Source organism: Nycticebus coucang, chromosome 5 (genome assembly GCF_027406575.1).
Source record: "Nycticebus coucang isolate mNycCou1 chromosome 5, mNycCou1.pri, whole genome shotgun sequence".
Classification (NCBI taxonomy): domain Eukaryota; kingdom Metazoa; phylum Chordata; class Mammalia; order Primates; family Lorisidae; genus Nycticebus; species Nycticebus coucang.
This window is the reverse complement of record NC_069784.1, coordinates 60,774,145-60,846,233: the sequence shown is the minus strand read 5'-3', so window position 1 is coordinate 60,846,233 and position 72,089 is coordinate 60,774,145.

Sequence of the window (72,089 nt, the reverse complement as noted above, 5' to 3'; positions counted from 1 at the left end):
GAAAAGCCGCTGGGTTGGAGCTGGGGAGGAGAGCACGTCAGGGGAAGAGTTTGGATTTTATTCTTTCTGCTACTGGAATGAGGATGTGATTAAATAAATGATTTTGGATCCCTCTGGCTGCTATGTGGGGAAGGACCTTCAGGTGGCAGAAGAGAGCTGGCAAGGAAGACCCACACTGGACCAAGCAGTAAAGAATAAACTTCACTGCAGCCCCCTGTGGTGCCCTTGACTTACCCTCCAACCGTGGCACCCACTGGCAGGGACAGTGCCCTCTCTGAGCCTTTGCATGGGCTGTTCCACCTGCCTGGAATGCCTTTCCCTGCCTTATCCCCCAGCTTCCTTCTCTGTGCTCCTTTGTCCCTTGAATAGCGCTAGTTGTCACCTTGTCTCATAATTTTCTGTCTCTGTCACTCTCTCCCCACCAGCCTGGGAGCCCCATGAGGGCCCAGACAAGGTCTTGATGATCTTTGTGCCCTGGTACTCGTGCTGGCTTGGGAGCATAATCCCTGCTCATTAAATGTTTGAGAAATCCTCATACTAGTTGCAGCAGCTCCCACAAGTTCCTTCCCATGGGCTGGCCCTGGGCTGAGCACCTCACTCACATCATCTCACTGAGGATGGTGTTATTATTCTTTTTTTTTTTTTTTTTTTTTTGAGACAGAATCTCACATTGTTGCCCCCTGGTAGAGTGTCGTGGCATCATAGCTCACAGCAACCTCAAACTCTTGGGTTCAAGCAATTCTCTTGCCTCAGCCCCATGAATAGCTGGGACTACAGGCACCCGCCATAACACCCGCGTATTTTTAAAGATGAGGGTCTCGTTCCAGCTCAGGCTGGTCTCAAACCCATGAGCTCAGGCAATCCACCTGCCTCGGCCTCCCAGAGTGCTGGGAGTGAGTTACTGCGCCTGGCTGGTGCTGTTATTCATGGCCCCATGTTATAGATGGAGAAACTGAGGCTCAGAGAGGTTAGGAAACTTGCCCAAGGCCACACAGCTGGGACATGGAGCTGTCAGGGGGCTGTCCTCCTTTATGTTGTCTCCCACTAATCCTACACCCCCACCCTCCCCCTACCTTCTATCATCTGTTCCTCCTTAGGGAGCACGTGGGCTTTCTTTTTGATTTTCTGATGTAAGTCATGACCCAATAAATATTCCCTTGTCCTTCTTCTGAAAGCTTCTCTCCTCTCCTACCCCAAGCAGGATGTAGGTCAGGTTCCCCAGTAACCTTAGCTCCCCCATTCTCTTCCAGCTCAGCATCCTTCCTGGGGAGCTGGCCTTGCAGACCATGTACAAGCACGCTCACTGGACTCACATCCTGCACCAGACAGTGCTGTGGGATGGCCAGGAGGTGGCCCTCAATGGGAGCTTCTCTGGGACCTTCCCCAAGGCTGCCAGAAACTTCAGTTTGCAGGGTGAGTGTCCTCCAAGGGGCTACAAGCAAAGATGGAATATTCACTCGCTCATTTGCTCAGCAAAGCATCATTGAGCACCTGCTCATCCCAGGCATGGGGGATCTGTGGGGAAACAAGACGACCCAGGTCTCACCCCTCAGGAGACAGGCAGTGAGAAGGAGACATATGTGAACAAAATAACATCTGTCATGACAATTTCCAAGGGGGAGAAGGGCTGTGAAAGGAGCAGGGTTTGCCTTGAGGGCGCTGGGCTCCTTTAGGCAGGTGGCCTGGAGGTCTCTCAGAGGAGGTGATATCTGAGCTGAGATCTAAATGGTGAGAAAGAGCTGTCCAAGGGAGGATCTGGGAAAGGCAGGGTGGGCAGAAGAAAGAGCAGGTACAAAGGCCTTGGGGTAGGAAAAGCCCTAACCTTAAACCTAAGTCTGAGAAAAGCCTGGGGTAGGAAAAAGCCAGTGAGGCCGGTGTGGCTGGAGTGATGGGAGGAAGTAAGATGGGGGAAGTTGGGGGACCCAGGTCATAAGGAGCTGGGGTTTACCCCAAGTATGACAGGCAGAAAGAAGGGCACAGGGTGTGGAAGCTGTGACAACCCTGAGTGTCCCTGGGTAATTCTGGTGCCAGGCTGGCCACCTGGAGGCTGGCAGGGGAGGTCAGTGGGGAAGCAGCCCTGACCACAGCAGTTGAGAGCGCCAAGGTCCCCCTGGAACAGGCTGTCAGCTGGTGCAGCTACACGTGCTGTCAGTTTCTGTGTGAGGAGCTACCTTAGCATAGAGCAGAGCCTGACTGCTTGGGGAGAGAGCAGAGACCCCAGCCCGGAAAACAGCTGGCCTCGTGGGCTGATGAGTCTTTCCCCAGAGTCACATTTGCCACGTGTGTGCCTTGAAAGGCAGAGGAAGTGAGTGGGTGCTCAGCTGAGGTAGTGTGTGTGTGTGTGTGTACATGTGTGCATGTGTGTCCATGCATGTGTGTGAGCATGCCCCATCCCTGGGGAGCCGAGCAGCCTGCAGACCTGCAGTATGGTCACAAGGCACTGTGGATGGCGGGTTAGAGGGTGGTGGGAATGAGGGGTTCCTGCCCTGCATATGGCACCTGAGTGTGGTCAGCGTCCCCATAATCAATGCCTGGTGATGCATCAAGAACCAGCCAGTGCCAACTTCTGGGGATTGCTGGGAACCCTTCCAGAGAGTTCAGAGGGCAGGACCAACTTGTGGCCTCATGAGATGGGATCTAGTGGTGCAGGAGGTCAGGGCAGCCCAGGAAATGAAGGGAGAACATCCAGGGCATAGGGACTGTTTGCTGTGAGGCCTCCTCTCTGGGGAACCCCTGTCACACCCTGAGATGTCAGAAAAGTACAGGACAGCGGACAGTGGTGGAAGAAAGTGTGGGACTTCTGATAGGGTGAGGCTCCCTGTGAGTGTGAGGCACCCGAGGGGGGTGATGCAGGTGCTTGGCTGTCGGGCTGCAGCTGTCAGCTCTTGCTTTAGGATGGTAACAAACTGCCCTGCAACCCAGTGGCATAAAACAAGCATTTATCATTGTTCACGAGGCTGGGTCAACTGGGCCACTCTGCCGGTCCTTCTGTACGTGAAGGTCAGTGCAGGTGGGTTGGGTGGCTATGCTGACTGTGACCGGGTTCCTGTGTGCTGTGGGTGGGCTGGCTGGCAGCTGCTCTGGGACAGCTGAGGCCTAAACAACTGGGCTGCAGAAGTGAGGTCTCTTAGGGCTGAGGCTTGGCGGTGGCACTCTGTCCACTCCTGAATTCTGTTAGCACATCACAGGTCAGCCCAGGTCCGAAAGCCAGGAAGACAGAGGTCACCTCTTGCTGCAAAGTCTTACTGTCACAAGGTGCTCCCACAGAGTGTATGTTGAGGGATAGGGTGACAAAGTGAGCCTGCAGCTACTGAATGTTGTGAGAATTACCTGAGCATGTGGCCCCCAAATGGCCACCTGTCTGAGTGTGGTGGTGTCAGCTGAGATTCCCGGAGCTCCAAGCTGAAAACCCAAGCTCACAGTCCACCCCCGTGTTTCCCCACCTGCACAGTGGCGCGCACCCACAGTCCTCAGCTCACACTCCACCCCTGTGTATCCCCTGCACAGTGGAGCTCACCACAGTCCCCAGCTCACACTTGACCCCTGTGTGTCCCTTGCACAGTGGAGCTCACCATAGTCCTCAGCTCACACTCCACCCACTGTGTGCCCCCAGCACAGTGGAGCTTACCCACAGTCCCCAGCTCACACTTGACCCCTGTGTGTCCACACCTGCACAGTGGAGCTCACCCACAGTCCTCAGCTCACACTCCGCCCCCTGTGTGTCCCCACCTGCAAAGTGGAGCTCACTACAGTCCTCAGCTCACACTCCACCCACTGTGTGTCCCCTGCACAGTGGAGCTCACCACAGTCTCCAGCTCACACTCCACCCCCTGTGTGTCCCCTGCACAGTGGAGCTCACCACAGTCCCCAGCTCACACTCCACCCCCTGTGTGTCCCCTGCACAGTGGAGCTCACCACAGTCCGCAGCTCACACTCCATCCCCTGTGTGTCCCCACCCGCACAGTGGAGCTCACCCACCTTCCCCAGCTCACACTCCACCCCTTGTATGTCTTTTGTACAGTGAAGCTCACCCACCTGCTGCCCCTGTCCCTGCCACGACACTGCAGCCTCTGCCTGTCCGCGGAGCACTCAGGAGGCAGACACTGGGACCACCTTGTTGTCAGCTGGGACATCAGGGACCAGGCGGGCGTCCCAAAGGAGATCCCTTCTGTGGGCAGAGCTGACTGCACCCTGTAGCCTGAGTGGGGCCCGCAGGGCCCATCTGTCCTGGAGGAGCACTGCCCGGGTCAGTCCAGTTGCTCCAGGTCCCCGACAGCCTGTGGAAAAAGCACTGGGTCAGTGGTTGGAGACTTGAATTCCAAAAACACATTGACAGGCACAGTAATATAATAATAGTGTTTATTGTGAGCCAGGCACCATGCAGTGACCCTCATGGCAGCCTCCTGTCTGTGCAGTGCTGTTACATGCCCTGTTTTCAGATGGTGAAACTGAAGCACAGAGGCATGGTGACCCACCTAGGGCCACAGGGCTAGTGGAAGACAGAAATGCAGGCTGTCTGTTACCTGCTGTTCTGTCTCTGTCCTGTGCTTATTCTGTGTGCTCTTTTCTGAGCCTCCATCTCCTCCACTGTAAAATGGGCTGATGCTCTCCCAAGGGATTCGCACGGTACTGGGATTTTTGCTGAGAGCCACCTACCCTCACAGCCTTGACCCTGATGGAGAAGGCTGTTTGTGCAAGGGTGGGGGGCACTCTGGACAGAGTCCTGGCTCAGGCTATCCCCTTCCCCAGGTGGTGGTCTCCTCCTCTCTATGGCTGGGGAAGGGTGAGCTGGCTGCCCACCTGGCTCTGGCTCACCCCTTCAACCTCTCTTGGGGGCATGCCGAGGTCAGGGAGCAGCAGGCAGAGCCAGCAGGTGAGTGGGGAGCATCTGAAGTGCTCCTGGTGGAGAGCGGGGTAGGGAGTGGCGTGACTGAGCCCATGGGGTTGAGAACCTCTGGCAGGGGAAAGAGACTCTGTCCATCAGGTCAGAATCACAGGTTCCTAAGGCCTTGGGGACCTTGAGAGTACTTCATCAATACCTTATTAAGCACCTACTGTATGCCAGACAGTGTTTGCAGCAGGTGTCATTCCTGAATCTGTAGAGCTTATGTTTTAATGGGGGAGAGTCAGTTTATAAGATTTCTGATTCATTGCTTGTGCAATCACTTATTTAGTAGGCAACTTGGGGGGCTGAACAAGGCAGCTGGACACTCCATTTGGCTGGGTGGCCTTGGGCAGCTCTTGTTACCCTTCTGAGCCTCAGCTATTTTCTTTTTTTTTTTTTTTTTATTGTTGGGGATTCATTGAGGGTACAATAAGCCAGGTTACACTGATTGCAATTGTTAGGTAAAGTCCCTCTTGCAATCATGTCTTGCCCCCATAAAGTGTGACACACACCAAGGCGAGCCTCAGCTATTTTCATCCCTGAGACAGAGGGAATTGCGCCACTGTGTGCCAGGCAAAAGACCCTCTCCAAACTCCAAATGAATGAATAAAAAAATCAGAGGTTTGATAAGCACCATGCTGCAAAAGGATGTCCTGACTGACATTCATCGAGTAGTGGTGGGGTGATGGGTGGTCAGTGAGCACCGGGCGGGGGAGGAGGCTTGTCCACTGGACCCAGAGATGAGAAGGAGCCAGGCTGTGGAAGCCGGAGGAACAGCACGTGCAAAGGCCCAGCTGCGGGGCCAGGTGATGGGAGATGAGATCAGGTGACATGGTGGGGGGTGGGCAGGATAAGGAGAGACCATCTGGCCAGAGGTCTGGTGAGGCTCTCAAGTCCATCCTGCCTTTAAATACGCTGAGTGTGGGTGTCAAGGAAGAGCCTTTTCATCCAGATGCTTCTCGTCTCCAGTCTGGGCATGGCTCTGAGAGGGTTGGGTAGTCTCTTCCCACACTGCCCAATTCCTCTATGGGTGGGCAGGGGCACCAGCATCTGCACCCACCCCATCCTCTTGCTTTCCCACAGAGGCTAATGAGGGCATTAGCCTCCCCTCTCCTCACCTCTCTGCCTCATCTCCACACAGGTGCAGCTTGCCTGGAATAGGGGACAACTCACCTGGGCTGACGGGTCCTCTCTGCACAGTACCATCTGGGACAGCTGCCTGGCTGCTGAACAGGTATACACTGGCTGGCCTGAGGAGCCAAGTACAGAGCCCTCCCATGCTCAAGGCCACTCTGTGGTCCCCTTGGTCACCTACCCCACTCTCTTTCCTATCAGCTCCAGGACACCTGGGACCTGGGCAGCCTCCAGGCCTGTGGGGCCTTAACACAGACTCCGACCATTTTTAGCGAGTGGCTGGATGTGTCCCGGGACCAACACCATGTACAACAGAACCTGGGGCCTGGGGAGCTATGTCCTGGGCAGGGAACCCCAAGGAGGTCCCACCTACTGCAGAAAGTACCCAGCTCCTGGATTCGAGGGCTAGCAATGCTATGGGATCCTGGGCCACTCATTTCTCTACTGTGAGCCTTGGTTTCTGCATCTGTAAAATGGACACAGGAATCCTCTCCTGACTGGCATGTAGCAAGGGCTGTGGGAGATAAGGGAAGCAAGGTACCCAGCACGAGATACCCAGCAAGGTACCCAGCTGTGAACAGAGGAAGGAGACAGTGACACTGGTGAGCTCTCAGAAGGGGCTGGGGCAGGTCAGGAGCTCAAATTCCCAGAGGCATCAGGGGCTGGGTCTACCCAGACTTCCCATGGGGCTGTGTACTGCGCTGCAGAGCCCAGGGCAGGACCCAGGCCATGGAGACATGGGGACATCTGGCCCTAAAAGGTTATTCCTGCGTCTTAGGTCCCCTAAGTGTTCTCAACAGAAAACCTGCCCCAAAGTGTAAGGGGCAGGATTGCCGATGTACCAGTGATGGGATTTCTAGTTGCCGACATACCAGTGATGGGATTTCTAGTTGCCGACATACCAGTGATGGGATTTCTGGCACCTGCTCTTAACTAGGGGAAAGTCACAACCTGCAGCTGGCTGTGGGCGTCGCTTATGTGATAAACCCCAGGCTCATTGTGCCCTGTCATTCCAGAGGCATCAGCCCTCCAAGACAGACAAGATTCTTGTGGAGGCCACGCTAGAGCACGTTCTTGCGGCCTCCTGTGCCAATCAGAGCTTTCGGGGGAAGATGCGGATGGACTACAAACACTGGCTATACTTCGCCCTCCAGCTGGGGCTCTGTGGCCTGCCCAGGGTGAGTCTGCCTTGGGAAAGGGACAGCTGGAGAACCAGGCACCCACAGTGATGGGGTGGGGGAGGATGGCACCTGCAGTGTGCAGGGGTGTGAGCGAGGCAGCCAGGTGCGAAGCTGGGTAACTGGATGAGCACATCTCCCTGCTAAGCCTCGGGTGTGTCATCTGAAGAATGTGGGGAGCAGCAGATGCCAGGGTGTAGTGTGCATGTGAGATTCAAGAGAGATGGGACGCCAGAGTGCTGGGTGCAGTGCCCCCACATAAGTGAGAGTTGCTGTGACCGTTGTTCCAGGTGCAAGGGTGGGATCCATTTTCCTCCCGGGTTTGTGAATCAGTTGGCTGGTTCTTCCGTGCATGCATCCACCCATCCATCCATCCGTCCGTCCATCCACCCTTCCCTTCTCCCAGGGCTCACAAGCTGTTCTGTGAGGGGGCAGATAGTAAATATTAATATTTTAGGTTTTATGGACCATACACTGTTACAACTACAGACTCTGCCACTGCCTTGTGGACATGGCTATAGACCACATGCAAGTGAGCCTATATGGCCATACTTCAGTAAAACTGTACGTGCAGGGACTGGCCCTGAGCCAGACAGGGCCCATAAGCCAGCTTACCAACCTTTATCTCTTCATCTCCTCATTCAGAAAACACTTGTGTGTTTTACATACACCAGGTCTTGCCCGAGGTGCGGGGACCTGGATAGTGAAAGGGATACACCAGGTGCTGCCTCCTGGGTTGTAGGTTAACAAACGACGGCTATGTGGTCTGTGTCAGTGCGTGGAGAACTCCGTGTAGGCATGAAGCAGGCAGAGGGTGCCGGGCAGTGCCAGGGGCCTCATTGCTGAGCATGTGGGCCTTGCAGCGGGAGCAGCCAGTGCAAAGGCCCTGTGGCAGGACCGTGCTTAGAGTGTTTGAGGGACACAGAGTGGTCCTTACAGAGGAAGCAAGGTGAGGTTAGGGAGGCAACATAGTCCATAGGCCATACCAAGGTCACTGGCTTCTCTTCTAAGTGTGGTGGAAAGCGGAGGGCTCTGGGAAGGGAGTACATGTACTGGCTGACTTGTACTTCTTAGAGGTCAGTCTGCTGCCTAGTGAGGGGCTAGAGCAGGGGTCCTCAAACTACGGCCAGCAGGCCACCTGAGGCAGTGTGATTGTATTTGTTCCCGTTTTGCTTTTTACTTCAAAATAAGATGTGTGCCATATGCATAGGAATTTGTTCATAGTTTTCATTTTTAAACTATAGTCTGGCCCTCCAACGGTCTGAGGGACAGTGAACTTGCCCCCTGTTTTAAAAGTTTGAGGACCCCTGGGCTAGAGGCTATGGGCTGGGGTTACTGTCAGTCTGGTGTGAATGATGGTAGGGAGGGGGCTGCCCCTGCTCCTCCCTGACCTTTGACACTCAGACCTTTTTGTCCAGGCCCTCTTGCTCTCCGGGGAGCACACTCTGGGCCAGGGAGGGCTCCTACTGCAGTCCTGCTGCCAGCTGGGCCTCGCCCCCAACCCGGACCATGGTCTACACCTCAGCCTAACCCTTTGAAACCACAGCAGGCCCCATTCAACTGACTTCTCCGGGGAGCTGGAGATGGGTGGCTAGGACAAGGCTGACCACCCCAGGGGAAGATGCCGGGATAAGCATCATGTCCCTCTACATCTTCCCTGGCCAGCAGGCCCCCACTGCCCACACTGGGCAGCCTTGCCATCTACTGGCTGTCCTCAGAACTGCAGGTCAGCACCCTGATAGGAGCCAGAGTTCTGCTCTGGATGGGGGCAGTATGGTGACTCCCTAGGCCTGGCCCCAGCACCTACCTGCTATCCAGCCCTTCCTGTAACCGACAGGCAGCAGCTGGACTACCCAGTGTGAGTCCTTGCCCAGCCTATTCCTAGCTGACAAACTACCTTGCCTCTTGGATTCTGTTTCCTTCCCTGTAAAACGAATAATAATAATAACCTGCTCCACCTCCTGCGGGAATAATATTACAAGTATTATGTATGTTAGTATGTGTAGGTCACTTAGTGCAGTGCCTGATGGAAAACAGCCATTACATAAGTACTTGCTATTATTTTCAGCTGTTGGTGGCCAAGCCTTCTCTGTCCCCACTCCTGGTAGCTCAAAGAAGTAGGAAGGGGAAGAGTTGGCTCCAAATCCCTATGCTGTCCCCACCTGGCCAAGCGATCTTAAGGAATCTCTCTAAGTCTCCATTTCCTTGGCTATATGAGGGGATCTGGTATTTGGTCCGTGGGGGTCTGGGCATCACTCCCCTCTGCCTACACAGCCGAAGCATGTAGTAGGTGCTGGAGCCATGCTGACATCCACCTGCCCTGTGTCTCCCTGGCTGGATGACTTTGACCTTGTGACTTTCCCTCTCTGAGCCTCAATCTTCCCTTCTGGTCTGGGCACCACTCCCCTCTGCCTGCACACCCGAGGCATGTAGCAGGTGCTGGATCCATGCTACCATCCGCCTGCCCCGTGTACTGGCTGGGTGACCTTGACCTTATGACTTTCCTTCTCTGAGCCTCAATCTTCCCTTCTGGCAAATGGAAACAAATCCTTCCTCCTTTACAGAGTTCAGAGGAGCACAGACAATGTTTATACAGCATCTGCACATAGCAGCTGCTCACAAGATGGGCATGTCCTTCCTTGTGGCATTCAGAGCTGAACAACAATGATGTTTCTGGGTTGGAAATTCACTCAGCCCAGCAGCCATGGCCATTTCAAATAAGCTTTTCTTTCCAAGGTCTTTATTCCCCAGGAATGACTGCCATTTCCCCACTTGCCAGTCAGGCCCCCAGGATCTGTAAGCCCAGTGCCCATGGCCTCCCTCTTTGGAATAGGAGGCCTAAGAGTGAGGCCCACATGATCAGGCCCATGTGGGATATTTAGCATGTGGTCAGTCCTTCAAGTGGACAGCTGGTCCCAGTACTTCTGTCTTGCTCCATTCTTGGATCTGTGAAGTGGACAGAGCCTTTCTCAGCCTTGTTGGCCCTCACAGCAACCCCCATGGCCCCAGTGCAGAGGAAGGACAGATTCAAGGTGGTCAGGCACTCTCCCAAGTTGCATGGAGGGCAGGGCTCTGGCTGGCAGTGATAGCTAGTAGGGCTGAGCCCAGACGCTGGAAGCCCATCATGGGAAGACTCTATGCATGGTCTGCAGAACACCCCTTGCCCCCCACTCTCCAAGCAGGATCACCTCCTACACTGTTAAATCTCATAAGGATTCCTGGGCTCCACCTGCACACACACACACCAGCTTGGAAATCTCTGGGGAAGGACCCTGCATTAGATTCCTGGGACTGTTTTTTAACAAATAACCAACTGGGAGGCTTAACACAGAAATTTATTATCTAACAGTTCAAGAGGCCAGAAGTCCAAAGTCAAGTAATCTGTAAGGTCGTGCTTCCTCTGAAAGTTGTAGGGAAGAATCCTTCCCTGCTATGTGTAGCTTCTGCTGGCTGTTGGGAACCTTTGGCTGTGGCAACATCATTCCACTCCTTGCCTCCGTTTTTACTGGCTTTCATCCTTCCAAGCGCGTGTGCATCTGTGTTTTCACAAAGCCTTCCATAGGGACAGCATTCATTGGATTTATAACCTACCTTAACCCAGTATGATCTTGTTTTAACTTGATGATATCTGCAAAAAAATTAAGGTCATGATCACAGGTACAAGGAGTTAGAACTTCAACATATCTATTTGAGGAACACAATTCAACTCATCTCACACATATATAGTAATTCTGATTTCAGCTGAATTTAGAGAACCACTGTTCTATATCATTTTACAGATTTTGAAGCTGAGGCACAGAGAGGGTGGCACACTTATTCAAGATTGCACAGCCTTGTCAGTTGTAGTATCTAGAATATGGGGCAGGCTTGGTGCCTGTACCACAGTGGTTATGGCGCCAGTCATATACACTGAGGCTGGCGGGTTAAAACCCAGCCTGGGCCAGCTAAACAATGACAACTGCAACAAAAAAATAGCCAGGTGTTATGGTGGGCACCTGTAGTCCTAGCTACTTGGAAGGCTGAGGTAAAAGAATTGCTTGAGCCCAAGAGTCTGAGATTGCTGTGAGCTATGACACCATGACACTCTACCGAGGACAACAAAGTGAGACTGTCTCAAAAAAAAAAAAAAAAAAAATTAGAATATAGGGCAGCTTGGTCTGGGCCACAGAGGGCTCCCCTTCCCACCACTGCTTCTGGGGTACTCCTTGGTCTCTTCCCTGCAGGGTCTCCGTGGCCTTTCCTGACTTTACTCCCACCCCAGTCAAGACTCGCCTGTCCTTATATGCCCCTCCTTTAAGGCTAGGTGCCTGCAAGCATTCAGATAAACTGGGTGGTCCCACAGTCTTTATACCAGGCTTACCCATGATCTCACTAAGTCCTTTGCAGTGGTTCTCATGCAGACTTAGAAAAGCTGAGCTGCAGGTAGAGACATCTGGGCGTGAGAATGTTAAAAGTGCCCATGTCTAGGACTCCCCCAGACCAATTAGATCACAGTATCTATCTGGCCTGGGGCCCCTCTGATGGCAGGTGCTGCTGCGTTGGTGGGCTCCTAACTGGGTGTTTTCACAGGTACTTTCTGTGATAGGTAGGGACTCAGCCCTGTGGTTGGGGCGGGGGTGCCTACTCAGGCCTCTGCTCTCCCCCTCCCAGCTGCGCAGCCCCAAGGGTCAGCGGGTCGGCCTGCTGGGCCGCGTCTCCACCTCAGCTTCTCAGAGCCTGGTCCAGCTGGAAGGAAGCATGGACAACAGGGATGAGAAAATGAGGCTGTCTGTGTCTCAGGGCCCAAGCTGTCTTCAGGCCTCTGTGGCCCACGAGGAGGGTGAGTGGTAGCCGGGTCTTAGCTCCATTAGTTGGGGCAGGGCTCAACTTGGCCTGAGAAAGAACAGGTGCTGGGTGTTGGGAGCTCAGAAATCAGAGTAAACCCTGCCGGGCCTCTTGCCATCTCCGCCTGACTGAGCCTTGTCAATTGAGGCTGGGCCAGGTGAGGTTGGCTGGCCAGAGGAAGGTCTGGCGTTGGGGTTTTCAGATGGCTCAGAAGATTGATTTAGGGCCTTGAGGCTTTTCCTGGGGGCAATGAGGAGCTACAGCAGGCTGTGGAGTGGAAAAGGAGTGGGGCGGGGTGGGGGGGAGCAGAGGGAGAAGTGGTGTGTGTGACAACAGGTCTCTTCCCATCCCCAGGGATTGGAGAAGAGAGTGATGGTGTGGGCGTGTGCCCACAGGCAGACAGCCGAGGTGGAGGCCCTGTTTCAGGATGGTAGACAGACTGTCCAGCCTCTGGGACGCCTGACTCGGCAAGCTGCCAACCAGAGCCTCCTCCTGGCCTCACATGGCTGTCAGGGGATCTTGCTGGGCCACGTGGAGGTGAGACAGCTGGAGACAGGGGAAGCCACAGTGCCAAGAGCCCTGAGCCCTTTGGGTCCCTCAGTGCACAGAAAAAAACAGAGGAGACAGCCCCATGGTGTGGCCCACACCCTCCTAGGCCCTGTTGCTGGCACTGAGCACCTTCTAGGCAATTCATTCCTATGGAGCCCTGAGGGACCTCCCAGCCAATTCCTCTGTCCCTATAGTCCAGGATTGCAGCAATTGGGTCCCAGGTACAAGCCCAGCTGGAGGAGAAAATTCTAGGCTTAGACGCCTATGTGAAAATGTTCTGGCAGCTGGTGGGTAGAATGTGTTGGGGAACGGGAGGAGGGAGGGTGGAAGACTCTTCATGGAGATCTGTCTGGTGGGGCCTGTGCCCTTGCTTACCAGTCATCCCACCCAGGCATGAGGGTCTGGAATGTTCTGTGTCCCAGACTCGCGCTGATCCTGCCTCGGTTCCCTGCCCAGGTGCAGCCAGCAGACACCCTGGACAACGTGGCCGGCCTCCTCCTCCAGCTGTCCCAGGTGGGTCTGGGGACCATGCGGGCGAGCAGCGGGGTGGTGGCCACCCTGTGGGGCCAAAGCCAGGTCCTGCAGGTGCTGACCCACACCACCTGCCACTCTACCTGGAGCAGCTACAGCAGGGGCTGGAGCAGCTACGGAACGAGCTGGAACATGAGTGTGGGGGAGAGGGCACAGTCCTGCACCCAAACCCCACCTGACCCAGGCCCCCACATCCAGACCCTTGGCACACACCATGCAATTGGAAAGGCAGCCTCATTTCTGGGGCCTGCAGCCCAACTTTGTTTAGATTCTACCTTATTTCTTATGGACCCACTGCCTTTGTTTCCCCTCAGTGTGCTATCTGTTATCACCATTCTTAGAGGTCTGCAGGCTGGTGGCCCTCTGGCTGCTGCCTAAGTTTCCTCAGCTCTCCACCCGATTTCTCTTGTGCATACAGCCTTGTTTCTCTGAGACTTGCTGCCATAGGACTCTGTGCTGAGCACAGTGTAGCCATGTCATTGTTACAGGTCCTGGTTAGTAAACAGCTGTTGCTCCGACCACCCTCCTGGTCAGACTGGGAGGCTCTGGTCTCTCCACAAGGCAGGAGTCCCTGGGCTGATACCCGCCCAGCACCAGGCAGCCCCCCCGTGCCGGGCTGGGCTTGTGTTGTCTCTCTTCTTCCCATGCTTATGTCTCTGCTGTCTGTGCTGGAGTCTCCACGACCACCCCAGGCAGCCTCACGGGACTCTGTGCACAGTTGTGATTTAGTGCAGAGAAAGGACACAGCAGACTCGACAAAGGGCAGACATGCAGGGCGGTGTCTGGGAGGCCAGGCGCAGCTTGCAATGTCCTTTTCTGGTAGGGTCACATGGGAGGCACTTGATACCCCCAGCACTGAATTGTGACAACATGTGTCACATGTTGTCCACCTGGGAGCCCATTAGAGACCCAGGAGGGCTCCACGGTTTTTACTGGAGCTGGTCATATAGGCAGCTGCTTGGCATGTACCAAGATTCTAGGCTCCCAAATGAAGGCATGTGCATGTTCAGCGCAAACCCCTTCCCATTCCCAAGAGTGGTAAGCACCATTCTAAAATCCAGGTTCTAGTCACCTGCAAAGGGCCACCCTTGTGTGGAGGCCTTCCACAGGACAGGAATCAGGCCCACCGTTAGCTCCCATCTGCAGTGTCTAATGCCCTCTGCCCTGTTCCTCTACCTCTCTCCCCGCCACCTTACTCCTGGGAATAAGCCCTATTTCCTAGCAGCCTGGGATGTCTGGGTGGGGTTGGATTTCTCACCTGCAGCCAGAAGCCTGCAGGCCTCACAGCATGCAGTGGCTGCCCATTGCAGGGCCCCTGGCCACGCTGAAGGATGCCTACTTGGAGGTGACACTGCAGCCCCTGGACATGGTATGGCAGTAGCGGGCCCAGGAGGCCATGCAGCGGCTGCAGGTCTGGCTACCTGGGAGGCCAATCGGGGCAGCCCTGGGAGCCACGAGGGGTGTCGTGTAGCTGGTGAGCTGGGGACAGGGATGGGACACAGTTGGAAGATGAGGCCAGGGACCCTGCTAGCTCTGATTGCCCCCTCTCTCTTCAGGCTTCCCATCAGAAGGAGGCTCTGCAAACCCTTGCTGGGCCTATACCACTTCTCAGCCAGGTAACTTGGGATTTGGGACTGACACGTCCTGTAGTCCTGCCACGGGCCAAGTACAGAGCTGAATACTCTCATACCTCAATGTCTTACTCCTGTGACAACCCTGCCATGTAGGCATTTTCAACCCCCACTTTACAGTTGAGGAAACTGAGGCTCATTCTTCACTCCAAAGGTACTTTATGGGCACTCTCTCTGTACAAGACAGATCTCTGCCCGAGGACCTGAGGACACTCGTGGGTGGGAGGTGAGGTGGGGGGACACAAAGCAAGTCACCCACAGCCTGGGCGTAAACATTTAGGTTTGGCGGGCATACGGGCTCTGGCGCATCAACTTGTTTTTATTTTGTACTTATCCTTTAAACATGAAAATACTATTCTTGGCTTATAGGCCATCCTAAAACAGGCCACAGCCTGGGTGTGGCCCCTTGACCATAGTTCTACTGACCCCTGATCTACATGTTAAGTGGCAAATGCTGCAGAAAGAAAGTCAGGCAGGATGAGTGGGCCGCGGGGGCGTGTGCAGCAGTGCAGCCAGGGCTGGCTTCACACGGAGGCGGAGTTTGGGTGAGGCCATTGGCCATGTGGGTATCGTGGGAGGAGAGTTCCAGGGAAGGACCCGGCCAGCACGGGGGGGTTCATACAGAAGCCAGTGAAGAGCAGAACATGTGAGAGGGAGGGGCGGTGAGTTGGGGAGGTTACTGATTACTTCACCTCCCTCCTGTGGGCCCCTATGGATTACAGCGTCCCCACCACAAGATCCTTGACCACATCTGCAATGCCTCTTTGACCATGTAAGGTCACAGGTTCCAGGGCTCAGCTTGGGGGCTAGTGATTATCCTATCCTGGGGGTTGATGAGAAGCCAAGAGGACCCCTGATTGAAGCTGCTGTGTAAGCAGTAGGCGTGTGGAGGCCTGGGCTGCAGGGTAATTTGGGAGTTGGCGGAGTGAGGAGGTGCTGGTCCTCTCCCCACAGCTGGTGGACACAAGGCGCATCTAGGATTGGGGAAAGGTTGGCCCTGAATCTTGGTTTGAATACAGCTCTACCCCATTGGCTTCCTGTGCCTCAGTTTTCCCACCCGTAAAAGAGTGAGGAAACTGTAAAAGGGGTCATATACCCACCTCACAGGTAAAAGGCACCCTGTACAATCCTGCCCTGGGGCAGGCATGGCTCTTGTAGCCAGAATGTAAGCCAGTAAAGGGAAGAGCCACAAACAAGGTGGGGTTTGGCCTCAGGCAGGATGATCTCCCAGACAGGGCTGCGTGCAAATGGCAGGTCCTACCTGGTGAGTGGGAGCCGGACACAATGGGGTAGGGGTGCTGTAAAGGGTACTCCAGCAGCGGGGGTGGGGCTCCCAAGCTGCCTCCTGCCCGAAGCTGCAGGTCTGGGCTTCCTAGAAGGCAGATGAGGCCCCCTGTGCTGCCTCCTCCCATTGACAGGGAGGGAAGCATTCCTCTGCCCACTGCACCCCTGATGGGAGCTGGGGCCTCACTGCTCATTCAGACCCTGCAGGTCAGCCTGACCTCCCCTTCTACAACCTGAGAGAGTTCCAGAGTCCTCCTGCAAGCTGTGGAGATTTCCAAGAACTTCTAGCCCTATGTTCCCTTGGGCTCTGAGCTCCTATTTCTGCCCACTCAGCTCTGCGTGCCCTGTACACAGCCCTGACCCCACACTGACCGAAGGCCCAGGGGCAGGACACGTGTGAGCTCAGACACTATGGCCTCAGTGTTACTACCCTCAGCCTCATCCACTGGGCATTTCCACACAGACAGTCTCTCCCTCCCTCCAAGGGGCTCTGGTGCTCCCTGCATCACTGCCACACTCCAGTGGTTCTGCCTCAGCTCTGGTGATCGCCATTCTGCAACTAAGGGAATGAGGTTCACACGGGCACAGTGACTTGTCCCCCATGTCCCTCCAGGAACTGCTCCGTGGTGGTGATGTTGCCGCTGCTGCCTGCGGGGGACAAGCCCCTGGGTGTTGCCCAGGTGACCAGCTACCTGGTGGAGGATAGGCTGCTGTAGCCACTCCGGGAGCTGTGTGGGGCCAACATGCTGGCCCAGTACTATGGGCTCAGACGATGCCTGTTGGGCAGCCCCCTGGAATGTGAGTCCTGCCCAGGCCCACACTGCCCTCTTCCCCAGAAGCCCCCTGCCCTGGGGGACACAGCAGCAGGATCATGCAGGGGCAAGAGAGGGGCACCTGGTGGTGCAGGAAGCTCGGATAGGCTCCTGGCATCACAAGTGCAAGGTCCTCGGGACTAGGGCTCAGGGTTTAGATCCTGCTCTTTTGTCCATAATGTCATAAGACCTGAGCCTGGGGCCCAGTAGAGGGGTGCCAGCTCCCTCCCCATGGCCCTCTTGGAGCAGCAGGAGGAGTTGCAGCCAGAAGGCCACTGCTTGAGTCCAGACTCACCACACAGGGCCTGAAGTGAAGGGCTGTGTTGGGATTGGACAATGCTCTGGGTGCCCCGAGTCCCTGGGGTATTTTCATCCTGGACACCTCTCTGGACCTGTTTCCTCCACTGTGAGATGTGGGTAGCAATGAGGCTTGCTCCTGTGGGTGACAAGCATGTGCTATTTGAGCCCAAGCCCTGCCTACAGGGGAGATCTCAGGTCCAGGGGGGAGATGTGGTTTACCTGAATGGGACCCTTGCCGAGGAGCCTCCCTGGAGTCAGGGGTGCATCTGTGTGACTGGGCATCAGGTCAATATAGAAAAGTCCTGGTTTTTAAGTTCCCAGGGTATGTGGCCTTGGGCCTATCGGATAGCTGCTGATGGGGCAATTAGGACCTCCCTCATGAGGCTTCCAGATGCCTGGATGTGCACATGTGCCCAGATGTTGCATCCTTGCCCCATGTACCCCCAAGCTGCAGTGCTGGCTGGATTGGCCAAAAGTGCCCTTCTTGGGCCACCTTTTGCCCACCCTGAAGAGGGCAGGGCCAGGTCCATGGGGCATCTGTCTTATATCTGATGGAGTCTTTGGCCTTACACTTTAGTTTGTTTGTTTGTTTGTTTGTTTGTTTTTGGGCCTTACACTTTTTAAAAAGAATTTCTCTTTTTAACCCTAAAACCTTTGTTGAGATATAATTCATACATTTAAAGTATACAATTTGGGCTCAGTGCCTATAGCTGAGCAGCTAGGGCTCCAGCCACATACACTGGGGCTGGCAGATTCGAACCCACCCTGAGTGTGCCAAACAACAACAACTACAACAACAACAAAAATAGCCAGGTGCTGTGGCAGGCACCTATAGTCCCAGCTACTCGGGAGGCTGAGGCAAGAGAATCACTTGAGCCCAATAGTTTGAAGTTGCTATGAGCTGTGACGTGACAGCACTCTACAGAGTGCAACGAAGTGAGACTCTGTCTCAAAAAAATAAATTAAGTGTACAATTTGGTGGGTTCTATAATATAATCATAGTGGTATGATTATACCACCCTGCCTATGGGTTTGCCTGTGCCAGACATTCCACTTAAACAGAAGCAGATAACCTTTTGTGGCAGGCTCCTTCACATAGCACAGCGTTTTCAAGATTCACCTATAGTGTATCAGGCCTCAGTATGTCATTCCCTTCTATTGCTGAATTGGCTATAGCCCCTCATTTTGGGGGAGTCCCTGGAGTTCAAGTTGTCATGAAGCCAGGATTGGCTCCCTGGGACCCTAGCTGCTGGGATAGGTCCCATGTCCTTGGTTGGGGCGGGCATCAGGTCCCACCCAGGGAGGCCCACTTACCCTACCTTTGGGCCTCTTCTTCCCAGACTACGCCACGGTGGCCGGGGCTCAGCACGTGGTGACCTTCGACGGTCAGGTGTGGGGCCTCAGTGCCCAGTGTGGCATCTTCCTGCTGGCCCAGGACTTTTCTCATAACACGTTCTCACTGGTGTTGAGATGGGTGGGCTCAGGACTTGTGGTCCTGTCTGCAGAGCTGGGTGGCATGACCCTGGTCCTCTACCCCGGCCTAAAGGTGAGCAGGAGGGGTGTGAGAGCTGGGGATGGGGAAGGGGTTAGGTCTTCCCTTTGAGACCTGTGTCCACCAGACCAGTCATCCAGCCTGCTTCCCTGCTGTGGGCTAGCCGTCCTGCCTAGCCCCTGCCTGGCCCACAGAAATACAGGCTGCACAACTCCTCCCTGCCTGGGGACAGCTGCCCAGACCTCAGACTGCCTCCTGCCAAGATGAGGAGTGGCAGCCTCAGGATCGAGCTGGTCAGTGAGGATGGGGTCTCGCTCTCCTGTCACATTCAAGCTGGCCTCTGCAGCCTGACCCTGGGCTTCTGGCACCACAGTGGGTCTGGGGCCCAGAACAAGCTCTTTGGGGTAGACTGCAACCAGCTTCCAGGGCTGAGGGCAGGAGGCCCAGGGGCTCTTGGGGACCTCATAACTGATGCGGGCAAGAGAACAGCTTAAATGCTTCAGAACTGGGGAGAACCCCCAAGTCCTCTCTCCCTGCTGTGGGACAGCACCTGATCCAGGAGTGATAACATCTGTGACTGCAGAGTGGCCACTGCCCTTGTTTCTAGCATTGTATTGTGTAAGTTCTGGGTCTCAGCTAGTCCTCATGGCTACTGTCCGTGATTCCAAGTGGCCTGACAGAGCCACAGTGAATCCCCCGTTCCCATGGCTCACAGCCGTAAAGCCAGGGCATTCTGACTTTCTCGCTGTCCTCTCTCTCCACTGGGCGAAGACAAGGGATTCTGCAGTTTCTCCATGTGCCTCATGCACACACATGGAATCCCTTTGGCCAAGGGCTGGGCCAGTAGGGGGAAGAGCAGGGCCCTCACAGTCTGGCCCCTGCCCCACAGGTGTATCCGCAGGTCTTCTGGGCACCAATGACAATGAAGCAGGCAATGAGCTGATGCTGCCTGATGGCTCCAGGGCTGGCAGCCTGGAGGAGCTCAGCAAGGCCTGGCAGGTGAGTCGTGCCCTTCCACCCCCTGTACCTCCCAGGGCTCTGTGGTTAGGGGTGGCACTCAGGAGAGCAGGCTGGGTGTGCCCTGGAGAGGGAAGTGTCAGTGGGGACTGTCTGTGGACCTGAGAAGCATCCCACGTGGGTTCCTCCCTTGGAGTTTCTTGAATGCTGCTCTTTCCAGAGCCCTGGGAGAAGCAGGTGGGCTGCTGGCCTCGCAGAGAACTCCTTAGGGCCACAGTGGGGGATATCTTCTGCTGGGGAGCCTGGGGGCCTGAGTCTCATGTCTGTCCCACCAGGTGAGTGGTGACTGCAAGGCCACTGAGAAACCTCAGCAAGCATGCCCGGAGCAGAGCCACACCTGCCAGGCTTTCTTCCAGGACCCCCACTCTGGCCTGGGGGACTGCTTCCAGGTGGTGAGTGTGAGGCTGGGCCCCTGTGGGAGGCCACTCAGCAGAGGGATCACGGAGCAAAAGTAGGCCTTTGCCCCACTCTAGCCTATACCCCTTCCTCGAGCCATTCCCAAGAGTGCAGGGGCGGTAACTGTGGGTCATCCTTATTTCAGGTGGACCCTAAGCCCTTCCTCAGCCTATGCATCCAGGATACCTGTGGCCTCCAGGACCTCCAACCTGCCTGCAACCTAGCGGCTGCCTACATCCACCTGTGTGTCCGGGGCTTCGTTTCCCTGGGCCCTCTTCCAGAGTGTGGTAAGCTGTCCTGGCCAGCAGGCACTCCGACCCCTGTTTGGTGACCCCTGTTTGGTGACCCCTTCTGCTTTCCACCTTGGAGGGAAAACCAGTCCCTTTCTCTTAGCTCTCTATATGACAATTGAGTATTGGTTCTCCCTGGGAAGCGCTAAGAGCAAAATAAGTCACGTGCAAAGAAATACTTATGGAGAAAACGAGGCCCAAAGACCACCATCCACTCCTCCTGCCCTGCCAAGCTGAGTGTTCAGAGTCCCCCATAATGGCACCTCCTGAAAATTTGGGGATTTGTGTGTACTCCACCTTTAGGGTCTGGAAAGCCCCAGGCCCGCCTTCCATCAATGCTGCATATAATTCCCAAGGCTAAAGCCGGGCTGAACAGGCATGACAGTTAGCACCTGAATGAGAGTAGACCCTTCAGAAGCTACAGTTAGTGGCTGCCTAAGACCACAGTCATGAAAGAAGAAATTAAAAATGATAAGCATAATGCCATAAAAAAGTTTTTAGAAATGAAAACCACTCACAGATTTTCAACTTAATATATTGAAGAGCAGAAGAGAAAATTATTGAACTGAAAAATATGACAGTGGAAGGATGGTGGAATGAGAGTCCCCAACATATCTAACAAATTCCAGAATGAAAAAAAATAGAGATATTTGAGCAGTAGGACTCTTTAGTGTCAGGAAGCACCAGGTGTGCCAAATACAGTGAATAAATCCACACTAAGCCCATCAGGATGGAATTGCAGGAAAAATCCAAAAAGGCCTAAAATCTACCAAAGATAAAAGATGATTTTTTCAGGGAAGAACACACAGGCAATGGGTCTCCTAAGTGTTGAGTAGGAGCAATAAGATAGCAGAATAAATTTGTTTTTATTTTTTTGTTTGTTTTTTGAGACAGAGTCTCACTATATTGTCCCAGGTAGAGTGCGGTGGCATCATAGCTCACAGCAACCTCCAACTCTTGGGCTTAAGTGAGTCTCTTGCCTCAGCCTCCCAAGTAGCTGGGACTACAGGCACGCACCACAATTCCTGGCTATTTTTTTGTTGCAGCTGTCATTGTTGTTTAGCTGGCCCAGGTCATATTCGAACCCACCAGCCTTGGTGTATGTGGCTGGTGCCATAACCATTGTGCTACAGGCCCGAGCCAGCAGAATAAATTTTTAAAGGGTTATGAGAAAGTAAGAGTCAAGTTAGATTTTATATCTAGTTTGATGATTATTAAAGATGAAATAAATTCTCATCATTCACCTATCTAGAACTGTCTTTACCAGTAATGGACGCTTCCTTAAGGAATGTGTCCCTGCTCATCCATTTACATACGGTGGTGGCTACCTTCCTGCTCAGAGGCAGAGCAGAGCATTTGCAAGAGACTGCATGACCTGAAAAGCCAAAAATATTTACATCCTGGTCTTACCTGGTCATCTACAGAAAAAGTTGGCTGATCTCTGGTGTAAACAGGGAAAGCAGAAGGAAGAAATCAGGAAAAATAGGGCTGGGCACGGTGGCTCACGCCTAGCACTCTGGGAGGCTGAGGTGGGTGGATTACCTGAGCTCACGCATTCAAGATGAGCCTGAGCCAGAGTGAGACTTCATGTCTAAAACCAGCTGGGCGTTGTGGCAGGCGCCTGTAGTCCCTACTATTTGGGAGGCTGAGGCAAGAGAATTGCTTGAACCCAAGAGTTTGAGGTTTGAGCTATGATGTCATGGCACTTTACCCAGGGCAACAAAGTGAGACTGTCTCCAAAAACAACAACAACAAAAGGAATAAAGAAAAATAAATGAAATAGGATCGAGAGAAAAAACTCTCACACACACAAAAATTGTCCAAAATGATCTGAGAATGTTAAACCTCAATAATTTCAGAGCTATTCAATAAACAGAGTCTGTAGTTAAAAGCATACCTGCAAAACAGAAAACCAGGCTTAGCTTGAAGAGTTATTCACAAAATAAAAAAATAAATTAATTGGACTTCATCAAAATTACATTTTTTTGTTCTGGAATGATCCTATTAAGAAGATGGGGGGTGACGCCTGTGGCTCAGTGGGTAGGGCGCCGGCCCCATATGCCGAGGTTGGCGGGTTCAAACCCAGCCCCGGCCAAACTGCAACCAAAAAATAGCCGGGCGTTGTGGTGGGCGCCTGTAGTCCCAACTGCTCGGGAGGCTGAGGCAGGAGAATCGCGGAAACCCAAGAGCTGGAGGTTGCTGTGAGTCCTGTGACGTCATGGCACTCTACCTAGGGCAGTAAAGTGAGACTCTGTCTCTACAAAAAAAAAAAAAAGAAGATGGAAAGACAAGCTATAGACTTGGAGAAAATATTTGCAAACCACATATACCTGACGGAGGACTGCTACTAAGAACTGATACTTTACATTTTTAAATGTACCTGGATGGAGGTGGAACACATTCGTAGTAAAGCATCACAAGAATGGAGAAACAAGAATCCAATGTACTCAATTCTAACATGAAGACAAGGGGAGGGGGAGGAGAAGGAGCAAGTGGGAAAAGGGGAGAGGGGAAGGGTGAGAGGTCACAGTGTGTGGCACACCTCTTTGGGGGGCAGGACTCAATTATAAGAGGGACTTTATCTAACAAATGCAATCAGTATAACCTAATCCTTTGTACCCTCAAGGAATCCCAAACAATAAATCCCCCCCACACATATACATATATATATAAAACTATATAAAGAACTATCAAAACACGACAGTAAAGAATAAATCTAAATAGAAAATGGGCAAAATAAATGGAGACATTTCATCCAAGAGGATATATGGATGGCAGAAAAGCACATGAAAAAATGTTCACCAATACCACTAGCCTTAGGGAAATGAGGTAATAATACACATCTATTGGAACAGCTGAAATATGAAGTAGACACTAACAAGTGCTGGTGAGGAGGTGGAGAAACCAGGTCTCCCATATGCTGCTGGTGGAACGGGAAGGTCCCACTCTCTCTGGCCACTCTGGAAGTAGTTTGACAGTTTCATAAACAGATTTCCCAGAGAAATTAAAACTTATGTTCACATAAAAACATGTACATCATTATACATAGCACCATTATTTGTAATAATCAAAAACAAGTGAACAACCATAATATCCTATAATCGGGGCAGTACCTGTGGCTCAAGGAGTAGGGCCCTATATACCAGAGGTGGAGAGTTCAAAGCCGGCCCCAGTCAAAAACTGCAAAAAAAAAAAAAAAAAAAGAAAGAATAAAAATCCTACAATTGGTGCATATTTAAACAATGGTAAATCTATACCACAGACTACTACTCAGCAATAAAAAGGAATAAAGTATGTTAAGTGAAAAAAAGCCAATCTGAACAGGTCACATGCTATATATGCTTGTCGTATTCTTGAAATGACAAATTATAAAGATGGAAACAAATTAGTGGATAGTGGGAGAGAAGGGTGGGTATGATGACAAAGGGAGATCTCCGTGGGAATGGACTAGTTGTGTATCTTGATGGTAGTGGTGGTTATGCAAATGTATGCGCACATGACAAAATGTCAGAAGATTATGTACACACATGTAACCAATGTCAGTTTCTAGGTTTTGATACATACTATAATTGTGGAAAATGTAATCACTGGGGTAAACTGGATGAGAGATAGCACAGAGTTCCTCTCTATCTCTTTATCTATACGACTTCTTGCAAATCTATAATTATTTCCAAATACAAATTAAAATAAAAACTATACCCAGCTATGGGTAAGTTGTAACAATTTACCATAATTGTTCCTGAAATCTTCTTCCAAGAGAAGAAAATTAAAAGCCAACTGCACACTCTGACATAAATATTTGATGTACTGATATTGAGTGTACATGTTACTAGTACCTTGGTAAATAAAAATTCAACAGTGTGTTAAAACACAAACAACCCATTATGGAAGGGGAGAGCACAGAGAGAAAGAAAGAGGGAGGGGTGGGGAAAGGAAGAGCAGAGAGAGGGAAGGAGGGTGTGGGGTGGGGCCTTGGTGTGTGCCACACCTTTTGGGGCAAAACAGGATTGCAAGAGGGACTTTACCTAACAAATGCAATCAGTGTAACCTGGCTTATTGTACCCTCAATGAATCCCCAACAATAAAAAAAATAAAAATAAAAAAAAAACCCAAACCATCATGACCAATTGGGATTAATCTGTGAAGGAGGAATTTAACATACTAGAGTAGGTAATTTGTGCTAGGTAATTCAGAACAACCTCTTTGGTGGGATAGTTAATAGCACTAGAAAAGATACAGTGTAATTAAAACATCTTGGTCAGGGCAGCACTTGTGGCTCAGCAGGTAGGGCGCCAGCCCCATATACCGAGGGTAGCGTGTTCGAACCCGGCCCCTGCCAAACTGCAACAAAAAATAGCCGGGCGTTGTGGTGGGCACCTGTGGTCCCAGCTACTTGGGAGGCTGAGGCAAGAGAATCACCTAAGCTCAAGAGCTGGAGGTTTCTGGGGGCTGTGACACCACGGCACTCTACCGAGGGTGACAAAGTGAAACTCTGTCTCTTAAAAAAACAAACAAACAAAAAAACTATCTTGGTCAAAATCCAGGAAAGACAGTGATATCAGCAAGAGAGCAGACTGGGAAGTTCCCGGGCCTCACTTCCCCCACCACAAACACAGAACATACAACCTTATACGAACCAAAGAGCTTTGTTAGAACTCTTCTAGCAACCACTTACGAAGCAGCAGCAACTAAGCACTCAACCAAGAAAAAGCCACATTCAGAATGGCAGGAAGGCCAGCCATGGAACTCACGCCTGCAATCCTAGCACTTTGGGAGGTTGAGGTAGGAGGATCATTTGAGCCTGGGAAATTGAGACCAACCTGAGCAACATAGCAAGACCCTGTCTCTACAAAAAAAAAATTTGAAGAAATTAGCTGAGTGTGTCTGTAGCTATCCCAGAAGGATGGCTTGAGCCCAGGAGATGGAGGCTGTTGTGACCCATAAGGACACCATCTCACTCTAGCCCAGGCAACAGACTGAGACCTTGTCTCAAAAAAAAAAAAAAAAAAAAAAAGAAAAGAAATTCCATGATGGTTTTGCTTGCCCTCATCCTACCCCCTTCCCAAGCCACCTGATTCCCAGCTCTTCCCTTGGGATGAAAGGACAAAAGTTGAACTCTCATGCAAAGTTCTGGCTGGTCTGGGGCTACACAAAAACTGGTTTCTGCCTCCCGCCCCCAGCTTGGAGCACTGATGAGAATGGCATAGTTTGGACAACTGAAAGCAGGGAGGTGGGGTTACCATGAAGAGCGTTGCAGGGGGTCTGAAGAACAGCAGGTGCCTGGATGGGAAAGATTATGAGCAGAAGAATACAATAAACCATCTAAGTCCCTGAAAAGAAACAGGGGAGAGAATCCTAGGGAAATAGGACATCTATTAACAGAAGCATCTATCCTGGGGAACGGGAACAAAAGCATGTGAACACGCAAAGGAAGACGCAGCCCTGGAGAAGTTTTAAGAGGACCCTGAGCCTTTATGCTGGGCTGATGTGTGACAGTCTTCCCTGCAAAGAGGAAGTCTGCAGAGACAGAGAAGTAGTTGACTCTATTGAAAGAACATAATGGCATATAATGAAAATACATCCTCAGGAACAGACCCTAAAGCCTTTGACATACTGGACAAAAGCTTTCAAACAACCGATCTTAATACATGCTCGATGAGCCCATGACACCAAAGGCACAAGAAACAAAAGAGAAAAATGAACAAATCAGATAAAGGACACTATTAACAGAGTGCAAATGTAACCTGTGCTATGAGAGAAAATATTTGCAAACCACATATCTGATAAGGAGTGGCCTTCAGAACATATAAAGATGGACCACAATGCAGCAACAATGAAACAAACAACCTGACGCAAACTGTCAAAGGACTTGAATAGACCTTTCTCCAGAGAAGATACACAAATGGCCAAGCAGCACACACAGAGCTCACCCATCACTAGGGGAATGCAAATCAAAACCACACTGAGATGCCACCTCAGACTCATGAGGGTGGCTACCGTGAAAACTGAAAATAGCAACTGTTGGTGAGGAGATGGAGAAATTAGAACCCTGGTGCACTGTTGGTGGGAACGTAAAATGGAGCAGCGGTTATGGAAAACAGTATGGTGGCTCATCAAAAAAGGTAAAAATAGAATTACCAAGGAACCCAGCAATTCCATTTCTGAGTACATACCCAAAAAATTAAAATCAGGATCTCATACACATATTTACATACTGCTATTCCTAGCAGCATTATTCACAATAGCCAAAGACGGAAGCAAGCCAGGTGTCCACTGACAGATGACTAAACAAAACACGGTCTATTCGTACAATCAAATATTATCCAGCCTTAAAAAGGAAGGAAATTCTGACACATGCTACTGTATGAATGACCCTTGAGAACATTCCGCTAGGTGAAATAAACCAGTTACACAAGATAAACACTATATGATTCCACTTATCTGAGGTATCTAGCATAGCCAAACTCAGAGATAGAAGGTAGACCAGGGGTTGCTGGGAGCCAGGAGAAAGGATGTTGGGTTAAAATTTAACGGGTGTAGAGTTTCAATTTGGCCAGATTTAGAGAGTGCCATGGACTGGTTGCTTAGCACTGTGAATGCCCTTAGCACTACCAACTGAAGTGTGTACTTAAAAATGGTTAGGGGGGTAAATTTTATGTTATATGTATTTTGTCATTTAAATTTTTTTTTAATTGAGATAGAGTCTAACTATGACCCACTATGACAGAATCTCACTCTCGCTCCAGAGTCTCTCCCTCAGTAGGGTACTGTGGCATCACAGCTCACAGCAACCTCAAACTCTTGGGCTTAAGTGATTCTCTTGCCTCAGCTTCCCAAGTAGCTGTGATTACAGGCACCCACCACAATGCCCGGCTATTTTTTTGTTGCAGTTGTCATTGTTGTTTAGCAGACCTGGGCTGGGTTTGAACCCGCTAGCCCCGGTGTATATGGCTGGCACACTACCCACTGAGCTATAGGCACTGAGCCTTAAATTATTTTAATTAAAAAATATATATTTCCTGAGCACCTACTCCATGCCAGCCAGGCATGGTAATACAACAGTGAACACTGTAGTCATATATATATATATATATATATAAATTTATATACATATATGCAAATATATAAATTTATTTATATAACTATATATAGAAATATAGTCATATTTTATATATTTTATACATGACTATATATTTGTTTATGTCCACCCTTTTTAGGACAATAGTAAACAAATTTAAATTGCACCTGAACTCTACGTCCACCCTGTATAAAGATATTCTGAGTATCTAAGTGCAAGAACTGGCAGACAACAACAGACACACACCCACAGGGACTCAGATTTCAGTACGGAACTAAAACTTATTAAAACTACTAATTACTGAATATTAGTAATTTGAGTAAATCACTTAATTTACTAATTACTGAAAATTATGTATCTGAAAAAGAACCTAGTAACATCAAAATAAATGAGAGAAAAGGCTTTTAATAAAATTCCCTAATGCCCATCATATTTTAAACCATGCTCTTAAAGATAGGGATAGAGGCAGACTTCCTTAACCCGGGCTAGGAATGGAGGCCGACTCCTTAACCCGGGGTAGGGATAGAGGCTGATTCCTTAACCTGGAGTAGGGATAGAGGCAGACTTCCTTAACCTGGGGTAGGGATAGAGGCAGACTTCCTTAACCTGGGGTAGGGATAGAGGCAGACTCCTTATCCGGGGGTAGGGATAGAGGCTGACTCCTTAACTGGGGGTAGGGATAGAGGCAGACTCCTAAACTTGGCAGCATTGGGTGCTCTGTGTGTGTTCTGCATGGCTACCTGATGGGGAACCATGAAGCAGCCCCTTTGGAGTGTGGAAGGAGACACAGAAGCCTGTGTCTCTGCACTGCTGACCCCACCTGCACAGTAGACCAGAAAGAAAAGTGAAGGAGAAGAGACTGGGAAGGAAATCAGTTTGCAAACTCATCTGCTACTGGGGACGGTCTACAGGGTGTTTGGGGGCACCTGGGTCTGCGACCCCCCCAGGCTGAAGGGGCTCCTGCTTCAGTGTGGGACTGAGATCCAGGGGTGGGGCTGGCCCTTTCTGACAGTGGGGAGAAGCTGTGGGGGGACCTGCCCTCAGTGCTCCACAGCACAGCCTCTTGCTCTTCTCTTTCCATTTTGAGATTTTGCCTGAGCTACCACCAGGCTGCGGAAGACTTCAGACTCTGTCACCTCCGATCACAATTCTGGCTCCTTGACAAGATCAAGATTCTGGCTGGGACAGAATAACCAGCATGCAATGCGAGGAAACTCAGATACAGGAAAGGAACTGTTTCCCGTTGCTTTCGAAGTGTTCTCCAGCCTGGTTGAGGAACTTCCTTTTGGGGGATAGATAACAATGAAGCTGCCTGTTTCTGGAGGCACACGAGAGGGTCTCCTTTTCGAGATGGGCACCTGGGACCTAGGGCCTCCAGGATATAGCATTCACACTTTTTCACTTTTTGGGGGGGGAGGGAGTACAGGCTTTTCCCTTGAGTTTTCAACTGAAAAATGAAGCTAGCAGAATGCAAGTGTGTATCCACTGCTTCTCTGGGGTCACTGTCCTCTCAAACACTGGGGAGGCATTTCACCAATAGGAGATGCCCTTGAGCACTCTCTATACTCAGCCTTTGCCCAGAACTCACAGGGGCCAGATTCCAGAGCAAATAGCAAGTGTCAACATGGCAGGGTGAGTGGGGGGTGGGTGGGGGATGGGGGGTACCAGATGGCCAGAAACCAGATAAACTTGCATTGGCCGCCCTGAACATGAATCCCTGGCACACAGCAGGTACTCAGTAGAGTTAGAAGAACAAAGAGCTGCTCTGACTTTCAGAGTGCCTGCCACATTGTCCTAAGTTTCAGTCAAAAGACCCCAGAACTCAGGTACTGCTCTGGGTACTCTGAAAGATGTTTTTTTTTTTTTTGTAGAGACAGAGTCTCACTTTATGGCCCTCTGTAGAGTGCTGTGGCCTCACACAGCTCACAGCAACCTCCAACTCCTGGGCTTAAGCGATTCTCCTGCCTCAGCCTCCCAAGCAGCTGGGACTACAGGCGCCCGCCACAACGCCCGGCTATTTTTTGGTTGCAGTTTGGCCGGGGCTGGGTTTGAACCCGCCACCCTCGGTATATGGGGCCGGCGCCTTACTGACTGAGCCACAGGCGCCGCCCAGAAAGATGTTTTGATTTTTTTTTTTCTTAGACCTTATAATGGCCCAATGAGGAGTGGACGATCCTCATTTAATGAAAGAAGAAACAAAGGCTTAGAGAGTTGAAGGGACTTGCCCAAGGTCATCCAACTAGCAAAAGGCCAGGATGGATACTGATGTGGGCCTATCTGCCTCCCAGGGTCACCCAAACTCCATCATGGGAGGAGGAATGATTCCATCAAAAATACCAATAAATCATTTAAAAAGACCAATAAATATCTACAGCATATAAAGAGCAAGTACGAATTAAAAACATTGAGCTTTCGATTCACAATCACCAAAATGTATAATCAACCCAAGTGCCCATCAACACATGAATGTATTAATAAACAGTGGTATATGCACACCATGGAGCACCATTCAGCCAGAAAAAGATGGAGACTTTACATCTTTTGTATTTACCTGGTTAGGGTTGGAGAACATTCTTTTTTTTTTTCTTTTTTTTGTGGTTTTTGGCCAGGGCTGGGTTTCAACCCGCCACCTCCGGCATATGGGGTTGGCGCCTACTCCTTTGAGCCAAAGGCACCGCCCCGGACAACATTCTTAGTAAATTATCATAAGAATGGAAAAGCAAGTATTCAATGTACTCAATACTAATATGAAACCAGTAGATGAACAATACATGCCCACATGAGAGAAAAACACAAACTCAAGTGGAGGGGAGGAGATTGGTAAATCCCCACCTAATGTGCACACTGTAGGGTTATATGGCACACCTCCTGGGTGAGGGGCACAGCTCCAACTTAGCCTCTACCTAACAAATGCAACAATGTCACCCAATCATCTGTACCCTCATATTAACCTAAAATCTAAAAAATTCTGTAAAAATCCAAAAAAAATATTGAGCCTCCCCAAGCAATTAGATAAAGTATGTGAGCAGGTGATGCCAAAGAGAAGTACCACTGAGGACTAAACATTATCAGGGCAAACAATTATCTTTACTGATAACCAAACGTGAATGGAAATACTGATTATAACTTCACCTATTAGGTTGCAAAATTAGTATTTAAATAATAATGCTCAGAATTAGGGAAGCTGTGGCAAACCAATACCCTCAAATTCTGTGAATGTGCATTCTGTGAGTAAAGTTCAGTAGCTGTGTTAGAGTCTTAAGACCATTTCTTCCTTTGACCTAATAAGCCCACTCCTGGGACTTTATCTAAAACAAGGTAGGGAAGGATATGAAATATAAATGATTCCAGAAAATTTCAAAATGATTTCATTATTCAAAATGGTGAAAAACTATAAATAGCCAACTAGGAAATAATTTTTTAACTGTAGTATATTAATGTGATGCATTAACTTGAACTCATTTGTCAAAAAGTCCAATATAGGGTATAATTTAATGTGAAAAAAGATTAAACTCTGAGTAAAGCAGAAAATAAGAACTGCATAAAAATCTGCACCAAGAATGAATACATATGCTAGCACTCTGAGAGGCTGAGGCGGGTGGATCGCCTGAGCTCAGGAGTTTGAGATCTGCCTGAGCTAGAGTGAGATCCAGTCTCTAAAAATAGCTGGGTGTTGTGGTGGGCATCTGAAGTCCCAGCTACTAGGGAGGCTGAGGTACGAGGATCACTTAAGCCCAAGAGTTTGAGGTTGCTGTGAGCTATGACGCCATGGTACTCTACCAAGGGTGACAAAGTGAGACTCTGTCTCAAAAAAAAAAAAAAAAGAAAGAAATGGGTGGTGCCTGTGGCTCAAGGAGTAGGGCGCAGGTCCCATATGCTGGAGGTGGCGGGTTCAAACCCAGCCCCGGCCAAAAAAAAAATCACAAAAAAAAGAAAGAAAGAAAGAAAGAAAGAAATATATGTGGACGACCTTGGGGGCAGAGCATGATGGCAGACAGGATGGACGTGTAGCCCACCTCTCCCAAGCCATCAGGTGAGAGGAAAGGGGGTCTGGACCTTCCCCGTGTGTGGATTATTAGTGTGGACGGACAGCTTGAGATGCTCAGCGAACTGGCGGATTGCTAGGTATGAGGGGTAATTTAAAACCGCAGACTCTGTTGTAGAGATTCTTCCCTGCTTGGCCATACTGACCAGCAGGCCCCTCCCTTACGGAGGACAGCAGCTTGCAAATGCTGACAAAACCCAACTGAGGAATATTTATTCCTGAACTGAGGGAGGCATCCGAAAGGAGAGCCACTCAAAACCACAGAGAGCTGGGCAACCTGTTGGACAATTGAAAGGAAGGGATCCCGCCTGGGAAACAGACATTTTGAACTACTCAAAAGGGCAGCGACTTCTCCCAGACCGGGAGCCGGAGCATTCCTGGGGGAGAATGTTGGAGGGGATTGGTGGTTCAGGCTGCGAGGTAAACTGGTGGGTCCCAATCCAAAAGGGAAACTGAACCATAAAACTCAGAATAAGGTCCCCGAGCGCTCCAGCTGTGGGAACCGGCTATAGCCACTTCAGCCGTGCACCCGCCAGCACCTGCGGGAACCCAGCAGCATCCTCCCCCACAGCCGATTGCAGTCGCCAGTTTGCAGGAGAACCTGGGAGCAGAGTGGAAAGATTTAAGAAGCGTGGACTCCTGCACTGAGTGGGAAGGTCGGTCACGAGTGCTGTCTGTAGTAGAACAGCCAAGGTTACAAAATACATATGTGACAAACTTTTACAGAAACTCCAAAACGGCAATTGGCCATGGAAGGTGTTAACCATGGTAACAGTATAAACTGTGAATCAGGTATCAGCCTGGGAACCACTCACAGCGCCACCTGGTGTCCAGAAAGTATATTGCTTTATGAATATATTCCTACGAAAGTTGATCCCTACATCATACATATAGATGTATATATGTATATTTCTACATACAAGAATAATATTTTTGTAGTTGGTGCCTTTTCTTTTCTTTTTTTTTTGTTTTGTTCTGTTTTTTTCCTCACCATTTTCTAGGAGCAGCTTTTGTTAATTTTTTATTATTACTTTTTATATAGATATATTTTTTATTTCTATTTTTTTTTTTTGCCTTACATTTACTGTTTTATTATAAAGTAAATTACAAAGGATAAAACTGAAGAGATACCTAGGGCAAGTTCTATGTGAAGGGGCACAGAGCTTCCAGCCCTCTGTGGGCACTCCACCCTACAGAAAACTCCACATGTTCAGCTATCTGGAAGCTCCACAAACCCGGTCCTTTTGAGGTTTTATGGAAGGTTTATAAGGTAAGCATGATTGACTAAATCACTGGCTATTGATGATCACCAAAGCCTTCAGCCCCTCCGAGGTTGAGACATGGGACTAAAAAGTTCCAACCCTCTAGCGATGCTTTGATCACTTCTGTGACTAGTCCCCATCCTGAAGCTACCTAGGGGCTATTTCTATTTTTTCTAATTTTAATTTGTCCATTCTTCTCTTTTAACTTTTCTACAAACACAACTTTTTTCTGTTTTTGTTTTTTGTTTTTTTAATCAATTATTTTACGATTATCACTATTTTTATTGCAGTTGTTTTTATGTTGCTGTTGTTGTGGGTGTTGTCTGCATGTCTATGTGTCTCCGTCTGTTTCTGTATCCATGGGCTCGTGTGTCTGGTAGCCTTTTCATCTGTTTATTTGCTCATTTGCTCTCAGTGAGCTTGGTGTTATGACCTGCAACTCTGAGCTCCCAGCACTCCCCTCCACTCTCACTCTGAGGTCGGCAGGCCTGCCCTCCAGGAGTCCGGATTCTTGGGTGATTTCTCGAGAGGTGCAGACAGGACCTGAACTGCAGCTGGACAGTGCTGATTCTGCAGCACAGGAGTGAGGAGACGACAACTAGGAGGGAATCACGCTGGAGTGGTGGTGCCCTGAGGTGCAGAGCAGCAGCCAACTTTAGCAATAAAAAGGCCCACCCCCAAATATCCCGTAGCCACTCCTCCTGTCTCCCTGGGCAACCAGATGAAGTCGGGCATCTTCTCAGACAGCAACCACCACAGAACAGACCTGGGACTGAAACATAGGCCCCGTGAGTAAAGGGTTTGCCTGAGGCAATACTGGCCTGGGTGGAACATGGGGACTAGAAAACACACCCGCAGAGCCGGGAAACTCCCCGGGTCAGCCTGATCCAGAGGACCGCTTTACTGAGCCTATGACGCACCCGGCCCTCAGGCGATCATCAGCCTATAGACAAAGGAGGCCAAGAGGCTACACCTGACAACTAATTGTGCTACAAATATAAACCTGCAGGAGTAAAGACAGGGCCTGAGGCACAGGTTCTGGGAACTCAAATAGGTCTCACCTCTGCAGAGGAATTTAGCAGGATCAGAAACAAACTCCCACAGGGTTGTTCCATTCAGCCACTAACATAAACCAAGGGTGGGGCTGGAACTGAGTGAACACCCGCAGCCTCCATCAAGTGCCCGAGGTTGACAGGCCTCACCACCCCCTGCTGGATAGAGGCAGAGAGCAGCAGCCTGGAAGACCAGATAAAGACTTCCCTGTGATTTAGGCAGGTACAAACCTCTGGTGTATCTGCTCACTGCAGACAACTGACTGGGCCACAGCCCTGCGGGGCTAGCAGCAACTGGGTGTGACAGAGGTGCAAGGTGGGGAAGGAGGCATCAACCTTCCAAGACTGATCTAATTGCTGGGTGGCTCCTCTTGACTCCACGGAGCACTGGAGCAAGCCATATTAGACTAGTCACCAGAGACCTAGTTCCCAGAGACCTCTTAAACTCTCCCACCAGAGACAGGTGCTGACTAACACAATTGATTTGAACCTTTTGAACTGAGCCAATCGCCTGGGGACTATCCAGGTGGTGCCCTGGGTGTGTGGTTGTAGGAAGGTTTGATTTTCCTTTTCCAATTGTTGCCTGGTGGGTGGGGTGACCTAATTGCTGGTATTTCTGTACAGCTGAGACTTCAACCCAGAGTAACTGTTTCACTAGGGTTGAACAGAAACCAGCTGAAAACAAGACAGAACCACTTAGCACGACCAAACCAAACAGGGCCCCAGTTTCTCAGGCCACAGCAGTGTACGGGTCCTTGACAAAGCTCCAGGGGAAAAATTAAAGGGAGTAAAACAATCATGGAGCGGAATCAGCAGAAAAACTCTGGTAACACGAATAACCAGAATAGATCAACGCACCCCAAGGAAAGATATGACAGATGTAATTGAAGATCCCATTCACAAACAACTGGCTGAGATGTCAGAAGTCGAATTCAGAATTTGGATGGCAAACAAGATTAACAAAATGGAATTAGGAATTAGAGGAGAAATTCAAAAGTTGTCTCAAGAATTTAACAAATTTAAAGACAAAACCACCAGAGACTTAGAAACACTGAAGCAAGAATTTTCAACCTTCAACGATCTGAAAAATACAGTGGAATCCCTCAGTAACAGAGTGGACCAAGCAGAAGAAAGGATCTCTGACATGGAAGACAAAGCCTTTGAATGCTCCCAAACTCTCAAAGAGGAAGACAAATGGAGAACAAAAATGGATCATTCTCTCAGAGAGCTCTGGGATAATTCGAAGAAGGCTAATATCCAACTCATTGGAAATCCCTGAAACCGATGAAGTGGCCTTGCTAGGGACAGAGGCTCTTCTCCATGAAATTATGAAAGAGAATTTTCCAGACATGCCTAGAGATTCTGAAATTCAGATAGCAGACAGCTTCAGAACCCCAGCACGACTCAACCTCAATAAGACATCCCCCAGGCATATCATATTTAACTTCACTAAAGTTAACATGAAGGAGATGATTCTCAAAGCAGCCAGATGTAAGAAAGCCATTACCTACAAAGCGAAGAACATTAGACTGACTGCAGATCTCTCTGCTGAAACTTTCCAAACCAGAAGAGGGTGATCATCGACTTTTAATCTCCTAAAGCAAAATAACTTTCAACCCAGGATCCTGTATCCAGCTAAACTGAGTTTCATTTATGATGGAGAAATTAAATAATTAATGACATTAATATGTTGAAGAAATTTGCCATAACCAAACCAGCTCTTCAGGATATCCTCAGACCTATCCTCCATAACGACCAACACAACCCTCTACCACAAGAGAAAACACACTCAGAAACTTTGATCAAACTCCAACTTCCACGCTGGTGAAAGGATTAAAAATGTCCACTGGACTTTTGAAAAACTCGATACCCAAAATTTTACAAGACTTATCAATATTCTCCATTAATGTGAATGGCTTAAACTGTCCTCTAAAGAGGCATAGGTTAGCTGACCGGATACAAAACTCAGGCCAGATATTTGTTGCACACTAGAATAACATCTTAACTTAAAAGACAAATATAGACTCAGGGTGAAAGGATGGTCATCCATATTTCAGGCAAATGGTAATCAGAAAAAAGCAGGTGTTGAAATTTTATTTGCAGATACAATAGGCTTTAAACCAACAAAAGTAAGGAAGGATAAAAATGGTCACTTCGTATTTGTTAATGGTAATACTCAATATGATGAGATTTCAATTATTAATATCTATGCACCCAACCAGAATGCACCTCAATTTATAAGAGAAACTCTACTCGATTTCCTACAGCTCCATAATAGTCAGAGATTTCAACACTCCTTTGGCAGTGTTGGATGGATTCTCCAACAAAAAGCTGAGCAAAGAAATTTTAGATTTAAACCTTACCATCCAACATTTGGATTTAGAAAACATCTACAGAACATTTCATCCCCCCAAAACTGAATACACATACTTCTCATCAGCCCACGAATCTTACTCCAAAATCAATCACATCTTAGGTCACAAGTCTAACCTCAGTAAATTTAAAGCAATAGAAATTATTCCTTGCATCTTCTCGGACCACCATGGAATAAAAGTTGAGCTCAGTAACAACAGGAATCTGCATACTCATACAAAAACATGGAAGTTAAATAACCTTATGCTGAATGATAGCTGGGTCAGAGATGAGATCAAGAAGGAAATTGCCAAATTTTTGGAACAGAACGACAATGAAGACACGAATTATCAGAACCTCTGGGATACCACAAAGGTAGTCCTAAGAGGGAAATTTATAGCACTGCAGGCCTTCCTCAAGAGAATGGAAAGAGAGGCAGTTAACAACTTAATGGGACATCTCAAGAAAATGGAAAAGGAAGAACATTCCAACCCCAAACCCAGTAGTAGAAAAGAAATAACCAAAATTAGAGCAGAATTAAATGAAATCGAAAACAAAAGAATCATACAAGAGATCAATAAATCAAAAAGTTGTTTTTTCGAAAACGTCAATAAAATATATAAACCTTTGGCCAACCTAATCAGGAAAAAAAGAGTAAAATCTCTAATCTCATCAATCAGAAATGACAAAGACGAAATAACAACAGACTCCTCAGAAATTCAAAAAATTGCTTTCACAATGGCTTCCTGCGCCCAGCTCAGTGGCTCAGTCTGGGGCCCCAGACAATGCCCAAAGTTCTCCACACTCCTGCTCAAGCTCTCCCCAAGGCATTTCAACTGAGTGCCAAGTCCAAGAACACCGAAACAGTTCACAGTTAGCACTGGGGGAAAGAAATTAGGTCAATGCGAAGAAAGAGAGCAGAGCATTCTCTATATTCCATCAAGAAAAGAACTAGAAGAGCCATTAGAAATTATCTGCTAGGAAGGAGGAGACAAGATGGCTGACTGAAGCCAGCTTTCCACAGAGCCTCCAGTCCAGTAGGAGAGTTAAAGGACAAAAATTCAGCAAGTAACCTGGTGGATTTGAGCTGCACTAAGAGAGAAGGTTGAAGAAGGCATGTCAACCCCACTGAGGTGAGCTGCGACCACAATGATACAAACAAAAGGTACAAAATCTATCACCAAGCGGATGGGAGTCCCCTCCCCCATGAGAACGGATCTGAGTGCTCCACAAACAATCGGGCAGAGTTCAAAGGTCCTCCCACTACACTCCATGGGAGAGACCCTCTATAAACTGGACCTACCTCCCCTACTAGGGTGCCATGGCGTCCTCCTGCCAGGCATAAAACTGTATAAACTGTATATAGTCTCTACCTGGAATTCTGAGCTCCAAGCGCTCCCCTTTACTCACACTGAGGTCTGGAGGCCAGTCCCGGTCGGTGGAGAGTGGACCACACTGAAGTGGCAGTTCCCTGAGGCACAGTGCGACAGCCGTCTTTTGGTGACAATACAGCCAGGAATAAAACTGTGTAAAGCTGTGTGTGTTCTCTGCCCGCAACCCCAGGCTCCCAGCGCTCCCCGCACTCCCCACTGCTCTGGCTCCAAGGTCTGGAGGCCTGTCCCCCAGGGTTCCAGATGCTTGGGTGATTACTCGAGGGGTGTAGACACGGCTGGGCTGCAGCCGGTCGGTGCAGACTCTGGGGTATGGGAGCGGAGAGAGGACGGTTGGCTGGAAGGGAGCTACACCTGAGCAGCGGTTGCCTGAGCCATAAAACAGCAGCCCTCTTTTGCTAGCAATACGGCTTACTACCGAATATTCTGAAGCCACACCCCCTGTCTCCCTGGGCAACCAGAGACTCTGAGTATAGGATTTGCCTGAGGCTACTCCAACTTGCAAACCGGGGAAACTCCCAGGGCGGGGCTGACCCAGAGGTCTGCTTTACTAAACCTAAGACGCACCTGGCCCTCAGGGGATCGTCAGCCTACAGACAATACAAGAGCAAAGACAAGCTGATTTGGAACTCAATTCAGCTTCTCTTCTGCAGGGGAACTGCAGAGTTGTTCTGTTCTGTTCTGACAGTAACATTAATCAGGGGCAAGACTGGACCTGAGTGAAAACCCCCCAACCTTCATAAAGCGCCTGAGGTTGTTAGGCCTCACCTTCTCGTGCTAGAGAGAGGCAGAGTGCAGTGGCCTGGCAGACTTCCTTGTGATTCAGGCAGGTGCAAACTCCTGGAGCACCAATTCAATACATGCAACTGGGTCAGCCAACTGCAGGGCTATCAGTGACTGGGTGTGACAGTGGTGCAAGGTGGGGAAGGAGGCAGAAAACTTCCAAGACTGATTTACTGGCTGGGTGGCTCCTCATGACTCCACGCAGCACTGGAGCAAGCCACACCAGAGTAGTCACCAGACCCCTGTGATCAGTTCCCAGAGACCTCGTAAACTCTCTCACCTGAGACAGGTGCAGACTGAGACAATTGATTTGGACTTTTTGAACTGAACCAATCGCCTGAGGACAAATCAGGTGGTGCCCTGGGTGCACGGTGGTAGGAAGGTTTGATTTTTCTTTTCCAATTGTTTGCCGGTGGAGGGGTGGGGTGACTTAATTGCTGATATTTCTCCACAGCTGAGACTTCAATGCAGAGTATCTGTTTCACTAGGGTGGAACAGAAACTAGCTGAAAACAAGACAGAACCACTTAGCCACACCACACCAGACAGGGCCCCAGTTTTTAGGCCACAACACTGTACAGGCCCTCGACAAAGCCCCAGGGGAAAAAATCAGAGGGAGTAAAACAACCACGGGGCGGAATCAGCGGAAAAACTCTGGTAACATAAATAACCAGAATAGATCAACCCCCACCCCCAAGGAAAGATATGACGGATGCAATTGAAGATCCCATTCATAAACAACTGGCTCAGAAGTCAGAAATCGAATTCAGAATTTGGATTGCAGACAAGATTAATAAAGTGGAATTAGGAATTCGAGGAGAAATTCAAAAGTTGTCTCAAGAATTTAACGAATTTAAAGACAAAACCACCAGACTGAAGACTCAGACACACTGAAGCAAGAATTTGAAGCCCACAAAGATATGAAAAATACAGTAGAATCCATCAGCAACAGAATGGAGCAAGCAGAAGAAAGGATTTCTGACATGGAAGATAAAGCCTTTGAATGCTCCCAAACTCTCAAAGAGGAAGAGAAATGGAGAGCAAAAATGGATCATTCTCTCAGAGAGCTCTGGGATAATTCGAAGAAGGTGAATATCTGAATCATAGGAGTTCCAGAAATAGATGAAGTGGCCTTGCTGGGCACAGAGGCCCTTCTGCATGAAATTATGAAAGAGATGAAATTATTTCATTTAGAGGTCCTTCTGCATGAAATTTTTTAGACATGCCTAGAGATTCTGAAATTCAGATAGTGGACAGCTTCAGAACCCCAGCACAACTCAACCCCAATAAGACATTCCCCAGGCATATCATACTTAACTTCACTAAAGTTAATATGAAGGAGAAAATCCTCCAAGCTGCCAGGAGAAAGAAAACCAGTACCTTCAAAGGGAAGAATATTAGAATGACTGCGGATCTCTCTGCTGAAACTTTTCAAGTCAGAAGAGGGTGGTCACCGACTTTTAATCTCCTAAAGCAAAATAACTTTCAACCCCGGATCTTGTATCCAGCTAACTGAGTTTCATTTATGATGGAGAAATTTAATACTTTAATGATGTTCATATGTTGAAGAAATTTGCCATAACCAAACCAGCTCTTCAGGATATTCTCAGACCAACATAATGACCAACCCAATCCTATACCACAAAAGTAAACTCACTCAGAAACTTCGGATCAAACTCCAATTTCCACACTGGCGAAAGGATAAAAAATGGCCACTGGACTTTTGAAAAACTCGATACCCAAAACTTCACCAGACTTATCAATATTCTCCATTAATGTGAATGGTTTAACTGTCCTCTAAAGAGGCATAGGTTAGCTGACTGGATAGAAAAACTCAGGGCAGATATCTGTTGCATACAAGAGTCACATCTTAACTTAAAAGACAAATACAGACTCAGGGTGAAAGGATGGTCATCCATATTTCAGGCAAATGGTAATTAGAAAAAAGCAGGTGTTGCAATTTTATTTGCAGATACAATAGGCTTTAAACCAACAAAAGCAAGGAAGGACAAGAATGGTCACTTCATATTTGTTAAGGGTAATACTCAATATGATGAGATCTCAATTATTAATATCTATGCACGCAACCAGAATGCACCTCAATTTATAAGAGAAACTCTAACAGACATGAGCAACTTGATTTCCTCCAGCTCCATAATAGTCGGAGATTTCAACACTCCTTTAGCAGTGTTGGATCGATCCTCCAACACGAAGCTGAGCAAAGAAATCTTAGATTTAAACCTAACCATCCAACATTTGGATTTAGCAGACATCTACAGAACATTTCATCCCAACAAAACTGAATACACATACTTCTCATCAGCCCATGGAACTTACTCCATTATCGATCACATCTTAGGTCACAAGTCTAACGTCAGGAAACTTAAAGGAATAGAAATTATTCCATGCATCTTCCCGGACCACCATGGAATAAAACTTGAGCTGAGTAACAACAGGAATCTGCATACTCATACAAAAACATGGAAGTTAAATAACGTTTTGCTGAATGATAGCTGGGTCAGAGATGAGATTAAGACAGAAATCGCCAAGTTTTTGGAACAAAACAACAATGAAGACACAAACTATCAGAACCTCTGGGACACTGCAAAGGCAGTTCTAAGAGGGAAATTTATAGCACTACAAGCCTTCCTCAAGAGAATGGAAAGAGAGGCAGTTAACAACTTAATGGGAAATCTCAAGCAACTTGAAAAGGAATAACATTCCAACCCCAAACCCAGTAGAAGAAAAGAAATAACCAAAATTAGAGCAGAATTAAATGAAATTGAAAACAAAAGAATTATACAACAGATCAATAAATCAAAAAGATGGTTTTTCGAAAGGTCAATAAAATAGATAAACCTTTGGCCAACCTAATCTGGAAAAAAAGAGTAAAATCTCTAATTTCATCAATCAGAAACAAGAAAGACAAAATATCAACAGACTCCTCAGAAATCCAAAAAATCCTTAATGAATATTAAAAGAAACTGTATTCTAAGAAATATGAAAATCTAAAGGAAATTGACAGATACTTGGAAGCATGTCACCTTCCAAGACTTAGCCAGAATCAAGTGGAAATGTTGAACAGGCCCATATCAAGTTTGGAAATAGCATCAACCATACAAAACCTCCCTAAAAAGAAAAGCCCTGAGACCAGATGGTTTCACGTCAGAATTCTACCAAACTTTTAAAGAGGAATTAGTACCTATATTACTCAACCTGTTCGAAAAGGTAGAAACAGAAGGAAGACTACCTAACACGTTCTATGAAGCAAACATCACCCTGATCCCCAAACCAGGAAAAGACGCAACAAAAAAAGAAAATTATAGACTGATATCACTAACAAATATAGATGCAAAAATATTCAACAAGATCCTAACAAACAAAATCCAGCAACACATGAAACAAATTATACATCATGACCAAGTTGGTTTTATCCCAGGGTCTCAAGGCTGGTTCAATATACATAAATCTATGAATGTAATCCAGCACATAAACAAATTAAAAAACAAAGACCATGTGATTCTCTCAATTGATGCAGAAAAAGCTTTTGATAATATCCAGCATACCTTCATGATCAGAACACTTAAGAAAATCGGTATAGAAGGGACATTTCTTAAACTGATAAGAGACTATCTAGAGCAAACCCACAGCCAATATCATATTGAATGGAGTTAAATTGGAATCATTCCCACTCAGATCAGGAACCAGACAAGGCTGCCCATTGTCTCCATTGCTTTTTAACATTGCAATGGAAGTTTTAGCCACCGCAATTAGGGAAGAAAAGGCGATCAAAGGTATCCATATAGGGTCAGAAGAGATCAAACTTTTGCTCTTTGCAGATGATATGATTGTATACCTGCAAAACACTAGGGACTCCACTACAAAACTCTTAGAAGTGATCAAGGAATACAGCAGCTTCTCAGGTTACAAAATTAACATTCATAAATCGGTAGCCTTTATATATACCAACAATAGTCAAGTTGAAAAAACAGTTAAGGACTCTATCCCATTCACAGTAGTGCCAAAGAAGATGAACTATTTGGGAATTTATCTAACAAAGGACGTGAAAGATCTCTATAAAGAGAACTATGAAACTCTAAGAAAAGAAATAGCTGAAAATATTAACAAATGGAAAAACATACCATGCTCATGGTTGGGAAGAATCAACATTGTTAAAATGTCTATACTATCCAAAGCAATATATATTTCAATGAAATCCCTATTAAAGCTCCACTGTTATACTTGAAAGATCTTGAAAAAACAATACTTTGGGCGGTACCTGTGGCTCAAGGAGTAGGGTGCCGGTCCCATATGCCGGAGGTGGTGGGTTCAAAACCAGCCCCAGCCAAAAACCACAAAAAAAAAAAAAAAAAGAAAAAACAATACTTCGTTTTATATGGAATCAGAAAAAAACCTCGAACAGCCAAGACATTACTCAGAAATAAAAACAAAGCAGGAGGAATTACACTACCAGACCTCAGAGTATACTACAAATCTATAGTGATCAAAACAGCATGGTATTGGCACAAAAACAGAGAAGTAGATGTCTGGAACAGAATAGAGAACCAAGAGATGAACTCAGCTACTTACCGTTATTTAATCTTTGACAAGCCAATTAAAAACATTCAGTGGGGAAAAGATTCTCTATTTAACAAATGGTGCTGGGTGAACTGGCTGGAGACCTGTAGAAGACTGAAACTGGACCCACACCTTTCACCATTAACTAAGATAGACTCTCACTGGATCAAAGATTTAAACTTAAGACATGAAACTATAAAGATACTAGAGGAGAGTACAGGGAAAATCCTTGAAGAAATCCGTCTGGGCGAGTATTTTATGAGGAGGACCCCATGGGCAATTGAAGCAGCTTCAAAAATACACTACTGGGACTTGATCAAACTAAAAATCTTCTGCACAGCCAAGAACACAGGAAGTAAAGCAAGCAAACAGCCCTCAGAATGGGAGAAGATATTTGTAGGTTATGCCTCCGACAAAGGTTTAATAACCAGAATCCACAGAGAACTCAAACGCATTAGCAAGAAAACAACAAGGGATCCCATTGCAGGCTGGGCAAGGGACTTGCAGAGAAACCTCTCTGAAGAAGACAGACGTGCGGCCTACAGACATATGAAAAAATGCTCATCATCTTTAATCATCAGAGAAATGCAAATCAAAACTACTTTGAGATACCATCTAACTCCAGTGAGACTAGCCTATATCACAAAATCCCAAGACCAGAGATGTTGGCATGGATGTGGAGAAAAGGGAACACTTTTGCACTGCTGGTGGAAATGCAAATTAATACATTCCTTTTGGAAAGAGATATGGAGAACACTTAGAGATCTACAAATAGATCTGCCATTCAATCCTGTAATCCCTCTACTGGGCATATACCCAGAACACCAAACATCACATCATAACAAAGATATTTGTACCAGAATGTTTATTGCAGCCCAATTCATAATTGCTAAGTCATGGAAGAAGCCCAAGTGCCCATCGATCCACAAATGGATTAACAAATTGTCGTATATGTACACAATGGAATATTATGCAGCCTTAAAGAAAGATGGAGACTTTACCTCTTTCGTGTTTACATGGATGAAGCTGGAACATATTCTTCTTAGTAAAGTATCTCAAGAATGGAAGACAAAGTACCCAATGTACTCAGCCCTACTATGAAACTAATTTAGGGTTTTCAGATGAAAGCTATAACCCAGTTACAAGCTAGGAATAGGGGGAAGGGGGAAAGGGAGGGGAGGGAGGGGGGTGGTGGGTAGAGGGAAGGTGATTGGTGGGATTACACCAGCGGTGCATCTTACAAGGGTATATGTGAAACTTGGTAAACAGTCTGTGAAGCTAGTGAATGATGTCCCATGAATATATCAATGTACACAGCTATGATTTAATAAAAAAAATAGAAATTCAAAAAATCCTTAATGAATATTACAAGAAACTTTTATTCTCAGAAATATGAAAATCTAAAGGAAATGGATGGATACTTGGAAGCACATCACCTACCAAAACTTAACCAGAATCAAGTGGAAATGTTGAACAGGCCAATATCAAGTTCTGAAATAGCATCAACCATACAAAACCTCTCTAAAAAGAAAAGCCCCAGGACCAGATGATTTCACGTCAGAATTCTACCAAACTTTTAAAGAGGAATTAGTACCTATGTTACTCAACCTGTTCCAAAAGGTAGAAACAGAAGGAAGACTACCCAACACGTTCTATGAAGCAAACATCACCCTGATCCCCAAAACAGGAAAAGACCCAACAAGAAAAGAAAATTATAGACCAATATCACTAATGAATATAGATGCCAAAATATTCAACAAGATCCTAAGAAACAGAATCCAGCAACACATGAAACAAATTATACATCATGACCAAGTCAGTTTTATCCCAGTGTCTCAAGGCTGGTTCAATATACTTAAATCTATAAGTATAATTCAGCACATAAACAAATTAAAAAACAAAGACCATATGATTCTCTCAATTGATGCAGAAAAAGCTTTTGATAATATCCAGCATCCCTTCATGATCAGAACACTCAAGAAAATCGGTATAGAAGGGACATTTCTTAAACTGATAGAGGCCATCTACAGCAAACCCGCAGCCAATATCATATTGAATGGAGTTAAATTGAAATCATTTCCACTCAGATCAGGAACCAGACAAGGCTGCCCATTGTCTCCACTGCTCTTTAACATTGTAATGGAAGTTTTAGCCACTGCAATTAGGGAAGAAAAGGCAATCAAGGGTATCCATATAGGGTCAGAAGAGATCAAACTTTCGCTCTTCACAGATGATATAATTGTATATCTGGAAAACACCAGGGATTCTACTATAAAACTTTTAGAAGTGATCAAGGAATACAGCAGCGTCTCAGGGTATAAAATCAACATTCATAAATCGGTAGCCTTTATATATACCATCAGTCGTCAGGTTGAAAAAACAGTTAAGAACTCTATTCCATTTACAGTAGTGCCAAAGAAGATGAAATATTTGGGAATCTATCTAACAAAGACGTGAAAGATCTGTATAAAGAGAACTATGAAACTCTAAGAACAGAAATAGCTGAAAATGTTAACAAATGGAAAACATACCATGCTCATGGCTGGGAAGAATCAACATTGTTAAAAATGTTCATAATACCCAAAGCAAGATATAATTTTAATGCAATCCCTATTAAAGCTCCACAGTCATACTTGAAAGATCTTGAAAAAACAATAGTTCATTTTATATGGAATCAGAAAAAACCTCGAATACCCAAGACGTTACTCAGAAATAAAAACAAAACGGGAGGAATCACACTACCGGACCTCAGACTATACTACAAATCGATAGTGATCAAAACAGCATGGTACTGGCACAAAAACAGAGTAGATGTCTGGAACAGAATAGAGAACCAAGAGATGAATCCAACTACTTACCGTTATTTAATCTTTGACAAGCCAATTAAAAACATTCAGTGGGGAAAAGATTCCCTATTTAACAAATGGTGCTGGGTGAACTGGCTGGAGACCTGTAGAAGACTGAAACTGGACCCACACCTTTCACCATTAACTAAGATAGACTCTCACTGGGTTAAATATTTAAACTTAAGACATGAAACCATAAAAATACTAGAGGAGAGTGCAGAGACAACCCTTGAAGAAATCGGTCTGGGCGAGTATTTTACGAGGACCCCCCGGACAATTGAAGCAGCTTCAAAAATACACTACTGGGACTTGATCAAACTAAAAAGCTTCTGCACAGCCAAGAACACAGGAAGTAAAGCAAGCAAACAGCCCTCAGAATGGGAGAAGGTATTCGCAGGTTATGTCTCTGACAAAGGTTTAATAACCAGAATCCACAGAGAACTCAAACGTATAAGCAAGAAAAGAACAAGGGATCCCATCGCAGGCTGGGCAAGGGATTTGAAGAGAAACGTCTCTGAAGAAGACAGGTGTGCGGCCTACAGACATATGAAAAAATGCTCATCATCTTTAATCATCAGAGAAGTGCAAATCAAAACTCTTTGAGATATCATCTAACTCCAGTAAGATTAGCCCATATCACAAAATCCCAAGATCAGAGATGTTGGCGTGGATGTGGAGAAAAGGGAACACTTCTACACTGCCGGTGGGAATGCAAATTAATACATTCCTTTTGGAAAGATATATGGAGAACACTCAGAGATCTAAAAATAGATCTGCCATTCAATCCTATAATTCCCCTATTAGGCATATACTCAGAAGACCAAAGATCACATCATAACAAAGATATTTGTACCAGAATGTTTATTGCAGCCCTATTCTTAATTGCTAAATCATGGAAAAAGCCCAAGTGCCCATCGATCCACGAATGGATTAATAAATTGTGGTATACGTACACCATGGAATATTATGCAGCCTTAAAGAAAGATGGAGACTTTACCTGTTTCATGTTTATGTGGATGGAGCTGGAACATATTCTTCTTAGTAATGTATCTCAAGAATGGAAGAGAAAGTATGCAATGTACTCAGCCCTACTATGAAACTCATTTATGGCTTTCACATGAAAGCTATAACCCAGTTACAACCTAAGAATAGGGGGAAGGGGGAAAGGGAGGAGAGGGAGGGGAGAGGTGGGCAGAGGGAGGGTGATTGGTGGGATTACACCTGTGGTGCATCTTACAAGGGCATATGTGAAACTTAGTAAATGTTGAATGTAAATGTCTTAGCACAATAACTAAGAAAATGCCAGGAAGGCTATGCTAACCAGTGTGATAAGAATGTGTCAAACGATCTATGAAACTAGTGTATGGTGCCCCATGACCACATTAATGTACACAGCTATGATTTAATAAAAAAAAAAATTCTTCATAGTTTTGTGATGCCATTTCTTCAGATTTTTAAAAACTGAAAGAAAGGAAGGAAGGTGGAAGCAACTCAAGAGTCTATAAATGGATAAATGTGGCCTTATCCATACAGTGGAGTATTATTCAGCCTTGAAAGGGAAATTCTGACACATGCTACGCACACAGATGAACCTTGAGGGCATAATGCTCAGTGATGTAAGCCAGACACAAAAGGACAAATATGATGACTCTACTTATATGAGGTAGAAAGCATATGTGGCCACTGAAGGCTGGGTGAGAAGGGATTAAGGGGCTGTTATTTCAAGTTCAGTTGGAGAAGATGAAAAAGTTGTAGAGACAGATGGTGGTGATGGTGGCACCACCATGTCAATGTGCTTAATGCACATAAGACAGTAAATTTTATGTTTTGTGAATTTTACCACAATAAAAAAAATGGGGGGAAATGAAGGAAGGAAGCAAATAAGTCGCTTAAAAGAAATGTTCTGAAATGGGAGGCGGAGAGAAGAGCAGTGGATGGTTTTAAGGACAGAATCTGTAAAGACCAAGTGTGGGAAGGCAGAGACAGAAGATGAGGGAGGAAGCAGCTGGGGAGGCAGCTAGGGCGTCCTTTGGATCTACCCTCAAGGGGAAAGCCGTTCAAGTCATTTCCTGGAAGAAACCTCCATCATTCCCGTTCTTGCCATCTGCTGAGGTTATGACCAAATTAAAGTGTGGCCATGGAGTTTTACAACAGAGGGAAAAAGGTCACATTCGACCTTTGTCTAAGTGAAGACAGAAACTGATCCAGCCAGCACACATCTTAGGAAAAACCAAGTCAGTTTTTATCGTCAACCATGAATTTCAAACATTCTTTAAAGGCAGAGAAGCAGTGGGTGGAAGGGAGGTCACATGGCAGCACTTGGTCCAGCCAACTTGGAATGCAGTGGTTTCCCTCAGCCTGGGGCTTTGGGTTTAGAGACCGTCTTTGCCTATTTCTCTAGGGTCAACTTGGAAGCAGGGCAGCATTTCCTGAATGTTAAGGTTTGTGCAAATCAACAACATAACAGCACAATTGCTGGTGGCCTTAAATTACTCCAAAAGTTGTTTTATTTGCGCAGAGGTTAAGTTAATCACAACAAAAAGGGGCCTATCAAGACTATCTGTGCATGCAAACTTGAAAATCTAGAGGAAATGGATATTTTCTATGGAAAAGTTATTAGAAACCTATTGCCGTCTCCCCAAGGGGGGAGAGGGGAGAAGAGAAGAGAGAACCTCGGGCAGGGATGTTTGTTAGATCAAGTCTTTAGGAATGCTAAGCCCCACGCTAAACCTCTCCCAGCCTAAAGAGGGGAGAAAGGCTTCCACATTCTTTATTGGGAACCTTTAAAACTTGGTATCAAAAGTCAAGCATACGCAACACAGGAAAACCACTGACCAAATTCATTCACATACAAATCAATGCAAAAAGAAAATATTAGCAAGAAAAACCCACCAGGACATTCAAAGAATTTACCAGAACCAAGTAAGACTTGTACAGTGTAACGAAGATGGTTCATTATTAGGATATCTTTTAATTTTATTTATATTAGTTTATAAAAAATCATTGCTGGGTACAGTGGCTCATGCCTGTAATTCCAGAACTTGGGGAGGCTGAGGCAGAAGGATCACTTGAAGCCAGAAGTTTGAGACTACCCTGAGCAATATAGTGAGACCCTGTCTCTACAAAAAATTAAAAAATTAGCAGGGTGTGGTGGTGTGTGCCCATGGTTCTAGCAGCTATTTGGGATCCTGGGGCTCCTTGAGCCAGGAATTGGAGGTTGTAGTGAGTTGTGACCATGCTGCTGCACTCCAGCCTGGTGACAAAGCAAAACTTTGAGAAAACAAAAAACCTCACGATCTGAAAAATACCCCTTAAACCGAACTTTGGAACAAAAGGCTGCCCTCTGTCACCATTATTTTGTAGGTTCTTGCTGATGAAACTGGGCAAGAAAAAAAGAGCAAGAAATGTAAGGAGAAAGGAGGAGGTGAAATAATTATGTTTATTCTTGAAAATCCAAGAGAAGCAATTGAAAAATGAGGCAGACAATGAGATTTTGCTAAGGAGTGAAATATAAAAGTAACATGCTAAACAACTAGGCTTCCTGTGTACAAATAGCAAGGAGTTAGAAAAGTTAATAGAAGGAAATATCCCATTTACAAAAGCACATTCCCCCCGAAACAAAACCTCTAGAAATAAATGCACTAAACCATGTACAATTTATATCAAGAAATCTTGCAAAAGCTGAGGGGTATAAAACACTTCAAATGCAAAGAAAGCCACACTATGTGTGGTCTTATCTGGAAAAGTTCAACATTAAAAAGATGTAACTGTCAATATCAAGTGGTGGGGTGTGTGGTAGTGTAGCCCTCACACCTGCTGGTGGAAAGATAAGATGGCATGGCCACTCTAACAGCTTGGCAGTTTCTTAGAAGGTAAATACAAATTTAACCTGTGGCTAGGCAACTCCCCTCCTTGTTATCTACCCCAAAGAAATGAAAACATACGTCCTCACATTGAAACTCATACTCAAATGTCCACTAACTGATGAATAACTGATGCATGAATAAACTTGGAATGCCACTCGGCAATTAAAGGGAAGGAAGTACTGCTATAGCTTAGTTGAACCTCAAAAACGTCATGCTAAGTAAAGAAAGCCAGATGCAAAAGACCACCTAATATAGGATTCCATTTGTATGAAGTGTCCAGAAAAGGAAAGCTGATCAAGACAGAAAGCTGGCGGTTGTATGGGGCTGTGGTAGAAATAGGGAGTGATGGCTCAGCGCCTGTAGCTCAGCGGCTGGTGCGCCAGGCACAGACACTGGAGCTGGCAGGTTCGAATCCAGCCCAGGCCTACCAGACAACAATGATGACTACCAAAAATAGCCGTGTGTTGTGGTGGGCACCTGTGGTCCTAGCTACTTGGGAGGCTGAGGCAAGAGAATTGCTTGAGCCCAAGAGTTTGAGGTTTCTGTGAGCTGTGACACCATGGCACTCTACCAATGGCAACATAGTGAGACTCTGTCTCAAAAAAAAAAAAAAAAAAAAATAGGGAGTGACTACAAATGGGTGCAAGGAATCTTCTTGATGTGACTGCTGCACAACTCTGCACATTCATAAAACGCTGAAATGTATACTTCAAGTGGGTGATTTTAATGATATATAAATAAAGCCATTAAAAAAATAACTTCCTAAACATAATCCACAAATTGATAAAAATACCCCAAAGGATATGTGTACTTATGTTGAGTACCTAATTTTTAACCAGACAAATGGATTATAAAGTTCATTAAATTAGGCTGAGCATAGTGGCTTATACCTATAAACTCAGCACTTTGGTAGGCTGAGGCAGGAGGATCACTTGAGGCCAGGAGTTTAAGACCAGCCTGGACAACATAGCAAGATCCAGTCTCTAAAAAAAAAAAAATTAATTACTGGGGCACAGTGGTACACACTTGTAGTCCTAGCTTCTTGGGAGGTTGAGGCAGGAGGATTTGCTTGAGCCCAGGAGTTCAAGGCTGAAGTGAGCTATGATCATGCCACCACACTCCAGCCTGGGCAACTCTGTCTCAAACAACCAACCAACCAATACAAACAAACAAACAAAAAAACCCTCAAAAAGTTAATTAAATTTAAAAAATAAAAAATAATAACCAGGAAATTTCTGAAAAAAAAAAAGAGAAGAGCTAATTTACCAGATACTAAATCAGGTTATCATGCCTCAGGAATTAAAACAATTTGGTACCAACAAAGAATGTGTCTGTGTATAATATGCAAAATAAATCAATGGCACAGAAGAAAATCTAGAAACACATAGAATACATTCAAGAATTTAGTATATAATTAAATACAGACATCACTTCAGATTTGTAGGGAGAAAATATGCTCCAGGTATTGGCATTAGAACAATTGGGTGGTATCTGGGAAAAAAAAAATTATTAGATCCCTTTTTCTTATTTCTTCCATCAAAATTAATTCTAGATGAATCAAAGATTTAAAACATAAAAAAAATGGCCAGGCACAGTGGCTCATGCCTATAATCCTAGCACTCTGGGAGGCCAAGGTAGGTGGATTGCCCGAGCTCATGGGTTCAAGACCAGCCTAAACAAAAGTGAAACCCTGTCTGTACAAATAGCCGGGCATTGTGGCAGGTGCCTATGGTCCCAGCTACTTGGGAGGCTGAGGCAAGAGAATCACTTAAGCCCAAGAGTTTGAGGTTGCTGTGAGCTGTGATGCCATAGCACTCTACCGAGGGCAACATAGTGAGACTCTGTCTCAAAAAAACAAAACAAACAAACAAACAAAAAACAATAATAATTAAAAAAAATAAAGAAACATAAAAAATACGTAATCATAAAAGCACTAGAAGAAAACCCAAAGCCAGTTGTCAGTAGCAAAGTCCTTTCAAGCATGATTCAAAACCCAGAAACCCATTAGAGGTATATATTTTAAAATTTTAAATATAAATTATTTATATATAAATAAAATATATATTATCCAATAAAAACTTTCAAAAGTCTGCATGGGCTGGGCACCCGTAGCTCAGTGGTTAGGGCAACAGCCACATACTCGGGGGCTGGTGGGTTCAATCCCAGCCCAGGCCTGCTAAACGAAACAAAACAAAACAAAACAAACAGGCTTGGCACCTGTGGCTCAAGCAGCTAAGGCACCAGCCACATACACCTGAGCTGGCAGGTTTGAATCCCACCAAACAACAATGACAGCTGCAACCAAAAAATAGCTGGGCGTTGTGGCGGGCGCCTGTAGTTCCAGCTACTTGGGAGGCTGAGGCAGGAAAATCGCTTGAGCCCAGGAGTTGGAGGTTGCTGTTAGCTGTGAAGCCATACCACTCTACCTAGGGTGATAGCTTGAGGCTCTGTCTCAAAACAAACAAACAAACAAACAAAAAATAGCCGGGTGTTATAGCGGGTGCCTGTAGTCCCAGCTACTAGGGAGGCTGAGGCAAGAGAATTGCTTGAGCCCAAGAGTTTGAGGTTGCTGTGAGCTATGATGCCAGAGCACTGTACGGAGGGTGACAAAGTGAGACTCTGTCTCAATTTTTTAAAACTTCATGGAAGCATACTTAGACCTCTCACCATGTGAAACTCTTCAGGGAACCCCTGCCAGTAAAACAGCTCTTGCCAGATGCTACCCCTGGCGTTTGGATTTCTCAGCCTCCATAATAATTCCTTTTTTTTTTTTTGAGACGGAGTCTCTCACTCTATTTTCTGGGCTAGAGTGCCATGGTATCAGTCTAGTACATAGCCAATTTCAAACTCCTGGGCTTAAGTGATCCTCCTTTCTCAGCCTCCCAAGTATCTAGGTTGGATTACAGGCACACACCACCACACCCGGCTAGTTTTTCTATTTTTATTAGAGACAGGGTCCAGGGTCTCACTCCTGCTCAGGCTGGCCTGGAATTCCTACCCTCAAGCAGTCCTCCTATTTTGGCCTCCCAGAGTGCTAGGATTATAGGTGTGAGCCTCCGTGCCCAGCCTCCCATAACTTGCTTCTTGGTCCCTAGAGTTATGATTACAACTGGGAAAATAAATTAACAAAAAGAAAATTTCTAGGTTCTGGAAGTAGAGTGCCGGCATGGTCAGGTCTCCAGGGAGAGGCCCCTTTCTGGCTTGTGGGCAGCAGCCTTCTTGTGCCCTCCACGGAACCTGTGAATATAAAGAAAAAATGTCTTTGCAGATGTATTTAAGCCTGTCAGGATGAGATCACCTCAGATGAGGGGGGCCTCAACTTAGTAAGTGTCCTTAGAAGAGAAGAGAAAGGGGAAGGAGACATAGAGAAGGAAACTTTGGGATGAGAGTGAGGGATCCAGAAGCTGAGGCCTGACTTCCAGGAGCCACCAGCACCTAGGACAGAGGGACAAAGGGATTTTTGTTCCTCCCATCAGAGAAACCAGCCTTGATTTCAGACTTTCAGCCTGTAGCACTGGGAGAGAATAAGTTTTTGTTGGATTAAGCCAGATGGTTTTAGGTAATTTGTTCTGGGAGCCGAGAAAACTAACACACTACCACTAACGCTGTGTTAAACTATAAAATACCAAGAGACGTGCTGAACTGTGCAGGACTCAGATGGCAGGTCTAGACCAGGACTTTTCCAGCGAACTGTTTAACATGTATCTCAAATCCACCATATTCAACTGAACCTTATCCTCCTAGATGAAATTTTTTTTTTTTCCTCCTTAGTTAAAAGTCTTATGTTTCTACTTGCTCAGGTCAAAATGTTGAAATTGTTTATACTGTTTTCTTTTAAGCTTACATTGAAACTATTGGTAAATTTTATCAGCTTTACTTTTGAAATATACCTAAATTCTACCAATTCTCCTGGCCTGCACTACTGTTCACCCGATTTCCAACTTAACCTCTCTTTAAACACAGTAGCCAAAAAGACCTTTTTAAAAATCCAAGTCACATCATGTAACTTCCAAACCAAAGCTTTCTGGGTTCCCATGCACTCAGACTTGAATTGTATCCCATAAAAAGATGTGTTGAAGTTCCAATACCCAGGACCTCAGATAGTGACTTTATTTGAAACTAGCATCATTGCAGATGTAGTTAGTTAAGATGAGGTCATGTTTGAGCAGAATGAGCCCTTGATCCAACAGGACTTGTGTCCTTATAAGGAAAGAGAGACACACAGGGAGAACACCATGTGATGACAGAGGCAGAGACTGGGGAGCTGCAGAGGCGCTCCAAGGAATGCCAAGGATAGGGGTCACCGCCAGAAGCTGGGAAGGGCCAAGGAAGGAATCTTTCCCTAGAGCAGTGTTTTTCAACCTTTTTATCTCACAGCATACTTGAACCTACAATTAAACTTCCATGGCACACTTAAATTATGTTGATCAAAAAAATAATAAAAGAAGAATATATGCACTGTGCTTTGAACTTCTTTTCAAAAGAAGTAGCTTCAGTGAGTAGGGCACCAGCCCCATATACCGAGGGTGGCAGATTCAAACCCAGCCCCGGCCAAACTGCAATAAAAAAATAGCCGGGTGTTGTGGTGGGCACCTGTAGTCCCAGCTACTCAGGAGGCTAATCACCTAAGCCCAAGAGCTGGAGGTTGCTGTGAGCTGTGATGCCATGGCACTCTACCGAGAGCAACAAAATGAGATTCTGTATTTAAAAAAAAAAAAAAAAAAGATAAAAATAATTTAATTAATGATTTAAAATTTTTCTGAGGCAGGGCACAGTGGCTTACCCCTATAATCCCAGCACTTGGGAGGCTAAGGAAGGTGGATTGCCTGAATTCACAGGTTTAAGACAGCCTGACCCAGAGCAAGACCTTGTCTCTAAAAATAGCTGGGCATTATGGTGGGCGCCTATAGTCCCAGCTACTTGGGAGGCTGAGGCAAGAGACTCACTTGAGCCCAAGAGTTGGAGGTTGCTGTGAGCTGCGACACCACAGCACTCCACCAAAGGCAACAAAGTCAAACTCTGTCTCAAAAAACAATTTTTTTTTTTTGGCTCAGCGCCTGTGGCTCAAGCGGCTAAGGCACCAGCCACATACACCTGAGCTGGCAGGTTCAAATCCAACCCGGGCCCGCCAAACAACAATGATGTCTGCAACGCAAAAAATAGCTGGACGTTGTGGCGGGCACCTGTAGTCCCAGCTACTTGGGAGGCAGAAGCAGGAGACTCACTTGAGCCCAGGAGTTGGAGGTTGCTGTGAGCTGTGCTGCCACAGCACTCTCCCCAGGGCGACAGCTTGAGGCTCTGTCTCAAAAAAAAAAAAAAAAAATTTTTTTTCACAGCACACCTAAGATCCTCAAGGCCTACCAGTGTGCTGTGGCACACCAGTTGAAAATCACTGCCTTCGAGTCTTCAGAGGGAGCACGCCCCTCACCCCCCAACACATTGACTTCTAACTTCTGGTCTTCAGAACTGTGACAGAATAAATTGTTCTCATTTTAGAAAAAAACAGCTCTACATGGTTATCCACAATGGATTACCCCTCCCTTCATAAGCAACTCTAAAACCAGACAAAATATATAAAACAATTGGTGCAGGAATTGAAGCACACAGCCCAGAGCTACGCTCCTTGCAAGCAGGGCAGGGAAGCATATGAGGTGACGCCCACGCTCACCATGACCTTCTGCTCAGAACATGCTTTCCAAAATGCTGAGCAGGTCAGTGTAGCTCAAGCAGAGAACAGTGGTCTTATTGGGTAGAGGATATAGAAATTGGAGCTCAAGGATGTTAGGGTACCTGGGAATTACAAAGCAGGTACAGAAGAGGAAGGAGACACAGAGAAAGAACCCCAGAAATCTGGATAGAGATTTACCACATGTCCTTAACCAAACCCTAAACTGTGCATATACAGGGTGAGACTCCTTAAGAGCTACTGGAATCATCTTTGAGGGGGAGGGGTCGTGAAGAGAGTGGCTGAGAACTGAACAGAAATGTTGGAGGTCATACAAATCCAACACTGCCTGCGAGGAAAGACCCTGATGATACCCTAGGCATTCCGCTGACACTCTGGAAAGGCTTAGCCTTAAGAGCATGGACTGCAGTGACTATATCCTAGAAGGGGGAGACTTGAAATACACCCAACCTAACAATGCTGAAAACAGAGCCTTGATATTTGCAGGGTTATGAGTCAGTAATTTAATTGTTCACGAGAACTTAACATTCTTTAAAGGAAAATAATATAATCCAGAATCTCTACAACACATCATCCACAATGTTCAGCATATAATCCCAAATTACTAGCTATGTGAAACAGTAAAAGCAGATCCACAGATAACCCAAATGTTGGAATTAGTAAACAAGGACTTTAATAGATGTTAAAGAATTTAGAGAGAAAAAGAGACAAATGCATGAAAAGATATTAAAAGAAATATGGAGACTCTTAAAAAAATTAGAAAGTTTAAAATTAAAAAAATACACTAGAATCTCTGCAAATTGACCACCTAAGGGACAATAACAACTGGCCAACATACGGAGGTGGTCAACATAAGGAACTAGGCCTAGTATACTAATACACACATGTGGAGCGTGTCTGGTTTATGAAAATTAGGTCAATGTAGAGAGGTGGTCAATATGGAGGTTCTACTGTATTAGCTGGGCATGGTGGTGTGTACCTGTAATGCCAGCTACTTGAGAGGCTGAGGCAGGAGGATCATGGAATCCAAGAGATAGAGACCAGTCTGGGCAACTTAGTGAGGCTTTATCTTCTTATTTAAAAAAATTTGCGGGGGGGGGGGGCAACGCCTGTGGCTCAGTGAGTAGGGCGCTAGCCCCATATACGGAAGGTGGTGGGTTCTAACCTGGCCCAGGCCAAAGTGCAACAAAAAAATAGCCAGGCATTGTGGCAGGTGCCTGTGGTCCCAGCTACTTGGGAGGCTGAGGCAAGAGAATTGCCTAAGCCTAAGAGCTGGAGGTTGCTATGAGCTGTGATGCCACGGCTCTTTACCAAGGGCAACAAAGTGAGACTCTGTCTCTAAAAAAAACAACAAAACCTTTTTTAGGCTTGGTGCCCATAGCACAGTGGTTATAGCGCCAGCCACATGCACCAATGCTGGCAGGTTCAAACCCAGCCCAGGGCCAGCTAAACAATGACAACTGCAACCAAAAAATAGCTGGGCATTGTGACAGGCACCTGTAGTCCCAGCTACTTGGGAGGCTGAGGCAAGAGAATCACTTAAGCCCAAGAGTTTGAGGTTGCTGCGAGCTATGATGCTATGGTACTCTACCAAGGGCAACAAAGTGAGACTTTGTCTCAAAAATAAATAAAAATAAAAAATAAAACTAGTTTTTCATAATGAAGGCAAATGATGCTAATGGAAGCTCAAATCATTAGGAAGGGATGAGGAACTCTCAGAATAATAAATACTTGGGTAAAAATGAAAAACTTTTGGCCAGGTTTACATCTGTAATCACTTTGGGAGGTCAAGGAGGGAGGATCAATTGAGGCTGGGAGCTCAAAACCAGTCTGAACAGCATAGTGAGGCCCCATCTGTACAAAATACAGAAAAAAAAAAAATTAGCCAGGCATGGTGGTACAAACCTGTAGTCTCAGCCACTTGGGAGGCTGAGGCTGGAGGATAGCTTGAGCCCAGGAGTTTGAGGTTGCTGTGAGCTTTGAGGCCACAGCACTTCAGCCTGGGGGAACAGAGTGAGATTCTATCTCAAAATGAAAAAGACTTTTTCTTTTTGAGACAGAGTCTCACTATGTCACCCTCAGTAGGGTGCTGTGGCGTCACAGCTCACAGCAACCTCAAATTCTTGGGCTTAAGCGATTCTCTTGCCTCAGCCTCCCAAGTAGCTGGGACTACAGATGCCTGCCACAATGCCCAGCTATTTTTTGGTTGCAGTTGTCATTGTTGTTTAGCAGGCCCGGCCAGGCTCAAACCCTCCAGCCTCGGTATATGTGGCTGGCACCCTAGTCACTGAGCTACGGCGACAAGCTGAAAAAGACTTTTTTTTAATTTTGAAGACTACTGACATTTAAAGGAAATTAATTCATGGTAGGGTTTGTAATGCGTAGAAACAAAATATGTGGCAACAATAGCACAGCGGATGGCGGGAGGTAAATGAAATTACATTGTTGAAAGGTTCTCGCCTTATATGAAAATAGCACAGTATTGTTTTAACAAATTTGTTGGAAAGGAGTGAAGGATGAGCCATCCCAAAGTATGCCAATTGGCAAATTGATTATTTCAGGTTGAAAACATTGGAGAAATTGTAGTTTCAGAAAAGAGCACACTGACCTGTCTCTTCCTGCCTCCAGCGAGCCTAAGGATTTTAACGGCGAGACAATGCCCCTTGTCACCAAAGACTGGGAACTGGGGGCCACAGTGGACCTGAATAAACCTATTTGACAAAGTGACTTTTATCTTCCACTAGTTTTACACCCCCTTTCCATTTATCTCCTAGTGACTCCCCTAGAAAAGTTACTGCCCCTAGTCAGATTTTCTTTGTTCTGTCATTTCTTCCCAAATTTATCTTCCTTTGTCTAAAGTGAATGAAAACATCTTGCTTTGGCCACTTCTGCAGACTCCGCTGTCGTGAAGTCCCTGCACACAGGGAAAACTAATGAAACGGGAGTGTTTTTCTCTGGTTATTCTGCCTGGTGTAAGTTTGGTTTCCAGATCTGGCCAAAGAGCTCACGTAAGAGCTTCAGAGGGTTAGAGGTGATCACTGACTCCCTATAACTGACATGTAATTTCTAGCTGTACAACTCACCCATTTAAAATGTAAAAAGCAACGGCTCTCAGTATATTCATAGCACTGAACATCCATCTCCACAGTCAACTTCTGAACATTTTCATTACCCCTAAAAGGAACCATGTTACCCTTAGTCATGACCCCTCACAATTCTTCCTTCCTCGCCTGCCCTGGGGGACACTACCCTGCAGCCTGTTCCTGGGGATCTGCCTGCTCTGGACATCTCCTATCAATGGAATCATACAGTAAGTGGCCCTTTGTGACTGGCTTCTCTGACTTAGCATGATGTCAGGATTCACCATGTGATAGCAGGAGTCATTCAGTCCTTTTTCTTGCCTTATTGCCCAAGTATATGAACTGTAAGAACAATGTCAGGATGTGTATTATAATCCCTAGACTGGTGTTTTTCAACACCATTATATCACAGCACACTTGAACCTGTAGTTAAACCTCAGTGGCACACTTAAATTATGTTGATAAAAAAAATATATATACATATATATTATTATGTACATTATATTATTATTATATACACATAATATTATATATTATTAATATTATGTACATATATATTATTATATATATACTGGGTGGCGGTGTCTGTGGCTCAAGGAGTAGGCTGCTGGCCCATATACCAGAGGTGGTGGGTTCAAACCTGGCCCTGGTCAAAAACTGAAAAAAAAAAAAAAAAAAAAAAATATATATATATATATATATACACACACATATATATGGACTGTGCTTTGAACTTCTTTCAAAAATAATTTCATTAATGATCTTTAACAATGTTTGATACACACCTAAGATCCTCTCACAGCACACCAGTTGAAAATCACTGCTCTAGAGAGACCATTAAAGAAAATATATCTATAGCTAAAAATATATAGCGAAAAGATACAGTTGAAAAGCCAATAGAGGATATGAAAGAAAATGTTAAAAATCACTCTGTTAATCCAAAAGAAGGCAGGAAAGAGGAACAAAGAGCAAATAGCACATGCAGTAGAAATTCCACTGAATGGAACTGACCTAAATAATGGCTCCAACTGAGAGTGAGGCTGAAGTTTTAAAAACAAACAAAACCATGAGCCCTCTACATGCTGGGTAGAAGAGATACATTATAATAATAAAAACAGATGAGATGAAGCAACTGGATGAAAAAGATAGCCATGTAAATACTAATTAGAAGAAAGCTCTAGGGCGGTGCCTGTGGCTGTGAGTACGGTGCCAGCCCCATATACCGAGGGTGGGGTGGGGTATATTCTCAGTTTGAACCTGGCCCCAACCAAACTACAACAAAAAACTGCCGGGAGTTGTGGCGGGTGCCTGTAGTCCCAGTTACTTGGGAGGCTGAGGCAAGAGAATCGTCTAAGCCCAAGACCTGGAGGTTGCTGGGAGCTGTGAAGCCACTGTGAAAAGTGGGACTCTGTCTCTAAAAAAAGAAAAAAAAAAAAGAAGAAAGAAAGAAAGCTCATTAGTATCAGATAAAGTAGACAAGGAAAATGTGGACTTAGTATTTTTTGGTGGAAAAATTACAAATGGAGAGAATGGCTTTTTTCAGGAGAGACATCAAATCCTGCACTGCTATCTTTTCCCTAACTTCTGGTTAAGTCTTTTCCTAAAACCAGGCCCAGCTTTGGTCACCTGAAGTTTCATTAGATGTCAACAAGTTCCTTTAGCTAAAAATTATTATAGAAACAACCAAAAGTCCCTGGACGGATGGAGTAAAGATCCACCACACGCTACAACACGGACCTGAAAACCTTATCCTGAGCGAGGGAACCAGACACCAGAGGCCGCATGCTGTGTGGTTTCATTCTGTGAAATGTCCGTAATAGATAAATCCATAGAGACAGAAAGTAGAGTTGTGATTGCAGGTTCTGAGGGGCAAGGGAGGATGGGGAGCTGAGTGATTGCTAACGGGTGTGGCATTTCTTTTAATATGGTAGAATGTTTTGAAACTACATAGTAGTGATGGTTGCACAAACTTGTAAATTCACAAAAAAACAAACAAACAGTGGATTGTACACTTTAAAGTGGTATGTTTTATGGTAATTGAATTTTATTTCAATGTTTAAAAAAAAACTAGCAGGAGAAGGCAGGCATTAGATTAAACAAGAGATTCCTCAGCTCCCACTCCCAAAAAGTCTTCTTTCAATTTCTGCAGACTTCCTCCTTCCCCTGCTTCCCCACCCAGAGAATCTCCTGTCTGCTGCCACCCAGATGAGAGGCCTTTGTCTGTCTTTGAACTTGAGGCCTGGCAGGTAAATTAGAAGAGGTCCCGGAGCACCTGTTCCATGGGAGCCTCCCACGCCCCAAGACTCACTTTACCCAGTAACAACAGGCTTCCCTTCCTGTTTGCCATCTGGGAGAATAAAATAGCTATATTTTTCCTTTTCACCAGTAATTTATATAAGTCAAAGTTTGCAAACAATGGTTTCCTTAGCAACCTCTGACCCATTCTCTTCAGAAACAAATTGCCCTTAACAGGAAAATCTCAGTTCATTGGAAATATCACTTAAAACAGAAAAGTTGAGGTTTTCACAGAGGTTTGCCCATAGTAATGTGTTTGCAGGAATGTGTGAGGCTGAAGTTCAAAGGTAAAGAAAACGCTTTCCCCTATAGGGGAACAGGGTTAATAGAAGAATATCTTCAAGCATTCACTCAGTTTACTCAGTATGAAATGACTGTGACCTTCCTTAAGGGCAGAGCATTTATAGACCTCTGACAATATGTTGTTAACATATGTCAACCCTCTGGCCCCTATCTCTGAGGAAGGGCGGCATGCCCTTGGATCTCAGGCTTCGCTGGGTGTACTGCTTCAGAGAAAAGGCCTAAGGAACTTTTTTTTTTTGTTTTTTTTTGTTTTTTAATTTTTTGTTTTATTGTTGGGGATTCATTGAGGGTACAATAAGCCAGGTTACACTGATTGCAATGGTTAGGTAAAGTCCCTCTTGCAATCATGTCTTGCCCCCATAAAGTGTGACACACACCAAGGCCCCACCCCCTCCCCTCTTTCTGTTTCCCCCCCATAACCATAATTGTCATTAATTGTCCTCATATCAAAATTGAGTACATAGGATTCATGCTTCTCCATTCTTGTGATGCTTTACTAAGAATAATGTCTTCCACGTCCATCCAGGTTAATACGAAGGATGTAAAGTCTCCATTTTTTTTAATGGCTGCATAGCATTCCATGGTATATATATACCACAGCTTGTTAATCCATTCCTGGGATGGTGGGCATTTAGGCTGTTTCCACATTTTGGCGATTGTAAATTGAGCTGCAATAAACAGTCTAGTACAAGTGTCCTTAAGATAAAAGGATTTCTTTCCTTCTGGGTAGATGCCCAGTAATGGGATTGCAGGATCAAATGGGAGGTCTAGCTTGAGTGCTTTGAGGTTTCTCCATACTTCCTTCCAGAAAGGTTGTACTAGTTTGCAGTCCCACCAGCAGTGTAAAAGTGTTCCCTTCTCTCCACATCCACACCAGCATCTGCAGTTTTGAGATTTTGTGATGTGGGCCATTCTCACTGGGGTTAGATGATATCTCAGGGTTGTTTTGGTTTGCATTTCTCTAATATATAGAGATGATGAACATTTTTTCATGTGTTTGTTAGCCATTCATCTGTCGTCTTTAGAGAAAGTTCTATTCATGTCTCTTGCCCATTGATATATGGGACTGTTGGCTTTTTTCATGTGGATTAATTTGAGTTCTCTATAGATCCTAGTTATCAAGCTTTTGTCTGATTGAAAATATGCAAATATCCTTTCCCATTGTGTAGGTTGTCTCTTTGCTTTGGTTATTGTCTCCTTAGCTGTACAGAAGCTTTTCAGTTTAATGAAGTCCCATTTGTTTATTTTTGCTGTTGTTGCAATTGCCATGGCAGTCTTCTTCATGAAGTCTTTCCCCAGGCCAATATCTTCCAGTGTTTTTCCTATGCTTTCTTGGAGGATTTTTATTGTTTCATGCCTTAAATTTAAGTCCTTTATCCATCTTGAATCAATTTTTGAGAGTGGGGAAAGGTGTGGGTCCAGTTTCAGTCTTTTACATGTAGACATCCAGTTCTCCCAACACCATTTATTGAATAGGGAGTCTTTCCCCCAAGGTATGTTCTTGTTTGGTTTACCAAAGATTAGGTGGTTGTAAAATGTTAGTTTCATTTCTTGGTTTTCAATTCGATTCCAAGTGTCTATGTCTCTGTTTTTGTGCCAGTATCATGCTGTCTTGAGCACTATGGCTTTGTAGTAGAGACTAAAATCTGGTATGCTGATGCCCCCAGCTTTATTTTTATTACTAAGAACTGCCTTAGCTATATGGGTTTTTTTCCGGTTCCATACAAAATGCAGAATCATTTTTTCGAAATCTTGAAAGTACAATGTTGGTATTTTGATAGGAATGGCATTGAATAGGTAGATTGCTTTGGGAAGTATAGACATTTTAACAATGTTGATTCTTCCCATCCATGAGCATGGTATGTTCTTCCATTTGTTAATATCCTCTGCTGTTTCCTTTCTGAGGATTTCATAGTGTTCTTTATAGAGGTCCTTCACCTCCTTCGTTAGGTATATTCCTAGGTATTTCATTTTCTTTGAAACTATGGTGAAGGGAGTTGTGTCCTTAATTAGCTTCTCATCTTGACTGTTATTGGTGTATACAAAGGCTACTGACTTGTGGACATTGATTTTATATCCTGAAACGTTACTGTATTTTTTTTTTTATTAAATCATGACTGTATACATTGATATGATCATGGGGCATCATACACTCGCTTCATAAACCATTTGACACATTTTTATCACAGTGGTTAACATAGCCTTTCCGGCGTTATCTCAGTTACTGTGCCAAAACATTTACATTCTACATTTACCAAGTTTCACAAATACCCCTGTAAGATGCACCACAGGTGTGATCCCACCGATCCCCCTCCCTCTACCAACACCCCACTTTCCAACTTCCGCCTATTATTAAGTTGTACCTGTGTTATAGCTTTCATGTGAGAGTCCAAAATTAGTTTCATAGTAGGGCTGTGTACATTGGGGACTTTTTCTTCCATTCTTGGGATACTTTACTAAGAAGAATATGTTCCAGCTCCATCCATGTAAACATGAAAGAGGTAAAGTCTCCATCTTTCTTTAAGGCTGCATAGTATTCCATGGTATACATATACCACAATTTATTAATCCATTTGTGGATCGATGGGCACTTGGGCTTTTTCCATGACTTAGCTATTATGAATTGGGCTGCAATAAGCATTCTGGTACAAATATCTTTGTTATGTTGTGATTTTTGGTCTTCTGGGTATATGCCCAGCAGAGGAATTACAGGATTGAATGGCAGATCTATTTTTAGATCTCTGAGTGTTCTCCATATATCTTTCCAAAAGGAATGTATTATTTTGCATTCCCACCAGCAGTGCAGAAGTGTTCCCTTTTCTCCGCATCCACGCCAACATCTCTGGTCTTGAGATTTTGTGATATAGGCTAGTCTCATTGGAGTTAGATGATATCTCAAAGTAGTTTTGATTTGCATTTCTCTGATGATTAAAGATGATGAGCATTTTTTCATATGTCTGAAGGCCTTGCGCCTGTCTTCTTCAGAGAAGTTTCTCTTCAAATCCCTTGCCCAGCCTGCGATGGGATCCCTTGTTTTTTTCTTGCTGATGCGTTTGAGTTCTCTGTGGATTCTGGTTATTAAACCTTTGTCAGAGATACACCCTGCAAATATCTTCTCCCATTCTGAGGGCTGTCTGCTTGCTTTGCTTACTGTGTTCTTAGCTGTGCAGAAGCTTTTTAGTTTGATCAAGTCCCAGTAGTGTATTTTTGAAGCTGCTTCAATTGCCCGGGGGGTTCTCCTCATGAAATACTCACCCAGACCAATTTCTTCAAGGGTTTTCCCTGCATTCTCCTCTAGTATTTTTACAGTTTCATGTTTTAAGTTTAAATCTTTAATCCAATGAGAGTCTATCTTAGTTAATGGTGAAAGGTGTGGGTCCAATTTCAGTCTTCTGCAGGTTGCCAGCCAGTTCACCCAGCACCATTTGTTAAATAGGGAATCTTTTCCCCACTGAATGTTTTTAATTGGCTTGTCAAAAATCAAATAGCGGTAAGTAGCTGGATTCATCTCTTGGTTCTCTATTCTGTTCCAGATATCTACTTCTCTGTTTTTGTGCCAATACCATGCTGTTTTGATCACTATCGATTTGTAGTAAAGTCTGAGGTCTGGTAGTGTGATTCCTCCTGTTTTGTTTTGATTTCTGAGTAATGACTTGGCTATTCGAGTTTTTTTCTGATTCCATATAAAACGAAGTAATGTTTTTTCAAGATCTTTAAAATATGACAGTGGAGCTTTAATAGGGAGTGCGTTGAAATTATATATTGCTTTGGGTAGTATGGACATTTTGATAATGTTGATTCTTCCCAGCCATGAGCATGGTATGTTTTTCCATTTGTTAAGATTTTCAGCTATTTCTTTCCTTAGAGTTTCATAGTTCTCTTTATAGAGATCTTTCATGTCTTTTGTTAGGTAAATTCCCAAATATTTCATCTTCTTTGGCACTACTGTGAATGGGATAGAGTTCTTAACTGCTTTTTCAATTTGACTGTTATTGGTGTATATAAAGGCTACCAATTTATGAATGTTGATTTTGTAACCTGAGACGCTGCTGTATTCCTTGATAACTTCTAGGAGTTTTGTAGTAGAGTCCCTAGTGTTTTCCAGATACACAATCATATCATCTGCGAAGAGCGAGAGTTTGATCTCTTCTGACCCTATATGGATACCCTTGATCGCCTTTTCTTCCCTAATTGCGGTGGCTAAAACTTCCATTACAATGTTGAAAAGCAATGGAGACAATGGGCAGCCTTGTCTGGTTCCTGATCTGAGTGGAAATGATTCCAATATAACTCCATTCAATATGATATTGGCTGTGGGTTTGCTGTAGATAGCCTCTATCAGTTTAAGAAAAGTCCCTTCTAGACCAATTTTCTTGAGTGTTCTGATCATGAAGGGATGCTGGATATTATCAAAAGCTTTTTCTGCATCAATTGAGAGAATCATATGGTCTTTGTTTTTTAATTTGTTTATGTGCTGAATTACATTTATAGATTTACGTATATTGAACCAGCCTTGAGACCCTGGGATAAAACCAACTTGGTCATGATGTATAATTTGTTTGATGTGTTGCTGGATTCTGTTTGTTAGGATCTTGTTGAATATTTCTGCATCTATATTCATTAGTGATATTGGTCTATAATTTTCTTTTCTTGTTGGGTCTTTTCCTGTTTTGGGGATCAGGGTGATGTTTGCTTCATAGAACGTGTTGGGTAGTCTTCCTTCTTTTTCTACATTTTGGAACAGGTTGAGTAATATAGGCACTAATTCCTCTTTAAAGGTTTGGTAGAATTCTGACGTGAAACCGTCTGGTCCCGGGCTTTTCTATTTAGGGAGGTTTTGTATAGTTGATGCTATTTCTGAACTTGATATGGGTCTGTTCAAAATTTCCACTTGATTCTGGTTAAGTCTTGGAAGGTGGCGTGCTTCCAAGTATTGGTCTATTTCCTTCAGATTTTCATATTTCTGAGAATAAAGTTTCTTGTAATACTTATTAAGGATTTTTTGGATTTCTGATGAGTCTGTGGTTATTTCATCTTTGTTGTTTCTGATTGATGAGATTAAAGATTTTACTCTTTTTTTCCTGATTAAGTTGGCCAGAGGTTTATCTATTTTATTGACCTTTTCAAAAAACCAGCTTTTTGATTTATTGAACTGTTGTATTATTCTTTTGTTTTCAATTTCATTTAATTCTGCTCTAATTTTGGTTATTTCTTTTCTTCTACTGGGTTTGGTGTTGGAATGCTCTTCCTTTTCCAGTTGCGTGAGATGTCCCATTAAGTTGTTAACTTCCTCTCTTTCTGTTCTCTTGAGGAAGGCTTGCAGTGTTATAAATTTCCCTCTTAGAACTGCCTTTGCAGTGTCCCAGAGGTTCTGATAGTTTGTGTCTTCATTGTCGTTTTGTTCCAAAAAATTGGCGATTTCTTTCTTAATCTCATCTCTGACCCAGCTATCATTCAGCATAAGGATATTTAACTTCCATGTTTTTGTATGGGTATGCAGATTCCTGTTGTTACTCAATTCAAGTTTTATTCCATGGTGGTCCGAAAAGATGCATGGAATAATTTCTATTCCTTTAAATTTACTGAGGTTAGACTTGTGACCTAAAATGTGGTCAATTTTGGAGTAAGTTCCGTGGGCTGATGAGAAGTATGTGTATTCAGTTTTGTTGGGATGAAATGTTCTGTCGATGTCTGCTAAATCTAAATATTGGATGGTTAGGTTTAAATCTAAGATTTCTTTGCTCAGCTTCTTTCTGGAGGATTGATCCAACACTGCCAAGGGAGTGTTGAAATCTCCGACGATTATGGAGCTGGAGGAAATCAAGTTACTCATGTCTGTTAGAGTTTCTCTTATAAATTGACGTGCATTCTGTGTGGGTGCATAGATATTAATAATTGAGATCTCATCATATTGAGTATTACCCTGAACAAATATGAAGTGACCTTTCTTGTCCTTCCTTACTTTTGATGGTTTAAAGCCTACTGTATCTGCAAATAAAATTGCAACACCTGCTTTTTTCTGATTACCATTTGCCTGAAATATGGATGACCATCCTTTCACCCTGAGTCTGTATTTGTCTTTTAAGTTGAGATGTGACTCTTGTATGCAACAAATATCTGGCTTGAGTTTTTGTATCCAGTCAGCTAACCTATGTCTCTTTAGAGGACAGTTTAAGCCATTCACATTGATGGAGAGTAATGATAAATCTGGTGGAATTTTGGGTATGGAGTTTTTCAAAGGTCCAGTGGACATTTTTAATCCTTTCGCCAGTGTGGAAGTTGGAGTTTGATCCGAAGTTTCTGAGTGAGTTTACTTTTGTGGTATAGGATTGGGTTGGTCATTGTGGAGGATAGGTCTGAGAACATCCTGAAGAGCTGGTTTACTTATGGCAAATTTTTTCAACATATGAATGTCATTGAAGTATTTAATTTCTCCATCATAGATGAAACTCAGTTTAGCTGGATACAAGATCCTGGGTTGAAAGTTTTTTTGCTTTAGGAGATTAAAAGTTGATGACCAGCCTCTTCTGGCTTGAAAAGTTTCAGCAGAGAGATCTGCCGTTATTCTAATATTCTTAACTTTGTACGTTATAGTTTTCTTTCGCCGGACTGCTTTGAGAATCTTCTCTTTCATGTTAACTTTAGTGAAGCTAATTATGATATGTCTGGGGGATGACTTATTGCGGTTGAATCGTGCTGGGGTTCTGAAGCTGTCTGCTATCTGAATTTCAGATTCTCTAGGCATGTCTGGAAAATTTTCTTTCATAATTTCATGCAGAAGGGCCTCTGTGCCCTCGGAGGCGACTTCATCGTTCTCAGAAATTCCTATAATTCTTATGTTGCTTTTTTTCGAATTATCTGAGAGTTCTCTGAGTGAGTGATCCGTTTTTGCTCTCCATTTCTCTTCCTCTTTGAGAGATTGGGAGCGTTCGAAGACTTTATCTTTAGTGTCAGAAATCCTTTCTTCTGCTTGCTCCATTCTGTTACTGAGGGATTCTACTGTATTTTTCATATCTTTGAGGGCTGTAAGTTCTTGCTTCAGTGTGTCTAAGTCTTTGGTGGTTTTGCCTTTAAATTCGTTAAATTCTTGAGACAATTTTTGAATTTCTCCTCAAATTCCTAATTCCATTTTATTAATCTTGTCTGCAAACCAAATTCTGAATTCGATTTCTGACATCTCAGCCAGTTGTTTATGAATGGGATCTTCAATCACATCTGACGTATCTTTTCTTGGGGGGGTTGATCTATTCTGGTTATTCATGTTACCAGAGTTTTTCCGCTGATTCCACCCCATGGTTATTTTACTCCCTTTGGTTTTTCCCCTGGGGTTTTATCGAGGGCCCGTACAGTGTTGTGGCCTGAAAAACTGGGGCCCTGTGTGGTGTGGTGGAGCAAAATGGTTCTGTCTTGCTTTCAGCTGGTTTCTGTTCGATCCTATTGCAACTTCTACTCTGGCTTGAAGTCTCAGCTGTGTGGAAAAATCATCAATTAAGTCACCCCGCCTGCCCACCTGTGGCCCCAGTTGGAAAAGGAGAATCAAACCTTCCTACAATCGCACACCCAGGGCACCGCCTGAAAAGTCCTCAGTCTATTAGCTCAGTTCAAAAGGCCCAAATCAACTGTCTCAATCGGCACTTGTCTCGGGTGGGAGAGTTCAAGAGGCCTCTGGGAACTGGATCACAGGGGCCTGGTGACTCCTGTGACACGGCTCACCCCAGTGCAGCATGGAGTCAGGAGGAGCCACCCAGCAAACAGAGCAGTCTAGGAAGGTTGACGTCTCCTTCCCCACTTTTCCCCTCTGTCGGACCCAGTCACTGGTATCTCTGCAGATGGCTAACCCAGTTGCCTGCAGTGAATAGACACTACAGGTGTATGCACCTGCCTGAATCGCAAGGAAATCTGCCAGGCCCCCGCAGACTGCCGCTATCTAGCAGGAGGAGATGGGGCCTGACATCTTTGAGTGTTTGATGCAGGTGATGGGAAGGAGGTGTTCACTCAGGCCTAGTCCCGTCCCTAATGGATGCTGCGAACAGAACAGAACAGAACAGACAACTTTGCGGGGTTCTGTCTCTGTTCCTGTCGAAATTGCCTACAGAAGATGGGCTGTTTTGAGTTCAAACGTCTTTGCTGCTGGAGATTTGTGTCCGAACACCTCTCTGGGTCGGCCCCGCCCTGGAAGCTTCCCGGGTTTGTGATCCGTGTCAGGAAATCCCCCGCTCACCGGTGGCCTCCTCTGGTTGCCCAGGGAGACAGGGGGTGTGGCCTCAGAATATCCAGAAGTGAGTGTTCTGCCGTTAAAGAAAAAATGGCTGTTGATCTACCTCCAGGGAACTGCTGCTCTGGTGTGGGCACTCAGGCGACCCTTTTCTCCTCTGTTCCGCGCCCCAGAGTCAGCACTGAGCGGCCGCAGTTCATGCTGGGTCCACACCCCTCCAGAGATCCCCCAAGAATCAGAATTCTTGGGGGATGGGCCCCCAGACACCGATTGGGAGTAGGGGGGGAAGCCAGAATTTCATTCAGTTGTACGCAACACTATGGCCCGGGGAGGGCTCCTGCACTGCACTGCAGGGAAGTGTCGCCAAGGCTTCATTTCCCCTCAGCAGAGTGCCCTCTCCTCGCTCACGTGTCCCAGAGTCAGCGCTGACCTGACACAGCTCAGGCACTGTGCACTCCCCTCGAGAAATCACCCAAGGATCCGAACTCCTGGGGGATAGGCCCTCAGACCCCGAGTGAGAGTAGGGGCTCTCAGCTCTCAGCGAGGAAGCTAGAGTCTTATTCAATCTTGTGCCCCGTAATGTTGCCCGGGGAGGGTTGCTGCACTGCACCGCAGGGAAGTGCCGCCGAGTCGTGACTCCCATTCACCCTGGTGCCCTCTCCTCACTCGCAAGCCTCAGAGTCAATGCTGACTAGTCGCAACTCGGGGACTGTCCACTCCCCTTGAGAAATCACCCAAGGATCCGAACTCCTGGGGACAGTCCTCCAGACCTCAGTGGGCGGGAGGGGAGCGCCGGGGATTCAGGGTTGCCGGCAAAGGATTCCCAAAGTTTTATTCAGTTTTATACCCGGCAGGAGAACACCACGGCACCCCAGTAGGGGAGGTAGGTCCAGTTTTTAAAAGGTCTCTCCCTGGAGTGTAGTGGGAGGGCCTTTAATTTCTGCCCGCTTGTTCGATTGTGGGGCTCTTGAGCCGGTCTCATGGGGGAGGGGGACTCCCGTCCGCTTGGTGGTGGATTTTGTACCTTTTGTTTGCATCCTTGTGATCACAGCTTGCCTCAGCGGGGTTGATGTGCGTTTTTCAACCTTCTCTCTTGGTGAGACTCAAGTCCACCAGGATACTTACTAAATTCCTGTCCCTTAACTCTGCTTCTGGACGGGAGCCTCTGTTGAAAGCTGGCTTCAGTCCGCCATCATGTCTCCCTCCACATTACTGTATTTTTTGATGACTTCTAGGAGTCTTGTGGTTGAGTCTTTGGGGTTCTCTAAGTATACGATCATGTCGTCAGCAAAGAGGGAGAGTTTGACCTCCTCTGCTCCCATTTGGATTCCCTTTATTTCCTTGTCTTGCCTAATTGTATTGGCTAGAACTTCCAGCACTATGTTGAATAGTAAAGGTGACAGAGGACAACCTTGTCTGGTTCCAGTTCTAAGAGGAAAAGCTTTCAGTTTTACTCCATTCAGTAAAAAATTGGCTGTGGGTTTGTCATAGATAGCTCAATCAGTTTTAGAAATGTGCCACCTATGCGTATAGTCTTCAGTGTTCTAATTAGAAAAGGATGCTGGATTTTATCAAATGCTTTTTCTGCATCTATTGAGAGGATCATGTGATCTTTATTTTTGCCTCTGTTAATATGGTGGATAACGTTTATGGACTTGCGTATGTTAAACCAGCCTTGCATCCCTGGGATGAAGCCTACTTGATCGTGATGAATGACTTTTTTGATGATAAGCTGTAATCTATTGGCTAGGATTTTTTTGAGAATTTTTGCGTCTATATTCATGAGTGAGATTGGTCTGAAATTCTCCTTTTTGTTTGGGTCTTTTCCTGGTTTTGGTATCAGGGTGATGTTTGCTTCATAGAATGTGTTGGGGAAGATTCCTTCTTCCTCAATTTTTTGGAATAATTTCTGCAGTACAGGAATAAGCTCTTCCTTGAAATTTTGATAGAATTCTGGAGTGAAGCCATCTGGACCAGGGCATTTTTTGGTTGAAAGATTTTTTATTGTTTCTTTGATCTCAGTGCTTGAAATTGGTCTGTTCAGGAGCTCTATTTCTTCCTGGCTGAGTCTAGGGAGAGGGTGTGATTCCAAATATTGATCCATTTCTTTCACATTGTCAAATTTCTGGGCATAGAGTTTCTGGTAGTATTCAGAGATGATCTCTTGTATCTCTGTGGAATCAGTTGTTATTTCCCCTTTATCATTTCTGATTGAGGTTACTAGAGATTTTACGTTTCTATTCCTCGTTAGTCTGGCCAATGGTTTATCTATTTTAGTTATTTTTTCAAAAAACCAATCCCTTGTTTCATTAATTTTCTGAATGATTCTTTTGTTTTGAATGTCATTGATATCTGATTTGATTTTGGATATTTCTTTTCTTCTACTGAGTTTAGGCTTAGATTGTTCTTCTTTTTCCAATTCCATAAGATCTCTTGTGAGATTGTTGAGGTGCTCTCTTTCTGTTTTTCGAATGTAGGCATCTAAAGTGATGAATTTTCCTCTCAAAACTGCTTTTGCAGTATCCCACAGGTTTTGGTAGCTTGTGTCTTCATTGTTGTTATGCTCAAGGAAGTTAATGATTTACTGTTTTATTTCTTCTTGCACCCATCTGTTATTCAACAGAAGATTGTTTAATTTCCATGCCTTTGGGTGGGGTCGAGCATTTTTGTTAGAGTTGAGTTCCACCTTTAGTGCCTTATGGTCTGAGAAGATACAAGGTAAAATTTCAATTCTTTTGATTCTGTTGATATTTGTTTTGTGTCCCAGGATATGATCAAATTTGGAGAATGTTCCATGGGGTGATGAGAAGAATGTATATTCTTTATCTTTGGGATGGAGTGTTCTATATGCGTCTATCAAGCACAGTTGTTCTAGGGTCTCATTTAAATCTCTTATATCCTTGTTTAATTTTGGTTTAGAGGATCTGTCCAGCTC